A 57,242-nucleotide genomic window follows, 5' to 3' on the forward strand; every position below is an offset into this window, starting at 1 on the left:
TTATCCATACATCAAAGCCAAAGCAGCATGTATATCATCACTGTCTTCTGTTTTATAGCTCTCAGAGAAGAGAGATAAGATCCTAAAATTGACAAGAGGAACATTAAGTCAGTTATATGTCCTTACTTTCACAAACCTGTGCCGATGATTTCATTAAGTTATGCAAGAATATACCTTTGAAAAATACTCTGCCCAACATTATCCAAAATGACTTTGAGCTTTTCCAGTACAGTGTCCAAATGAGAAGCAGCGACCTACGCAATCAAGTAGCATCTTAACGTAGGCTGAAAATCAAGATCTGAGAGAAAAAAAGACAAGTACATTCAAATTACCAGCCCCATGGCCTTCGCTAAACCAAGTCTATTTGCAGGTATAGAAATGTCAGCCTGTTCGTACATCCAGTCAATCTTGTCACGAACATATGCTCTATCATTAACTTTCTGGAGAAGTATTCCCATACACCTAAAATCAAAGCACAAGGGGTTTACAACACAGTTCTGCGGTCAATTATCGATATAGATACCAGATGTATCTATGAACTGGAGAATATGTGCAGATGTCTAGAGACTTTAAAACATATTAGTTCTCTATCAGGATCTGATATATAAGCACTAACAACAAAAGAATAACAAGCTTGTTCAGCCAAATGGTGGTAAACAAAAAACGTATAGATTCAAAGACAAATAAAATAGTCATCGCTATGTCTCTTCCGTTTTAAACTTTGACGATACGGTAATGGGACACAAGATAAAAACCCCAGGAAGCAAATGTCTATAAAAAATAACATTTTTTTCATTTTTGACGATTAACTATGCGACACTGATGGCAGAAGAAATTAACAGCCCCAGCCAAAAATTTGTGCTCAACAACAAACATCAAAATGGTCAACAACGAGTAGAGATGCTTCAACTTCAACCAGAGATCAGAATATCATGAAAAACCAAGAATTTTTACCGGTGTAGAAGTGCTGCATGGTCATCATCCGGAGTATAAAGATTGTATTGTTTTGCAAAAGCATTTCCAAGAGATATAACCCAGTCAGCATCGTGAGTGACATCCAGTGATTCTGCTAAAAACTGATATATAATAGAACCACTATCAGAAGTAATGCATGCAACAAGCATAATTGGTCATAAATTAAATTTTCTTATAGTTAGGCTTTAAGGAAACTTCGTCCCAGAAGGATGCCAGTTAAACAAGCTTACATTGATTATCATGTCATCCCAGTTTTCCTGGTAAGATGGATCAAGCTTCAGATCCTCCGTGTCAAAGACATACGCCTTCATTTTTGGAATCTAAAGCTTACCAAATGTGAGAAATAAATAGGGTCATATCCACAGGAATTATGATGCAAGAAAACAAATACTATAAATCTACGGTGTAATCTGAGCATATATCCCTCGCTCGTAGCTCACTGACTGGAAACCCCATAATACAAGAAAACTAGAGTATCTTGAGTAAAGTAACAAACAACAGTATACCTCATCTTGCCAAAACATGCTTATGTTCTTTGGAAAAAGAGGGGACAAATAGTTAAGGACCTGAAGGAAGTAACAACAGAGTATTCAGATAAAGACAGAACTTCAAAGATGCAAAACTCTGGTTTGATAAGGCGAAGCATATATGAGCTATTTAAAACAGTAGGCGCTATAACGAAGAAGCATTAACACTTGATGAAAAAGAGAAAAAAGTTTAAGTATTTTGTGGGATCATTAGGACGTAGAACGTGAGTCTATAGCAGGATTTTTGAAGTTATACTTACCGTCAAAATTTGGGTTGCTAACTGCTCTTTTGCCAGAGGGTTGTGTAAAAGAACCACCAAACGGGTAAATAACTCCTGCATTTATATTATATGTGCATAAGCGTTTACAGTTTTGAGCTCTTACCATACACATCAAAACTTTAGATTATATGACATGGCATAATAACAAATTCACCTCGGGGCTTGGAATATCAGCACGAGCTTTACACTCAATCAACATGGGGGTGGTTGAAGATCTACGACGACACAATTCAGATATGCATCTACAGACCTATCAAATAATATCAATGAAATTCAGGTCTACTCGCTGATTAAGAAAAAAAAAAGATAAAGTAAAAATATGCAGCAAAAGAAAAATCTTACTGTTGCAACAGCGCCAGTGTAAACCTTAGGGACAATCATTTTCAGTAGGAAAGGCCAAAGAATGTACTGCAATTTCAAATCCCCTTTAGCATTAGAATCTGATTTTTTTTAGTAAATGGCATCATTCTTTTTTTTAAAAGGCAGCACCTCCATCTCTGGAATTGTAACGGTCAAGAGCAGAAGACCTTTTCCACAAACTGCTCTTAGCTGTGTTGGACTAATTGGCTCCCCTTTTGCCTAAGAGAAATATTTATAGCTCACGTAAATTTATAGGTAAAAAAAGTAGTAAGTAATAACAGAGAGAAACTTCAAACTTGTTCAAGTTATGTATTCAACACAACCCTAGCATATATACAGTGGTAAGATGATTATATAATACACAACATGGAGTAAGATAATAATCATGGGGTTACCTTCAGATTATCAATCTCTCCTATTGCAGAATGGCGTACAAGGTATTCAACAAATAATTCCCCAGATGGACCGACCAGATAGCAATGTGAAGCCATGACCACGATCAACTGTATCAAAGCAGAAGACAAGAGGTCATGCTAAAGCATGCATATGTTAGAATTAAAATACAACATTATATGCCAGCTCAGTACCTCTGAAAGAGCTTTTCGAACAGCTAAACTTTGCTCATCTAACAAAGACCTTGCAGCCTCAATCAAAAGAGGCCGTTTTGAGTGCCAAGCTTCAAGTAACCTCCGAACAAAATGCAACATCATTGAGATGGGAAATAAACTCTAAATGAATACGTATGTTATACTGACTAAGGATAAAGAAATACACCTCGGAAGCAGATGTTTCAAGACACAGAGGGCACCAAAAGTCAAATGGTCTTCTTTCAACTTGCATTTCTGGTGAATAGTATACAAGGAAGACATAGATTTCAAATTTCACTTCGATGTAAACAAGCAGTATAAAATATCAAATAGAAGCAATAGTTCTTGAGTCTAATACGAGTGCCAGTTATATAAAGAATATCTAGAGCCATATCCATCAAACAAAGTATCTCCGTACATTAAGAAGAAATGTAAACAAATCCTCGGGGTAAACCAAGCCAACAGTCAGAAAACACCGCTGCACTTCATTGTATGCCTGCAACACAGAGATAAATAATAGGCAAATGATTTATACACAACACTTCCAAAATAAAGGCTACAAAAATGAAAAGAGGCCTGAAACATTATGTGTTGCATTAACAACATAGAATGGAAACGATCAGTGACTTACCTTTCGTCCCACTGAACTACCTGAGTGCCTTTTGTTTTCACTATTTATACTGATCACAGGAAGAAGTGTCGACAGAACAATTGTAAGGTCCTGCAAGGAAGTAACACTTAGCTGAAACACGACTTTCAGATGATTGTAGACAATGAAGCACTTTAGCAAACTAAAAGAGAAGATTGAAACACCATTACCTCGAACTCAAGCAGCGGAGGACCAGATTCAGAAAGTAATGAGGCATTTAATAGGTTGTAAAGACTACATGTCGCCAAAAGAGCATCGTCATGATCTTTCTTATACCTAAAGGTTGAAATGAAAGGAATGAATAATCGCTACATTTAGAAGAAAATAAAGAGACAAGTCTACACAAAAAAAATCATCCTACGCCTTGGTATATACATCTTTCTAACTTAAGATTAGTGGGGTAATATATGAAGCCGACAGTGAATTTACTATGCTCTGGGCCTTTGAGAATTGAGGGTTGAGATAGAAAGAAAAATAGAATAAAAACCCAACTTACAATTCAAGTATTGCTGGAATAAGCCTTGGTAATGCTGACTTCAGTTGTGTCCGCGTGATAAGACCGACCATCTGACCCAGAGCCTCTACAGTAGATACTCGTACCTTATTAAACAGAAGATAAACAACAACGAAAAGCACATTTTACAGTCAAGATTCCGTAGAACATTTGAATAACCGACTAGCAAAATCATGTAGAGATTTTCTCTCGCTGTATTGATAATATACGGGGGGAGGGAGGACCAGAGATAAATAATTTTTATACTATATTCTTCAAACTTATATATAAAATCACGGTCAGTGAAACAATTATGAACCATATGCTTACCCTGGTAATCTCTTGAATAATACATTTTAAACAGAAGACGCAATAATATGAAAACCAAAGTGGAGACTAATATGCTAAAAGAGATCAAAGACTCACCTTATGATCTCGGGAAGTTGTCCAAACTCTCAACAACAGCTCAAAAACTGAATTTAGAAAAGACCTGCATCAGATAAAGTCCTTGATTTGAGTGCACCAAACAAAAAAAAGTTCAGCAGAAATAAAACAGAACAAATAATGTAGTCTCACATGACATCGCTGTCAAGAGGAGAATCTGAGGTAAGATCGGTGATGTATAGCCACACTGCCTGAGACCAGCACTTAAATGCTATACATAAATCAATGATTCACATATGAGACAAATCAGCAAAAAGATGGTAACAGAGACAAGCTGGATCATTTAAAATTGTTATTAGTGAACATGCAAATTGCATGATATATATTTGACATTTGTCAACTCTTCCACCATTTCGAGAGTTCGAAGATGTACAGATCAACAAGTTATATCCTCCTCTGTTGCTATGAATTGAATTGAATTTTGGTTCAATAAATGAACAAATTCTGACATGATGACCCTTCTATTATAGGATAAAGGAGGAAAATTGGAGATTTCTATAAAATAATTTCACAACCTAATTAAAAAGAGACATCAAAGGATTCACTGTACCATTTGCAAATATTGGTCGGTGTACATCTCGAACATTCCCAAGAATAGGCAACACCCTTGAAAGTACATCTTTAAGGCGTGGAGTGAACTGCAAAGCTTCAAATAAAAATATGAAAGTACTTCAAAATATCAGAGAACTGCAATTTCCATTAACCTTTCAATGTCAGAAACAAAAGAAAAGGAAAGCAGATGAGAGTTAGAATGTAACCATCAGAAGAGGCAAAATCAGCAAGAATTTGAACCATAGCAGGCGAAGCTGAAGCCGGACCAGACAGATGAAGAAATAATTCTTCCATCATCTGTCATGTCAATTAAGATCATGTCAAAATTACACTGAACAAATTGACTTGTATTCAACAAAAATAGACTTGCTGAAAAAAAGTTAAGGCCATCGTCTAGCGGAATAGGCTGTCATCTACATCATAAATGACAGTAGAGAGAAAATGGACCAGCTTTATTCATGACACTATCTAAAATGGCTTAATTCAGAAGTTAACATGACGACAGTTGAAAGTCTCTGCTACGCAATCTATCAAAGTTAGCCACCTACTTCAGTATACCGATCATTCTTTAAAGTTAGTTCACATGTATGCGGAATCCAAGAAGTAAATCCAGATAGTAATGCATCTTATCACCAATCATGTTGTACAGTAACCCTCTTACAGCAACGTTTTGTCTATACTACGTAGTAAAGGCATAAGTCACACATTAAACAAACAGTGGTTTTCTTAATGTCCAAAAATCCCCACCTGAATTAGCAAAGAGGAAGAAATAGAAGACTTACAAGATCAGGAAAATGTGTTCCAATTGAGACAAGGAGCCCTGACGCTTGCCTTTGCCAATCAGCATTTAGTTCCTATGTTATTATAAAGCCATAAACATACTAAAACTATCAGGAAACATATACTTATGTTTGATGAGATTAATCTAAACCTGAAATCTCTAAGGCAAATTTCTAGGTAACTTCTCCTATAAGAATGAGCGACATATGATTAATCTTCTGTCCAACGGACAAGAAAAATGCACAAACCTAAGCTTTAAATGACACATCGAAACAGAAAATTCCAAGAGCAAAAGCCAAGACATACCGCAAATCCAGCCTCGCTATGCAAATATGTCAAACAATACTAAGTATAAAGGAAATCTTTAGCAATGGTTCAGCTTTTCACAACACACACACATACACACACCTTGGAAGATATAATCTCAGCTGTAGCAATCTTAGCAAGCTTCCCCATGAAAGCTTCATCACTCTCCCCTATCTCCAACGCACCAACACTGAATGCCATCACTTGAAAAACCCCAGCCATGTTACCAAACCGCTGCAGCAACACACCAGATTCACGCAAACCAGTCAAATCAATACTAAAATACAGACGAAAAAAATAAAACAAGAAAACAAAAACGTTACCCTTCTTCCTCCACGTGACACAGCATAGCAACAATCTAGCACCAGAAGCGGATTCCTATAAACGCAATATGATTAATGCATGCGTTTCTTGCGTATGAAGTTTAATAGAAACAAAAAAAAAAGGGTACATACAGTGAGGCAATGTCTCTCAATGAAGCCATGGAAGCTTCTCTCACCACAGAGGAATCATCAGCTAGAGAAGACACCAGAAGCTGAACAGCCTCTGCCATATAAACACCAAAATCAAAACTTGATCAGGTCAATACGACAAATGTTGACCCAATTTCATAATTTATCAAACAATAATCGGATCAATTGAAGATTCTGGAAAATTGCTAACCTGGCGCGGGGATTGAGCTCCCGAGACTTGAAGAAGCCATTCGAAATCGAAGTTTGTGATCGAGATCAGGATCGCTCTCCGGCGGAGAAGCTCTCGGTGGTTGGTTTATAATCTGCGTCGCCTCTTTCCCGGAGGACTTGAATGTTAAAAAGAGAAATGTTTGGGGAAGAAAACAAATATATGAAAAACGATGGACCCATGCCCGACAACCCGGGACGGGTACTGTGTCGGGTGTTAAGCCCGTTGCTTTTGGATCATCCCTTTGTTGGATAGTTATTATTGAGCCCAATAATTTAGCGGTGGTTAGGGGATGGGAAGTAAACCGAACTAAATTTCTTCAATTTAAACCCAAACCAAGTCTTATTATATAAAATCATAATGCTTCAAATCATTATTAAATTTTTGACATATAAAAGATGTAACACAAGAAAAATAAGGATAACTGGTATTTTTTGTCTATTTAAAAAATCAAATATATTTAAAATTTTATAAATTAAGTTCTACTGAAATTTTAAAAATCAAAATTTCAAGTTCATATCTACTCTATTAAAATAGAGTCTTTTTTAGATTTACCGTGGCATTCTTTTTTTTTTTGGACTTATTGATTATGTTACATTTAAATAATACACGCTTCTTATGGGACATATATTTGTATCTTTTATACTTAAACCAAACTGATGTACCATATTAAACCTTTTTACATAAATTAAATCAACCTTCCAAAATATTTAAATTAATCATGAAAAGAGAGTGAGCATGAGGAGGGCCGCTAAGGCTACAAAATATGTAATCGTTTTTTTTTTTAAAGGGCTTCAAATTTTGAAGTACAAATTTTTTTTTTATCACACCTGATCTGTGCACTCTGATATCTATTCTATCTTTGCGTATATATATTTTTGTACAACATATTTATATATATGTCATAATTTTTGGTAAAGCTAAATTGTCAAATAATTAGAGAAACTAGACCAAATCAGTTAATTATGAATTTCATATATTGTAATCAATAATATTATAGTCTATCATGCATGTAATTAATAAATTTTTCATCATATGTTATTTCTAATCCAATATAATCAATATATTGTAACTAAAAATAATAATCTCAGCAAAATATGGATAATATTTATATTGTGTGGTTCTCTTTGTTTTTTTCCTATTAATGACTAATACAAATAAAACTAATCAAATAAAAATGCTAATAAATCAATCTAGCAGTAGCATATAAAGCTAGAAACCATTTCAAATTCAAGATTTCGAGTAAGAATGTTTAAATTTTGATTTTGACACAAATTTACTAAAACAAATTCATCCTAATACTTATCTAAGAAACAAAAAGATTTACCAATAAGAAGAAACAAATAAATAACCAAACTACAAGCAACGCATTCTAAATCGGGCTCAAATTTAATAAAGTGGTAAACACTTGTAACACTATTTTATAACATAATCCTGCGTTTTAACGCGGGTCATAATCTAGTATATAATTAAAAAAAATCCTCACTTATTGCATCAATTACACTTGCGCGGTAACTACATATATAATATGTGAATATATGCTTAACTGGTCCTTACAAAAGAAAATATATGCAACAAAAAGAAGAAAAGAAAAAAACTATCATAGCCAATAGTAAGTAGCTTTATATTTTTTACAAGTTAAATATATTTAATACATAAATAAGTGGTATCAACACGTATGTGTTTAACACCAATAGAAATAATTCAACTAAAATCTTATCAATATTTTTAGAGTGTTTTAAGAAAGAAAAAAATGTCTAGAGTGTAAGTTGATAAACATCGTTTCATATGTTGTTATCAACGTATTTTTTCAAAGCTGATGTAGAATAGACATATTGTAAGCTCATCTTGTGAATTGTCTATTTTGGAGATTTCATCTTTTAAACTTTGAACTATCTCATCATAAATCAAACAGCGGTTGATGATAGAGATGTTAAAAATGGGAGCAAGTTGTTATGTTACTATTCAGAAAAAATTGTTCATGTTCGAAGAGTAGGAGATATATGGTATGGTATCCAGTTCTTCTAAATCTTCTTGTTTTATTTCTTCTGTCTTTTTCTATTCTGATTCAATACTATGTCTTCTGCTTTATCTTCAATTTCTATCTATTTATCTGCTTCTTCTTGTTATATTTCCACTTCGTCTACTTCTACTTGTCTTACTTTCATTTCATCTTCAACAAGGTCTGTGGGATCACTAGGATCTTCTTTAAATACTTTAAGATTATGGATACTTTATTTAAAAAGTGAACACTGGACAGTATAAAATTAGGAATTTATGATACATGCAACAAGAATATAAGAGAAAATCAAGAATTAGATTTACCAATATTCAGCTAAGGATATAAAATAGAAACCAAGATTCAAATATTGATAGTATAATGTATTTTACAATGGACGAAAACTATACAAGGAGTGAACCACATATTTATTTCATTAACATCAGGATTGTTCAATGATATGATGAACATTGAAACTCATAATAAATACCTAAAGTTAACAAGAAGCAAAGTATTTTGTGAAACAAAAATATTAAAAATGTAAATAATCTAAATGTAACTGATCATTAGTCTAAGGTATAGTTGTTCCAATAATGTTGTATAAGTTTTGAATATATTGAAGACACGTTAACTTTTCAGCATGGTGTATTCTTGAGTGATTTCTTCGTGAAACTTGAAAATATTTGTTGATATTTGTTCAACAAATTAATTTTAAGAATGATTTGAATGTTCAGCTAAACAATTTTGTTTTGCAAAAGTTATAATTTATTTCATTTTCCATTGCGATTCATTTTTGGTTCTTTTTTTTGGTGATTTCGATCGCTTATATATGGCTTGAAATTGAATAAAACAGCATGAACCCGATTAAATCTAAAGCAAAAATCAAATTAAACATGTTTTTAACTTAAGACAAACTAAATAATCTAAATTGAAATAAAAGGTTTGGGCTTTGTCATGGCTTACAAAATTGGCTAAAATTTTCCGGTGGGCTTTATACAAAAGCAAATATAGAACAGTGGAAGACATGATATGTTTGTTTACTCTTGGTGGTCATTACATATATAACACCTGAATATATTTTATATAGTTTTATTATAAATATAAGGAAAATATAAGTATCATAAGCAGAATTTGGTAACTAAAAAACCAAAAAATTGTAATTGCGTAGTTAATAAATTATATTTTACGAAAGATTCCACTTTTTATGTTATAATACCTTGATTTTATAACGTCAATTAAATTTTGTCCTCTTTTAAACAATTTAATTAGCATGTCAAAATAATGTCACTGAAACTTATTATTTAGTCAACAATAGTAATGTCGAAGTACTTTTCTTACTATAGTGTTAAAGTGTTTTCTTTGGCCGGCTGGGTGGATAGGTTAGCCGGTGTGGACTGTAGTTCGCCGACGTAGCAATCATATCATTTTTATTTATTTGTTTTTTCCTAATAAACAGTTTTTCTTTATATTTTCTATCTACGAATTTGTGATTTGGTTGTATTTATATATAGGTTGTGTACCAAGTTTAACCTAGAGCAGAAAACACTACAACAAAAATACTATACATCCAATTTTTTCTTCTTTTGTTATTTAGAAGATGACAAGGGTCCCTGACGAAAGGGTTCATATGCGATAAATTGAAGCTTTTGTCTTGATATAAAAATTAGTAATCACCTTGTAACCAGTTAAGAAATGTTGGCTTTTCAATTGAGGAGTCGTTGAAAAGAAAAGGAAAATAAAAATGAATTTAGTGGTTCATATACAATGTATAAATAGTTATGCATATTTTTTTCAACAAATAATTATGCGTATATAATCTGAAATTTTGATGACCTTTCCCACGGAGAAACTGCTTTTCCTTAACGTTTAAAATATTTTTGACATCCTCTTTATGCTTTACTTCAGAGCACTGGAATACAATACTAGTAACTACACCGACCACAACCCTCACAATTCAAAACAGAGAGAGAGTATTATTCTCAAGCTCACCAAACCTAATCATTTTCATAATTAATTAAGTAGAAAATAGTTTAGGTAAAGATGATGAACATATATGATGCTTTTGTTAAGTTCTGATATATTTTTATGAATTTAACAGGACAAAATGGAAAATTACAGATTTATAGACCTATTAAGATAATAATATAAATAATTTTTAAAAATATTAAATTTTGATACATACAAATTGCAAAATCACTTAAATTTATACAAAAAGAAGTAAAATATTAATCAATTTTATTATTAATTTATTTTACGAGGGTCAGTGTTTTGGCTGGCTAGTTAGTAGTATGTCTTGGAAATTTTGTGTGACGTTGATAAAAAGAACTGGAACACTCGTGATAGAACGATCGAGTAAGAATACACAATGCAAGCTGTTTAGTATAATACGTGAGCCATCAATGTTCATTAATTCGATCATCCCAAAAACAATGGATCCACCTAAAAAAGTACCTAACAATCCACCGCGATCTAGGCTATTCTAAATATACAGTAGAACTTCTTTTTTTTTTTAGTTCTAGATGCAAAACTTTATTCAAAGAAATTTTTAAAAAAAAAAAATTATCAAAGAAAAAGTTTCACATGTTTTATCACATATACACTATAGTTATTCGTTTGAAAGCGACGATATAAATAAATGTTATATGATATGACACGTCCAACTTTTCTATAGCTAGTTTAATTATGGTATTAGAAGTTTCTCCAAACACACCCGACTCAGGTTCCATGTGTGTTAACAATAAGGCAATCGCTTTAAACCCTTTCAGTTTGTATAAACTGGGGCTCTTGTGTATATAAAATATTCGTTAATTGTTTCAACCATTCATAAAACTTAAGAAATGTTCAAAGCAATTTCTAAGCAAATACATATTACTAAATTTTGAAACACAACAGCATATAGTAATTAAAAATTGTAGTTTTGTAGGCAACATTCAAAACCACAAATTATTATATCTTGCATTTTAGATGTTCTTGTATTAATTTATTTTATTTATCACTTTACCTCAGTAGATTCTTACTTTATTTTCTATTTCTACTGCATTCGAAATTTCATGAATTTCCCTCGTTTTTAGCTTGTTTAGCTCAGCAAAATAGTAACAAAAGCCAAAACCAGTCAAAAGGGACAGATTGCAGTGTAGTGGTAGGACATTCATTCATAAATGACCTTTTCTACTTAGTGGAGGACCGTCATGCAATACATTTTGCCCAGAATATTATTAGTTCACAAACCAAACCGCTATTTAAAACTATATATATGGAGTTTATCTACCTGTATAGTGTAAGTGAAAATCGTGAAATGATCTGAAATGTTAGAAATAGTTCAATAATTATCTGTCTGACTTATCTTATTCAAATAATCAATGAAATTGGCTATTAGCATATACAAAATTCAATCATCTGCATGTCAACAGTTTTTTAAACAGTTTGAATTATGTCCTAACTTATAATACAAAGTTTTCCTTATCACTGTTTATTTTTTAGGACAATGATCGTAGACAAGATAACATCTTATAATTCTCGTGTAGTGGGGGCGAATAACTTTGATTAGAATAAAACGGATGATTTGGCACAGCCATTATTAATGTTATCTAATCATAATTAACAATAACATATAGTTTTTGTCCATAATAGAAGGTTAGCACGTAATATCACTATGGATATTAAATTCATGAAACCAGCCGTGACTTATCGACTCATAATGGCGTAAGGTTTCATTACAAAGAAGGAAATAAAAAAAAGTTCACTCAAAATGAACTTTTGGAAAATAAAATAAAAACTTTAAGAAACTTTGTATATTTATAAGTTTCTTCTTTTTCATGTAGAAGAAAACAACTATGAATTCAATTATGAAAATCTTGAAAAAGTAATTAGAAAGAAAATTTTTTGCTACCACGAACAAAAAGAAAATTTGTATACTCTTTTCGACCTCTCGATCATTCGAGATAGAGAATATAAAAAGACAAAAGCCTCCATATATGTAGAAACATGACAAGTCATTATCCTCCACGTAGATGGTCGGCTACGCTTCGCTGGATATACAGCGATATCACTTGTTTAGCCTGTTACTAAATTTATTTAAAACAAATTTTAAATCTCACCAGCTCCAATCAAATAACCTCCAACCAAATTTATTATATATGTTGTTTTTAAAATAATTTTATCAACCGGTAACCAGTCACAAAAATGGCGCCACCTCAGATATAAGTATGAGCAGAGAGTAGACCAGAAGAACCATCTCACTCTTCTAACATTCACAACATTTAATCTCAGCCGTTCGATCTTTCTCCGACCATGCCGATCAGAAACATCGCCGTTGGAAGTCCCAATGAGGCCACCCGTCCCGACGCCTTAAAGGCGGCGTTGGCTGAGTTTATTTCAACTATGATCTTTGTCTTCGCCGGCTCAGGCTCAGGAATGGCTTTCAACAAGCTCACTGAAAATGGAGCCACCACTCCCGCCGGTCTCGTAGCTGCCTCACTGGCACACGCTTTTGGACTCTTTGTTGCTGTCTCAGTTGGCGCCAACATCTCCGGCGGACACGTTAACCCTGCCGTCACTTTCGGCGCTTTCGTTGGTGGAAACATCACTCTCCTCCGTGGTATACTCTACTGGATTGCTCAGCTACTCGGCTCAGTCGTTGCTTGTCTCCTCCTCAAGTTCGCCACCGGCGGTTTGGTATGAATGATTACCCTTTTTCCCTTCGATTTTCTTTACGTCCCTAGAATGTTTCGCTTTAGAGATTAAAGACATTAACTAATGTTCCCATTGGTTTTGGTTCGAATTCTCTAGGTTTTGTAATTAAAATTGTACTTTCACCTCTTTTTGCCCTAACTTACCTGCCAAGTAACTAATGAACTTTCCTTTTTTGAAATTTCATTCGCCAAAATGTTTCGCACTAGAAATAAATCATACTATATTAACTAATGTTCCCATTGGTTTTGGTCTGAATTCTCTAGGTTTTGTAATAAAAATTGTATTTTCACCTCTTTTTGGCCTAACTTCTCGGCCAAGTAACTAATGAACTTTCCTTTTTTGAACTTTCTTTCTAGGTTGTGCCGGCTTTTGGCCTCTCCGCCGGAGTTGGAGTGTCGAACGCTTTGGTTTTCGAGATTGTGATGACCTTCGGGCTTGTTTACACAGTCTACGCCACCGCCGTTGATCCCAAGAACGGAAGTCTTGGAACCATCGCTCCCATAGCAATTGGTTTCATTGTCGGTGCCAACATCTTAGCTGGAGGAGCCTTTAGTGGAGCCTCCATGAACCCCGCCGTGGCTTTTGGACCAGCGGTGGTAAGCTGGTCGTGGAACAACCACTGGGTCTACTGGGCCGGACCTCTTGTTGGCGGTGGACTCGCTGGACTCATCTACGAGGTTTTCTTCATCAACACCACCCACGAACAGCTCCCCACCACCGACTACTGAATCAATCTCTCTGTTTCTCTCATGTGTAATTTGATTTGTCGTCTTTGAATTTTAATGCTTTTTTTTGTCTTTTGCGTTTGTGTAATTTGGCATCATCATGTGTTTATGACCGTTGGATCTTTCAAATGAATCCTTTTCTGTTGATTTCCAGAGTGATAATTGCAAATATTGTGAATTATGTATCTATCTCATCTTAAGCTTGTGTCAGCTCCTCTATTTTGAATGTCCTCGTCACTTTATTAGACATTAACTTAAATCCAAGACTTATGCAAATAAGGTAGTTGTATAGTATTCTAAAATAGATGTTTACTTGACATTTATGATTTGTTATGACGGAATTTTTAGAAAATAAGAAAACAAACTATGAATATACAATCCTATAAAACTATTGTGGTGCTAAGATATAAATTAAATGCCTTAGAAACTTTGATACAAGTTTTTTTTTTTTTTGAAAAAACTTTGATACAAGTTTCAGTATATTAATTAACCTCTAATACATACCGTAATTAACAGCTATAGTTGCTTGTTTCTCTCCTTTGAAAAACATTTTTAATGTTATAAAGGAAAAAGACTTCATTCATCTTCTTCCCTTAAATGGGCATCATTTTAAGCTATAACTACTAGAGACTTAAATGATAAAACTAGGTGAAAGATTAACGTTGAATGAATCTGAACCATGTATAAACTATGTTTTCACAATCAGTATATTTTCTGGTATAGCCGTATAGTTGATCTTCATCACTTCAAGCTCATTTTATCCCATATTTTCACACTTTATCAAGTCCTTCGTGGCTATCATATCTATACGGGGTTAGCTGAATTTGCCGTATTTTCTTAGAGACATGTGCATAATATAGAAAATTGTATCATGTATGTAGTAATTTGAAACATGTATAGTTCTTGGCATTTTGCAGTGAGGTAGCAAGAAAATCAAATTGTAGGGTCACTGATTCCCTTTACTGAGTGTAGTAGTCAATACTCAATAGTGACTAAGACTTTGGTGACGCTATATTACTAACCATAATGATATAATCTCAGGACACCTCATTTCAATAATAATCCATACGAGCTTTAATTTATATACTTATAAAAAAGTGTAACTAGTTACAAATACATATATAATATATTTATTAATTGTTAGAGAAATACAACCCAGCGTAATGATATATAGGTTTTACATGAAATTTCTTGTAAGCATGTTGCATGATCGTTTGGTAATATCAGTCGACAACGACCAATATTATGATAATACGTACATCTTGTAAACATTTTCGGTGAAGAGGTTATCGTCCGGATGTACACTGTTTTATCCCTCATTGGCTAATGTTTTCGTTATGTTCCGAAACTGTGGCATATTTGTTCTTTGTGTTTCACATGCTAAGTTCTAAAACCAGAATCTTTTTCGGTTTCGCATTATATATTCAAAATTTTTGGCTAGATGGACAAGGATGGGCAGAAGCACGTGAACACCCATGCACCGTTTCTAGCCTCTTCCTTAGTATTCGTTCGTTCATGTATTATTAATCATGAAATTTTGAAATTTAGTTCCATAAATGTTTCTGTGTTCGAAATTATAGATTGATGATTCGAAACATCGCAAGTCTTATTGTTTTCATATATATTGTGGACTGTGGTCTGCGGAGACTGTGTCCTTCCAGTGTGATCAATACTTTCTACAATTAGGTTAAAGGATATCCTGAAGATTATATTCGCCATGTAGATTCATTTTCTCATCTACTTTTGTAATAAGCATATAATCATTTTCTCAAAAGAAAGCATGCAATAATTGAAGTTACAATAGTGGTCGATGACTCTACTGTCTACTACACTATACACGTACATTTTCTTGTCAATTATAATGTAAAAAGTACTCGATTTCCATGTGCAGTCATATGGGATTCTTACCTAACACCATCTCCAACCCACCTCTATTTTTATCTCTATATTTTCCTTTAAAATAGAGAAATTCTATTATAGAGGTGGATTTACTCCAATGTATGACTCTATAATAGAGTTCCTCTATTTATAGGGGAAAATATAGAGATTTGCTATTTTCATCTCTAAATATAGAGGTAAAAAGTAGGATTCATCTATATTTTCCTCTAAAATAGAGGAACTCTGTTATAGAGTCATACATTGGAGCAAATTCACCTTTATAATAGAGATTTCTATTTTAGAGAAAAATATAGAGATATACATTGGAGATGCTCTAACATTATTTAGCTTTCTCTTTCCCTTTTCCCTAGAACTCTCATCATCATTTTTTCTGTCTGAATAGAGTACACTCACGAGTCATGGCATATTTTGTCAATCATACGGCTCTTACATGTCAGATTTTATTAGGTAGAAGAGGTCGGCCACATGAACTAAACACAAACTTTGCTTACACGCAAAATCAAAATATAGAATTCTATCTAAACTGAAAGTTCAACCGAATCGAACAAGCTTCTAATTTTTACCATCGTTCTAACAATAGACATTACTAGGTGATATATATAATTGAGTTAACCGGAAATAGATTGATTAAAAGAAGATGATCACACAAGTGATAGTTTTCTGTCTAGTAGTTCATTTTCTTGGAATTTTGAGTATTACGTGTCATAATGTTCAAGCAGTTACTGATACTTCAAATATTTTACAGATACAGAATAAATACGACCATCAAGGCATTGATTAACTAAGGACACACGATGTCACAATCGCTAAATTTTTCATAGCTAAACAATATGGTAAAAAGATTCGCACGAGGGACAATTCCAAAAAAACTATCAAAAGTGATGGAAAAATGGACCGTAGAAAAGGACAGCTCTGGCTATCTGCTAAAATGTAAATTGGCCGAGAAGTGACCTTGCATGAAATTGCTAGAACATGACTATTGGGAATTTTTAGGGTGAGGTTATTAGCGGAATATAAAAATTTGTCTCTTAACTTTTAACTAAAAAATTAAGAAGCAGTTCTTAAATATTTTATTTAACAGCCGGTTTTTAATTTTTTTAGTTAAAAATTAAGAGACAGATTCTCATATTCTGCTAAGAACCCCACCGTAAAAACTCCCAATAATCATGCTATTAGTGTTTGGTTCTACTTCTGTTTTTGTTTTTGTTATTTCTTCCAATTATACAGAATATGGATTTTTACATCTATAAATTAATTTTGTTGAACTATGATTATAAGTGAAACTTCGAATAGTTACATCTAATATATAAATTAAGTTGTAGCAAAAAAAACAAACATTTTTAATTATTCCAAACCTGTGGAAAATTTTAATTAATTTCTTATAGAGGTGCAATCCACAGATGAACTTTTTTAGATATTCAAAAGAAATTTAAAATGTGACCTCATATCCGTATGACAACACATGTTGAATATCGTAGGGTTACTTCGGATTCGGATCGATTAATTTCCTAAAATCCGCTGATTATTAAACCACTATCTTCTTTCCTTTTTATACAACGAAAAGAGAACACACTTTGAAAAAAGTGGATTGAACTGCGACTATCATTTACGCCGACTAGTAAACAAGCGTAATATTGCGTATAGACGTCATTGGGTTTGTGGAGAGAAATTGTTTACTAATCGAATTCATATGGGCCGGTGCCTAACATTCTCTCCCTCATTATCTCAAGTCTTCGGAGCCTTTCTCCCACGACGTCACTTCTCAAGAATATTTTTTTGTTACCATACCAATGTTTTTTACATATCATAAACCATGTTTATTAGGTAGATCATCTTTCTTTACATTATAGGCCATCTACATGGTTAAAAACATCAAAACATTCAAATGCTAGTGTCCGCACTCCGCAGTTATAGTGGTCGTTTAACATAATAATATGCACAAGTGGAATCGTACTCTAAATTCTTAGAAGCCTGTCATAACCATTGCCACTCTCACTATTGGGCTTAAACTCTTTCCCTCATCATGCGTTTTAACTACGGAAGAATTGCCACTCTCACTATTGGGCTTAGACACAGCCCATTTAACAGTAACAAAAAGTTTCCTTTTTTTTTTGTCACAAAACAAAAAGTTTCCTCAAAGACCATTTTCCTTTATATATATGACAAAGATCTCAGCACAATACAAGTGCAAAGACTTAGCTTAGCTTCATTCTACAGAACCACACTCTCATTTACAAAACTTACACAGATCTATCTCTCATTAACATAAAAGCACACTTCCAACCATATTTACACATTGCAAACGTTATAGAAAACCCGGTTTTATCAGATTAATTACCTCCTAGCAGCTTAATCTACATAGACTCACTCATTTCCATCATAAAGTCACAATCTTACAGTCATATACTCTTTTGCTATGTGTCTGAGGTCAGCTAATGGTCCTGAGTATCTTGAAAACCTCACTCCCAACCCATCAAAGTACTCCACACTTGTTCCTCGATCTTGCTTCTCGAGACCGGTAAGCTCTCTTCTTCGTTGATCAACACTTTGTACACCTCCCATTCTCGGTCTCCCGTCAGGTGTCTTCCAATCTCAGCCTAATTAAAACACATTTATTCATGGAAATTAGATGATTTATTAGGTCTGTTGTTGGTATGAGATAGTGATTATATACCGAGAAGATGCAGGTGTTGATCTTCTTGAGGGCAAGTGCAATGTCATAGAAGACTTGTGGCCGTCCTTTTCCTGATAACTCAACAGGGTTTGTCACCAAAAGTTCAGTATCAGGACCTCTATTCATCATCACCACTCTCAGAGGTTGCTGCAGCTCTGCTCTCAAACGAGAAACCAATGCATCTTGCTTGCTTGAGTCAAGAATCTTCCTCCCATCAGATTGCACGATGAACAAGTCTATCTCACAGTTCTTTCCTCGTTTAATTGTAAAACGCCCATATGAGATCTACTCACAAACCAAGATTCAAGAAAATGAGTCACATGGTTATATCATAGACCCTGAGGATTATTGACTCTGCAACAAACCTGAATGTTGAAGTCCTTGAAGGTCCTCATGATATCATAGAGAAGGCCTTTGTGATCTTGACAAGTGATTTGAATGAGCGTGTGAGCTCGGCTTAGCGAGTTGTCAACTGCAATTGACACACTGCTTGAAGTCTGTAGCCCACTTGGATGCTCTTCCAACGAGGAGAACAATGTTTCCGCAAAGGAGGAAGAAGCCGGGGAGCGAGCTGTAACTTCTGAGCTAACAAGTTCAATGTCATAGCTCATCATTGCATCTCCAATGGCATCTCTCAGGTACTCATAGACTTCGTCCCTCCTCTTCTCCGTACCTAAAAGCTCTCTGACAAAAACAAGAACAGAACACACCTGAACATAAGCAATCCATTTCAGAGTTACGTTTTAAATAATACTAAAAAGATACATGTTTAAAAAAAAAATTTATTTCAAAAAGATATTTTTTTTGTATTTTCAATGCATTATTTATGAATTAGTAGTGATTACTTGTAAACTTCAAAAAATTAATTGTATTTATTAAATTGTTATTGGTTTAAAAAATTATGGAAAATAGATAATCACAAAAAAAAAATTATTTACCGCTAAAATTCAATATGTCTTTTTTAATATGTACTAACCTAAAACATACATCATTTTGTGAGGGAGGGAGTATAGGCTCATACCTAGTGTCTGTGACAAAGAACAAGTCCATAACTTTGCCATCAGGAGTAGTTGATATCTTCACTTTCTCAATGTTAATCTCAAGCTTGTAAAGAACCTCTGTGACATCTACCAATACAAAACAACACACAGTCTCATATCAAATCTTGAATCCACAAGAATCAATCAATAACCTAAAACAGATAGAGAAGCGCTAACCATATAAAAGCCCTGTGCGATCAGAGCAAGCTAGCTTCAACAAGAAAAGATCAGGAGGCTGAGACTCAGAGTCAGAAAGGTAACATCTTGAGATACCAAAGGCCCAAGCAAAAGCAGGACTCGCCTCCACAAGCCTCGTCTTCAACAGATTCCATCTCGTGTTCGGTTTCCCGATCACCCAGAACACCAAGTAACACCATCTTCCGTCGGTGGATACATCTTTGCATTTCATCGAACACATTCAGTTCACAAAAAATAAAGAATAATAACCAATAGATTACATAAAGTTGGTTCCTTTTTTACCTCCTCTGACAATGTTGAGACCGAAGAAGAGGAGGATACGACAGAGATCGCAACCCAGACCAGTTTTGTCGGGACAGTTGATTGTAATAACACTCGGGTCGCCTTCTTTCTCCGACTGTCTGATTATCACAACGTCATCAGACAAGATACCCATCTCTCTCTCTGTCTGTCTTCTTCTTCTTCTTCAAAGAGTTCAATTTTTTTTTTTTCTTAAGGTTTGGGCTTTGGCTTTTATTGAGAGAGAGTCAAAGGAGCTTTAACTTCGTCGTTAGCCATGTTTTGTTGTGAATCTTCTCGTTTTAGAAATTAACCCCACTAAATCCTGATTATATTTATGATATTAATTAAAAATATTGACTATTCAAAGTGTTAGATTTCACGTTGTTATTTGGGCAATTGTCAATAATAGCACCTTTTGAAGTTTATGTCTCAAAAATAGCACTAGAAGGAGAAAGTCACAAAAATGACATTCATTAAAGGGTAAAATATCTATAATACCCTTGGTTTAAAATTAAATAAACAAAAAAAATAAAAATAAAAAAAATAAAAAAAAAAATTTTTTTTATAGTTTCAGATTATATGTTTTCAGATTCGAAAATTTTATAATTTTTTTTAAAAAAAAAAATTCAAATTTTTTTTTATTTTTTTTCAGATTTTATTTTTATAATTTAAAAATACTTTTTGAAACTGTTTTTAAAATTTTTATTCTTTATTTTATTATTTATTATTTATAAAATTTTAAACTCTAATTCCAAAACCCCACCCCTTAACTCTAAACCCTAAGGTTTGGATTAATTAATCCTAGGGGTATAAGTGTACATTACCTCTTTAATGAAACCTATTTTTGTGACTTTGAGCCTTGAGTGCTACTTTGGGAACAAAAACTTGGTTTAGTGTTATTTTAGTCTTTTTCTCTTGTTATTTTCTGCAATTTATTATTTTATGTGTATTTAGTTGGAATTGTCTACTCCTAGAAGTGAGGACTTTAAGGGCTTAATAATTAAATAAGCAAGTCCTACGGAATTGCATATACGTGGGCACACTGTTTAGTTACCAGAGCGATGTGAGCTGTGTGCTGTGAGGTGTTTCTTATTTTACAATTTCTTTTTCAGTTCTTTTTGGTAAAATTATTTTATTGTTTCAGTTATTTATTTTTTTTGTCACAGTTTCAGTTATTTTCTAAATCCATGAAATAGTTACAAGAGACTTGAGACATCAGGTCTAGCAGCAAAAGTTTTTGTTGTTGGCAGGCTAATAATATGTTGCATGCATCATGTATTATTAATAAAACCTTAGAGGAATGTTTTTTTCTTAAATCTGGTTACATTATTAGAGAATGATTAAAAGCAAAAGGGAAGGAAATTATGGGAGGATATAGTATTTAGAACTTGATGAGTGGGGGAGGCTGACAATTTTTTGAACCAGGTTTGTGAGGACGGACTTAGGCGCTGGAGATTAACCGGTTGCATGAAAATGACATGCTCAGCCAAAGAATAATATCCACAAAACTAAAATGGTGCTGAGGAATGAAATGAATTAGATGCTCATAATCTTAATCTCTCAGTTTATGCGTGGTAAGAGGAACTTCATAACACTTTACAGTCACAGTGATCCTTACGAAAGACCAAAACGTTGAACAAGACAACACGCTAAGTATTCATTCTAAGTCTAGAGACTTGATACAATTATTAACAAATTCTTTACAATTCAACAAGAATATTTACAAATTCTGTCTCTTTCCAGTAAAGAGACGAGAACATCATTAGCAACACTCAAACCCAGTGACAGACGACCCACTACATAAGATGGGGTGTCACATGACACCCTTGAAATTTTTATAAGAAAATTCGAATGTGTTTAGAATATATAGAAAGATACTGATGATTTTTGTAAAACTTGATTAATTAACCCTCCATACCAGCATTCAAGCCTTGCCATGACCCTTTTTATTTATTGTTCTTTTATAACTAGTATTTTTCTTAAAAACATTTTTTATTGTTCTTAGTTCGTAGCCTTTCTATTCATGCATAAGTAAAAATTCCATATGAATGTAACTTTGTAGTATTAATAGTTGCTAAATAAAGTTTGATATGACAAATCATGTATAAAGTTGGTGTTGTTTTTAGTGAACGGCTTAACACTACATTTGATTTCTTTCTTGATTTCTACAAGTTAATATGAAATAATAGGAAGATGTTTATAGAAATGAGCAAGTAGGACTAGGAGGAGTAAAAAGTCTTGCCTGCCTATCCAAATCGTCCAAAATGCAACTTGTAAAGGTAAAACTTGCAATATTAAACTCTAATAGTAGCATCATGCTGTTGCTACTAGCATGTTACTTTTAAAAATAACTCGTTCCTTAGACTTTCTTTTTCAATGTTCTCTTTTGAATTGTCTTTGTTCAACTATTTAATATCAGTGGGATATTTGAGCCAAAAGAGTAAAGAGTACCTATCACTTGATTACAATTATGTTGGTTCAAGTCAGTTTATTTGAAGAAACAAAGTGGCATGAAGATTCAGAAAAGAAGAAAGAAGTATAACGTAAATATGCAAAACAACAATCACTGAACCCGCACGAAACCTCTTATGATACTGAAACCGACATAACTAAAGTTTGGAACTTCTTATAAACTTTTAAAATAAAAATAAATCAATTATGATAAATCCACACCAAAAGCCTAAACCTAAAATTTGACGGAAACAGTTAAGAAAACTATGCACACTTTCAAATCATGTGTATGCATAATTTATAAGTCTAATGCCACTACCAATAGGCGAAAATTACTTTGTCCAATCCACACAGCACTGAATTCTACATGAAATTATAATTTTAATGAGACAATGATGTTTATCTGTCATTTTTGTGTACGTCTTAGAAGCGATTGGATCTTTCCCTGTGAAAATATCAGTGAAGACTGTTACCTAGAAAATTATAATATACCTGGTTTTGGTTAATGGTAGATTACATAATCCTTAGGCCAAGTAAAACAAATCCATTGGCACAAATGAAGAAAGTACATCACAAGCATTATACATCACTGGCAACTATATATATATATATATATAATTCCAGTTTGATAGTTAAAAAAACAGGAAATCTGAACTCTAGTTTGATAGTTTTAAGCAATATTTTTAAGCTTGGAAAAAGAGTAGCTAAAATTAAATATTCTAAGCTATATGCATTACCCATGGACTTGAAGATACCAAAAGCCCAAAAAAAAAAGGAAAGACTTGCCTCTACAAGTCTAGTCTTCAGATGGGTGATGCATATACAGCTTACTATATTATTTACTTTTAACTACTATGGGATAGGACTATTCTAGTTCTTATTCATGTTTGCGTGAAAAAAATCCATACTAAACAAAAATACTTGGATTTTATCTATTTATAATCTTTTTTCTAAGCTTAAAAATATTGTTTATAACTATCGAATTGGAGTTCAGAGTTCAGATGCACTTAAAAGCTACTCTTGGTTGAAACTTGAGAGCCTTAGATTTATCTGCAATATATACAGGCAGGGCTATACAATGAATTCCCGCGATTTATATGATTAACAAAGGCCCAAGTCTAGTAGGATTCCTTAGATTTATCTCAGGCAGGGATATACATTGAGTTCCCATGATTTATAAGGTTGATAAAGGCCCAAGATATTAACAAAAACTAAAAATAGAAACTAAAAACGTTTAGAAAGTCCTACCTGCCGGATTCGAACGACTTATCTGCAATACAATATATTCAAACATGAAGAGGAGGCAATTCAAAAGATTGACTGAAGAGAACTTAGGGCCTTAGATACCAGAAGAGAACATGATAAGTACTCGTCAAAAACACTAACGAAAGGACTTAAGATCAATATCTAGATCTGAAGATTGAAAACCAAAGCTAACCGAACAAATGACTATACATGCAAAATATAGAATAACTAGAAAGCAAAAAGCAAGAGACCGACCGATGTCGTGACTGAGAAAACCCACGGACGTAGGTGGTTGGAATCACAAAAAGAAGCTTGACGAGGAAATGAACAGAGGGGAGAAAAATATTTTTAATGGAAAGAATCTATTATCCAAAAAATTGAATTGATAAAGTATATTTTTTCATCTTGATCAGTTGCAATCATACTTGTCATTATGGTCCTGACATTTACTTCTTTGAAATGCATTTATAACTATGTCGTTTGTTTCCATTGTTATTGTGTTTATGAGACATAGTTGGCCAACCGTACGGTATTGTAAACATATACGCATATAAGACAAGATGATAAGCAAAAAAGAAAGGAAAATTTATTTTTCGTGAAAAAGAAAACCACATTATCATATATAATTTAAAACTCCCAAAAATTTCCCAAGATTGTTGTGGTGTTTTCTTGATGAAATTAAAATTTTCAAACGTTGGACTTTCAGAATTTTTTTCCTAACGCAAACATTCAGGCGTTAGAGAATGGTCACGCTTATAATCTTTGCAATAATTGTATATCATATTATGTGTTTGCACCCATCTCATTGCTTGGTATTGGTTTCGGGTTAAGCCGCCAGAACGGTATGGCGAAGCGGACACTGGATGGCATCGTGCTGGTGAGTAAGCGGTGCAACCGATGGCTTTGAAATTAGTGTATTTGGCAGTAAAAGGTTGGTATTTATAGTCAGCTTTGTATTTACCATCTTCAGTTGCCCAAGAAGAAGCATCCCATATGGAACCATAAAGCCACATTGGTCTCAAAGGAAATGTAGCTGCACTCTTTTTTGGGTATCTTCTTATGGGAATATCATCCACCAAAAATCTGAAATTGCAAATGAAGAAAATAACAGCTTTAGTTTGAATATTCAACATTAGTTGGAATCTTCCACTGATGTAAAAAATGTGAGATCTATTTATAAAATATGTAAAATGCTTAAAATGGTTGGTAGATTATGTATGTCCCATTGATGTGGTCGCACCTCATAGGCGAAACCGCGTAAAGGACTCATACTTGGTTAGAGAAACTAAAAAGTTTGTATGGCTGACACTTTGGTTATGCTTATGCCTAGAAATGAATAACATGTGAAATCATTAATTATTTATACACAACAAAAAGAAAATCAAGTTTAATTGTCCACCGTCGAAGTGTCGTTGTCTTTTCTTGTTTGTCTCTAATTATATCTCTCATTGCACGAATAATGCAACCCTACGGAAGATCTTTTTAAAATTCCCTTTTTTGTTTACTATATAGCTATAGATATCCACCTAGATCCGCCGGACAGAAAATAATTATAGACCACGAAGCCTATTCATAACGACGCTAGTTGTTAAGATTTAGATTGAACAAAACAATCTTAAATCTAATTGTGTATAAGACAATAAAGCAGAAGAAAGCTTACATGATTTCTCTAGGGTTCCAAAGAATAGCATAGTGGTGAAACCCCGAAGTTGGATCAAACCACAAGCGAAACTTCATCTCACGACCAATGATTTTGCCATCACCACTTCCTCTAATGTACACATTTGTCTGAAGTGTGTATGGTTTCCCAAATGTTGTCCCCAAAAATTCAATGTCCACTTCATCATGGAATCCTGGATGTGCCTCTTGATTTGACAGCTGCAATATGTAATTTAATTAAGCTCACTAAATGTTACTAAAAGTACTTAGCTAAGAGAGTTTCTAGCTCTCACATAGAGAGATGTGATGACTCCAGCAGTGTAGCCAGGTTGGAGCTTTATGGAAGCTCCAAAATAGCCTGATCTGAATGGCTTCACTGACTTAAATCCACTTCCTATAGTTACAACCCCCAAATCCAGTTTTAATAGATAAAAAACATATAAGGTGCAAATCAATTTTCAGATACGCACTTGAGAAAATGAGAAGCAGAGTGTTGAATAAGTACCTGAGGTTCTATCGAGCCAGATGGTGAGGCCATTTTGGTCCGTTCTCTGATGCTGAGGACCCCAAAGATTCTTAAAACCTTTGTAGAAGCTCAAGGAGCCAACCTTGGAGCTTGGCCAGTAACCAGGTGATGGTGGCCAATAGGCATTTACTGAGGATCCTAATAACACCAAAAATTGGAAGACTGGGAGAAGAGAGATCAGAGAGTTACCCATTTTTTCGGTTTCTCTTCTTTTGTGTGAAGTGGAGAGAAGAAGAGTGGAGTATATAAATGCAGAGTGAACGAGAGAAAGATGCTGTGGGGGGGGGGGGGGGGGGGGGGGGGGGGTAGATGGACATGATTTTTCAAATATTATAAGCGTTTATGAGGGGAAATGGAAATGGAATGGGTCCTCACTATTTGGACCCATTCACAAAAATACATAATGAAAATGGGTGGTCCACTCACCAAAAACTCTTAAACGGTCTAAAATATATAACATCACTAGCAGTCTAGCATCCATTATAACGTTGCTCTCGTGAGATACACTTACATGCTATAAATTTAGGGAAAATCGTAGGTTAAGATAACATTCACAAAAAAATGACCGATGCGAGGACAAGTGGTTTCAACACCGACTGAGATGGCTTACTACAAACATGCGTAGATACCTCTCCGTCTCATAATCTTCAAAATCGACCATTAACTTCATCTCTTTTTGTTTCTTTTTCTATTACTCTTTGGATATGATAGCAATATATATTACAAGATAAAGTGATGTTTTTATTTTGTTAAAGAGGATGAAGTGATGTTGCGGAAAGCTATTAGGACTTAGGGTTAATGCCTAAGGAGAAGAAAAGTTGATTGAATCCCCAATATTCGTAAATAGAAAGGATTTGTGGAACAAGTTGTGGGCATAGTGCGATAGTAATTAAAAAAAACAATTGTTATGATAGAGCCACGGAAAACGTAGATGCGTGCATGTGTATAATTAAGTGCATTCATTGGATATGCTCTATAAGCAAAGTTACATTATTGTACTTGCCAAAAATATAAATAAGGATCCTACTGGTAATAAAAAACGGTACAAATTTGTTAACGGCACAAAATCACTGTAAAAGATGGATATACAAGGAAAAGCAGTGGTAAAATTAGTGGTATGAAAGAGAAAAAAACTATACCAATCAAGGGAGTTAAATTTACCCTCTAGAGTGTCAGTATTCTTCATTTCTCTATTCTTTCCACTTACTTTGCCTCAATGGGTTTTTTACTCTATAAAGTTGAATCTATTGTCGACACAAAATGTACGGGGACTGTTGGTAAATAACTATTTTGTTTTTGAATGTCGTGAAACTTTTTAGAGTTTTTTGAATTTGTTATAAATATATTTTTTGTTCAAAGTTATAAATATATTTATATTTATTTATGTCTCTTTTCATTTGTTTACTAATCATAAATATTTGAAAACTAACTGCACAAGGGTGGTCTAGTGGTAGTGGTATAGTGATTAGAGGGTTTTGAAAAATTAAATTATCCGAGTTCAGAGCAAACTCAAAACAATAAATATACGTGTCTATGCGGATATAATATCATCACTTAAATATTCAAAAAATAATTCATGTCGACCGTAATTCTCTTTGGAAATTAGTATGAAAAACATGTAAAATGATTTAACCAAAAAAGGGAAATAAATTTTCACTATTTTGTCGGTAACGGTGATATGAGTCTTTATAATCGACCGTTGCAGGACCCATATAACCGACAAAATTTTCATTAATTAGTTAGCCATTTTAATTTTTGTGAACAAAAATAACTTCATTATAATGCGCATAATTTGATTATACTAATGTCGTTATGATGAAGGAATGAAGGACGGGAAGTAAATCTCAAAAGATCTTCATTTGGCTTTTAGATTAACGGTGACTCATGAAGATGATCAAGAAGGTGACTCATGAGTTGCAGTTTCTTGTTATCCTCAACATCAAGTTCTCAGCATCACTTGAAGTAACTGCATTTTGGGCTACAAAAGCAGTCCACTTGTCTAAATTCTCTGCTATGTCCTTTAAACACATAAATCTAAAGCACCTTAACTTCATTTATCAATGCATACACCCTTATTTCCTACATATTGCAAGCCTTGGAGCAAGAATATATCACAAATAAAGAGAGTTAGCATTGTAAGTTAATGCTCTGCTTATTAGATGATACACGCACTATCTGGAGCAAAGTAGATGACATGTATGAAGCTCGAGAAGAGACGTTCTGATACTTCTATTCTTTTTTTTTAATGATTAGGAAGGCCCCATACATCTTCATGTGGTGAAGTTCAAACCATGCATGTTAAATTAACTCTCTTTAGAAGAGTAGATCCCTCCCAACTGGAATCGAACATGTGATGCGACCTCTTAAACTTTTACTAGGTGGTCCAAGAGTTTTGATCAAAACAAAAAAAAAGTCACTAACTATACCAAACTCTTCATTGAACTTCTCTTCATTTCAGGTTCTCTGTTTTTTTTTTTAAGTTTAAAGATTGTTCAGTTTGAATATAACGATAATATTTAAGACCACAACGATGTGTTTCTTGACAATCAAAATTACAATACAAGAGGTTAAGAAGAAGAAAAAAAGCCAGAAAATAAAAACATGAAACTCCAGTGGCAGCAAAAACAAAATGTGAAAGTATGGGATTATTCAAATCTTTTGCAATAATAATAGTTTAATGATAAGTTCCCAGTAGTAGTAGTGGGAGAGAGAGAGTCTCCCACCACCTCAGTTCTTGCAACTGCCAACTCTTTTGTTTTGTCTTAGGCCTTTGGCTTGAGTGGCTTCACCACCTCCCAAGTGAAGTCAGGATCTTCACGCCCAAAATGACCATACGCCGCCGTTTTCTGGAACCTGAAGTTACCTCCTCTCTTCAAATCAAGGTTAATAGCCATCATCCCAGGCCTAAAGTCAAAGGCCTCCTTAATCAACACAAGGATATCCTTATCCGGGATAGTCCCAGTCTTGTACGTGTCAACAAACACCGAGAGCGGCTCCGGCACACCGATAGCATACGACACCTGGACAATGCAGCGGCGCGCTAGCCCCGCTGCAACCACGCTCTTGGCAGCCTGCCTAACGATGTAAGCACCGCTTCTATCAACCTTGGTGGGATCTTTCCCCGAGAAAGCACCACCACCGTGAGCACCCCAACCACCGTACGTGTCGATGATGATCTTCCTCCCGGTGAGTCCAGCGTCACCGTGAGGCCCACCGATGACAAATCGACCAGACGGGTTGAGATGGAAGATGGTCTTGTCGTCAAGGTACTTAGCGGGAATCACCGGCTTGATCACATGCTGCTTCAAGTCCTTAGCGATCTCGTCGTTGGTAACGGTCTCATCATGCTGAGTCGAGATGAGAACCGTGTGGACACGAATAGGAATCATGGCACCACCATCGTTTTTGTACTCGACAGTGACCTGCGTCTTACCATCAGGTCTCAACCAGGGACAAGTCTTGTTCTTCCTCACTTCGGTAAGCTTCGCGCCGAGCTTGGTGGCAAGCACATGAGTCAACGGCATAAGTTCAGGAGTTTCATCCGTAGCGTAACCGAACATGTGCCCCTGATCACCGGCCCCGATGTCCTCAGGCTTCTTGGTCAAATGACCGTGAACTCCCTGAGCGATGTCGGGGCTCTGCTGCTCGATGTTGACCAGGACGTTGCACTTGTCTGCGTCCAGGCCGACGTCGGCCGAGACGAAACCGATCTCTCTGCAGGTGGCTCTGACGATTTTTTCGTAGTCTACTTTAGCGGAGGTCGTGATCTCGCCGAAGACCATGACCATGTTGGTCTTGGTGCACGTCTCGCATGCTACTTTGCTTTCGGGGTCTTGTTCGAGGCATGCGTCGAGGATGGCGTCGGAGACTTGGTCGCAGAGCTTGTCGGGGTGTCCCTCGTTGACTGATTCGGAGGTGAATAGGAACGTTTCCATTTCTGTAGATTGGAAAACAGAAAATATATTTATTGGTTCCAAATGTAAACGAAGAGGACGCATAATTTTTTTTTTTAAAACAAATCGAGATTTTAAAGTTTCTGATGTTTTTGTAACTAATGTTCAACAATATTTATATATTTTATACTTATATTAGTTATTATAATTTTTTGTGTCCCATTATAAAACTATTTTGATGAATACAAAAATTAAATATACAAAAATAATAAATTAGATAAATTGATAAATTTGCACCAACATTATTGTTTGTTAAACAGATTTGGACTAATTTTATTCGATTTAAAACAATATTAAACCGATTTGAATTGATAAATCAGATTTTTTAAAAATCATTTTGGCTAAACCAATTTCTAGAACATTGTTGTTAACTGTTTTAAGTGAGGTTTAAGGACTAGATATTTTGGATATCAGATATTATCCTATCTAAATAGAAATTCAAACTGGAATCCAAAAATATCTGAATTAATTAAATAATTTATATATATTAGAGCCTTTTTAGAGATGCTAATAGTTTTTACACCAGATTTTTTTCTGGATAATTTGGTTAATTCTTTTATCAACTTTTTAAATAATTTGTATAGTTTAATTTTCGACATATAATTTTAGATTTTTGGATGATTTTAGATATTAGATATAACTAGATACGAACAAAACTAGAAAAAGAACTAAACTGAACTAGATCCGAAAACTAATGAAACTATGATCAGTGTATTAAAAATCCGAAGCATCCAATCCAAACTCGAACAGAACGCTCCTGCCTAATCAGATTTATCAATACAAAACCCAATGATTCCAAATCGTGAACGAGTGATTATCACATAACATACAAAGCTACCAACACAGTGAACCGATCTAATAGAACAAAAGAGCAACAATAGATTACAGAACTGAGTCGAAGAAAACAAACCTGTTAAACGAAGAAGTAGAGGGATTCGAGATATGGAGAAGAGCAAAGAGAAACGAGAGAGAGTAATGAGAGAAAGATATGAGATTTATTTATTGAGATAATAAAGAGTGAGTGAGAGGAGGAGATAAACTCGCCGCGTGAGGAGGAGTTCGACTCGCTCTGTATGTGTTTTGCCCGCTCTTATCGTGCTACCTTCACCTTCGGTTTATATTGTTGGCGAAGCTGCGATCACGTGTTTATTGGTGTACAGTAGTGAAATGATTTAGGGACGTTGATCTTGTGTTAAGTGAAATGGACGGTGAGATGAAGGTAACTATAATCTCTCACCAACCCCGTCGTCGTTGGTGGTATGGGTGTGGTTGGTAAGATGAGCTACTCGATATCGACATCGACATCGACATCGCAATTGGACCATACAGTATATGCAGAGTAACTGCAAACCCGGATCTGTGAAGCGGTGCCGTTTAAGGGTAATGGGCTAACCAATGGGCTTTGGGCAGAAGAGTTCTGGGTCTAAGGCCCGAGTCAGTGTTCAGCTCGAGGAGCTTTAAACGGGGCGTTTAAAGGTTGTTACAGAGTTTGTTTTGATCGTTATCATCCTCGAGAGAGAAACAGAGAGAGTGAAAAAAGATCAGAGTGGTACACGTTTGAGAGAGAGAGAGAGGGATTACGAAAGCTGGAAGGAGAAAGTGAGATCAAGACTAGAGAGATCAGGTGCGATCATAGCTCTTGAGGTCTCGGTGCTTTCTCTGGTTCAGGCTACGATCCGCCGTCGTTATCGGAGGAACTGGAGGTTGAAAGGCTGTCATCTCCGTCGTAGTCGCTGACGTAATCTACTCCGAGCAGTTCCTTGTGTAAGCGTTTGTAATAACTACAAGAAGAACACACAGTATCATAAGTCTGTGATATTGTACTCTGTAATCGCGTTGGTTATAGTGGATTGCTAGCTTGGCTAGCCCCGGTGAGGTATAGCGGCCTCTCAACGTTCTGAGAGGTGCGGTGAACACCGGGTGAACATCTTGTGTTGTTCATTGTGCTTGCTTCTTGCGTTCGTTACGTTTGTGTTTTCTACTTGACAAGAAACGAACAGATCGATTCAAGACTTCTACAAGTGAAGCTGAACAAGGTGAATCGAACCTAGTTGATTCCTATCAAGTGGTATCAGAGCCAGGTTCTCGGTAAAGAGAACTAGGTGATCGAGATTGGATCTGCGGTTCAGTGTCTCAGATCTGTGTGGCTTGACTTTGTGAGAAGTTGATATACTGAGTGTGTAACTTGTTTGATTCTGTTGAACGACAAGATGGAGAAAGTACACACCAAGTTCGAAATGGAGAAGTTTGATGGCTCTGGTGATTTCGGGATGTGGAAGTTCAAGATGTTAATGCAGCTGGAGTTGCAAGGCCTGGGACACATCTTGAGTCTTGAAACAAGCACACCGAAGAAGGAAACTGACAGTGAGTCACCTGTCACTGATCAGGAAGAGAAGAAAGATCCTTTGGCTAAGGAGAAGGATACTAGAGCTCGGAATCTTATTTGTTCTAGTTTAACAAATATAGTTCTGAGAAAGGTAATGAAAGAGACCACAGCTTTGGGAGTATGGAAAGCCTTGGAAGGGGACTATCAAACCAAGACTCTTCCTAATCGCATCTACCTAAAGCAGAGTTTTGCAAGTTACAAGATGGATGAGAACAAGAGTATCGAAGAAAATCTTGATAAGTTCCTGAAGCTTGTGGATGACCTTGCAAGCCTCAAGATAAATGTATCAGATGAAGATCAGGCGATACAGATTCTAACGAGCCTCCCTGCTCAGTACGACTCGTTGGTTCATACTCTGAAGTATGGAAACGGAAAGGAGACACTCACTGTTAAAGAAGTAACCACTTCGGCGTATGCAAAGGAGGCAGAGCTAAAAGAAAAAGGGTTGAATAAGCGTTCTAAGTCAAATGCTGAAGGACTTGTGGTTTCAAGAGGTAGATCAGATAAGCGTGTTGAGCACCAAGGAAAGAATAGATCAAAGAGTAAAGACTTCAGGTCGAAGTCAAGAGGCAAGTCTCAAGCAAAAGCAAGAGAGTGTTGGGTGTGTGGAAAAGAAGGTCACTTTAAACGAGACTGTCCTGAAAGGAAAGACCAGAGAGCTACAAGTTCCGCAAATGTTGCTCAAGAAAAGGAGTTTCCTATGATCTTAACTGCTAGCACGCAAGCTACTAAAGATGAATGGGTCCTTGACTCAGGATGCACGTTTCACATCACACCTAACAAAGATGTCTTATTTGATCTTGAGGAGTTTGAAGGAGGAAAAGTACTAATGGGAAACAATACGGTCAGTGAGGTGAAAGGCATTGGGAAACTGAAGATTGTAAACCCGGATCAGTCTACGGTAGTTTTGACTGAGGTAAGGTACATGCCTTCAATGGTGAGGAATCTGATTTCATATGGCCAAATGGAGAAACATGGATGCAAGTATACTGGGGAAGACTACAAAGTCACGTTCTTTAAAGACAACAAGAAGGTTATTTCTGGGGACTATAAAGACGGATTGTATTACTTGCAAGGGTCTGTAGCTAAAGCTGAAGCAAATGTGTCACGAGCAGAAGTGAATCTGACAAACCGTTGGCACTCAAGGCTTGGTCATATGAGCCTGAAGAATATGAATCATTTGGTGAAGAATGGTTATCTAAAAGAAACAGAGGTCCACACTTTGGATTTCTGTGAAGTGTGTGTTCTTGGCAAAGCGCACAAACTACCTTTTCCGAAAGCTAAACATGTAACAACAGAGGTTCTTGGATATGTTCATAGTGACCTATGGGGATCTGTGTCTAATGAGGAAAGCTTATCAGGTTGTAGGTATTTTCTCACTCTGATTGATGACTTCTCGAAGAAGGTCTGGATCAGGTTCCTTAGAACTAAAGATGAGGTATATGAAAACATATCAGAGTGGAAAGTGCTGGTGGAAACTCAAACCGGGAAGAAGATTAAGTGTCTAAGGACAGATAATGGGTTAGAGTTTTGTAACAACTTGATGGACAAGATGTGTAAGGAAGCAGGGATCAGACGGCACAGGACTTGTACCTACACTCCACAACAGAATGGAGTTGCAGAGAGAATGAATAGAACTATTGCTGATAAAGTTCGTTGTATGTTGGCTGAATCTGGGTTGGAAAAGAAGTTTTGGGCTGAAGCAGCATCCACGGCAGTGTACTTGATTAATAGAACTCCAAATGCTTCTATTGAATTTAAAATTCCAGAAGAAGTATGGTCAGGAGTCAAAGTTGAGCTCAGTCATCTGAGAAGGTTTGGTTGTGTTGCGTATGTTCATACAGTGCAAGACAAGATGAGTCCGAGAGCATTGAAAGGTATATTCATGGGGTATCCACAGGGAACTAAAGGATATCGAGTCTGGCTACCAGAAGAAGAAAAGTCGACGATAAGCAGAAATGTAGTATTTGATGAAGACAGTTTGTACATGAAGTACAAGGGAAAGGAAATTGAAGTGTCTCCTAAGTCTAAGAGAGTAACCTTCAAAGCTGGTTTGATTCAGGGACCTACTGGAACCGAGTCTACTGTTGAAGTTGGGTCATCTTCAGAATCAGGAATCACTGGTGAAGGTGGAGTAATTTCATCAAGTGATAGCGATTCAAACTCTGAGGAGGGAGAGACAGAAACAGAACAAGGAACAGAAGACTCAGTAGCAAATCTAGACAACTATCTTCTGGCCAGAGATCGAGTGAGAAGACAAGCAAAACCTCCGGCCATATTTGAAAGTGGAGATTTTGTTGCTTACGCCTTAACCAGTGCAGCAGACATTGAGGTAAATGAACCTCAGTCGTATGCAGAAGCTAGGAAAAGTAAAGATTGGAAAAAATGGAATGCCTCAATGGGAGAAGAGAAGGACTCGTTAGATAAGAATGATACTTGGGATGTTGTGGATCGTCCCGCAAGACAGAGAGTGATTGGATGCAAATGGATCTATAAGCATAAAGAAGGGATACCTGGAGTTGAAGATCCTAGGTATAAGTCACGACTTGTGGCTAAAGGTTATACGCAGATTGAAGGGGTGGACTTCAATGAGATATTTGCACCAGTTGTGAAACATGTCTCTATACGCATCATTCTATCGTACGTGGTGAATTTTGATGCTGAGTTAGAACAGATGGATGTAAAGACTGCGTTTTTACACGGGAATCTAGATGAAACTATCTACATGGAGCAACCTGAAGGTTACATCAAGAAAGGTGATGAAGGAAAAGTTTGTCTCCTAAAGAAGTCGTTGTATGGGTTGAAACAGTCACCCAGACAGTGGAACTTGAGGTTTGATTCTTTTATGAAGAGAACAGGCTTTGCAAGATGTGTGAAAGATCCGTGTGTTTATTCAAAGACAAACAGCTCAGGTGACAGTGTTTATCTTCTTCTATATGTTGATGATATGCTCATAGCAGCCAAGAGTAAGAAAGAGGTTTCACGACTTAAGGAGGATTTGAAATCCGAGTTTGAAATGAAAGATCTTGGCCCAGCGGCGAGGATACTTGGAATGGAAATTGTTCGAGATAGAAAGAAGGGTGAACTGAAACTGACTCAAGGAAAGTATATAAAGCAAGTTCTGAAGACATTCGACATGGAGCTGTGTAAGCCGGTGATTACGCCTACTAACTGTCAATTCAAGTTGAGAAGCTTAACGGAAAAAGAATGGGAGACAGAGTCAAAACTCATGGACAACGTCCCATATGCAAGCGCAGTCGGAAGCTTGATGTACGCGATGGTAGGATCAAGACCAGACTTGGCTTTTGCAGTTGGGTTGGTGAGCAGATTTATGTCTAAGCCGAGCCGTGAGCACTGGGGAGCAGTCAAGTGGGTGTTGAGGTATTTACAAGGAGCTACAAGTGTGTGTTTGAAGTTCTCGAAATCAGGACATTTTGAGATAGAAGGTTTTAGTGATTCAGACTACTCAGCTGATCTCGACAAGCGAAGGTCAGTAACTGGTTATGTTTTTCAAGTTGGGGGGAATACTGTGAGTTGGAGGTCATCGCTGCAACATGTTGTTGCGCTTTCAACAACAGAGGCTGAGTACATGGCCCTATCAGAAGCTACAAAAGAAGGTTTGTGGCTAAGGGAGTTTTGTTCTGAATTGGGTTTTGAATCAGAAAGTTTCAAGCTACATTGTGATTCACAGAGTGCTATCTGTCTAGCTAAGAATTCAGTTCATCATGATCGGACTAAACATATTGCGCGAAAGATTCATTTCATCAGAGATATAGTTGATTTAGGATTGGTTTCTATCCTAAAGATTCACACTACTCAAAATCCTGCTGATATGTTGACTAAGAGTTTACCTGGTAGTGCGTTCGAGAAGTGCCTCGTGACGCTGGGGGTCACCGCCTGAGTTGGCGTTGAAGTACTCCGAGATGATACTGTTGTTTTGTCGTCTCGACGAAAGGAGTACGTGGTTCATCAGAGAACAAAGTTGTTAGTGTTTTGTTCACTGGTCAAGCAACGGGTTAACTAGCAAGAGGAAAAATAAAAGGGAAGTTGTAAAGTGGGATTCTTACGCTGGGGTTACTGGAGTCTCTCCAAAGATGTTCAGATGCTCGTTAACTGGAACAAAAGGTGAGTCAGCTCAAAGTTTCAGCTAAAAAGGTTATGGAGGTGTGGAGAAATTTCTACTTACAGTATTCGAGGTTGGTTTGCCTTCGAGGTGGAGTTTCAGTTGGTTCAGATAGATTCAAAGTCTTCTGCTCCTCAGGTTCGTCTTGTGGTGCAAGTGGAGGTGTGTCTGGGAGTTTGAAACCTTCTGGGAGAGTGAGAGTTGGAGATCTCACGAGTTCTTGAGTAAAGACCAAAGGGTCAGGACTTCTGATGGGTTCTGCAGGAATCAGAAGTGAGGCGTCATTGGAGTCGCAGTGGCTATTTGATCCGGTCCTGCTGTTCTGTGGAGATTCCGACATAGCTTGGTGTTTCCGGGGAGGGACTGTACGCGGCGGTAACAGTCTTGCATGATTAACCTAATCGGCAAGGTGGAGATTTGTGAAGCGGTGCCGTTTAAGGGTAATGGGCTAACCAATGGGCTTTGGGCAGAAGAGTTCTGGGTCTAAGGCCCGAGTCAGTGTTCAGCTCGAGGAGCTTTAAACGGGGCGTTTAAAGGTTGTTACAGAGTTTGTTTTGATCGTTATCATCCTCGAGAGAGAAACAGAGAGAGTGAAAAAAGATCAGAGTGGTACACGTTTGAGAGAGAGAGAGAGGGATTACGAAAGCTGGAAGGAGAAAGTGAGATCAAGACTAGAGAGATCAGGTGCGATCATAGCTCTTGAGGTCTCGGTGCTTTCTCTGGTTCAGGCTACGATCCGCCGTCGTTATCGGAGGAACTGGAGGTTGAAAGGCTGTCATCTCCGTCGTAGTCGCTGACGTAATCTACTCCGAGCAGTTCCTTGTGTAAGCGTTTGTAATAACTACAAGAAGAACACACAGTATCATAAGTCTGTGATATTGTACTCTGTAATCGCGTTGGTTATAGTGGATTGCTAGCTTGGCTAGCCCCGGTGAGGTATAGCGGCCTCTCAACGTTCTGAGAGGTGCGGTGAACACCGGGTGAACATCTTGTGTTGTTCATTGTGCTTGCTTCTTGCGTTCGTTACGTTTGTGTTTTCTACTTGACAAGAAACGAACAGATCGATTCAAGACTTCTACAAGTGAAGCTGAACAAGGTGAATCGAACCTAGTTGATTCCTATCAGGATCCTTTAGATTTTTTTTTAAATAACATGTTTTTTTTTTGTCAACAAATAACATGTTGGTGATGTTTTTTTTTTGATCAAAGTTGGTGATGTTTTTTTTAAAACGTGTTAGTTGGTGATGGTGCTTATTCAAAAAAATAAATAAAAAGCTTACTACACATGTAGGCCTATACACATGCATGTTTCACGTTCTTTCCAAGCTTTGCCTCTCTATATATTAAAATATTTTGGGTTTTTAACTTTTTTTATGAAAAGAAGTAAAATGAAAACGAAAGAAAAATGATTGTGCTAGCAGCTGATGAATAGATATGAGAAGAGATCTATAAATTGAGACCAAGCTGAAGTCCAAGAAGATCATGAACGAGGAAAACGGGACATGTTTGAAACAATATGAGTTTCTTGTTCCTGAAACTATATACAAATATTTATTGTTTTAAGATCTGCATAAGTGCTTTTTACCTCGAACAAAATTGGTAAGATTGTTTGAATCGTCCAGAGGGCAAGAGACCGATTGGATCCTGTGACAGCGTGCGGTCTACATTGCACAGACAAAAAAAATTCATTAAACAGTGAGAGTTTAGAATGTACGGGAAATATACAATTCGAAACAAATGAAACTAAACGCTCTTTGAATAACAAAAAAAACAATGGTTATTATAGCCAGACGGACTAATAAGTTTAAAAAATGTCTAACAATGTCATCTGAATAACGTATCCGGAAGCCTTAGTATGTTCCATAGCAACCCATAGCAAAAAGAACCACTGCCTTGCCTGAGAGAAAACAAGTGGCAAGTCGACGACCATCACATACAATGTATAGATGAATGTTCATAAGCAAAACAAGAATATAAGACTATCCGCAGCACCAGGAGTACAGGACATATATATATGTCTAAAGGAACACATTGTTTGCACATGAGGCAACCAATTTTTAAAAAGCATGAACATTGGTATGGATGACGAAGGTACCATGTTCCCTAGATGGGCCCAATGAACAGGCTAATCAGGTAATTCAAGGACTTTACAATCTCCACAAAGGGTTCAATAACAGATCTTACAGTTGCAGCTGCCACAACAGAGATGAATATTAGCATAACCATGTTTCTTGTGGTCCAAGTGTTAACTAGGTAAATATCGGAGACTAACGATTTGGAATGTGACATATACATTTATCATAAAGCCACAATCGCAAAAACTTTCACTAATGGCTACTTAAGCTCATACGTTGGACCTGAGAAGTTGTAATTGTGTTACCTCTAGGGAGAGAAGCAATGTGGAGGAGAGGCAGAGACTGATAACATTCTAGTAATGTATATAAAGTTGCTTTTATAATATACCTTTGTATGGTTCTTTAGTCAATAAAAAGTAATAGGACTAGTATTTTAAGTACATTGTTTATCCTCTATGTATAATATACGGATTGAAAGCTTGTATTTACCAGATAGTTACATTACATGTAAATAATTCATAATTGTAAGGGTTAACACTTAACATCTTAAAGAGATTTTCCATTACAAGTCTGCATTCACAAGATTGGTAGGCACTTATTTGAGTGGAACATTATGATAGAGGCCTATTATATGTTACTAAAAGGCCTCTTTATCAATTATTGATCCATTTAATAAAATCTTAATATATATAGATTTCGACCTTTCGGTATAACCATGAAGTCACTGAGAAATGTCTTCGGGTAGAGACTCCATCGCAACAATTAGGTTAGTAATTTTAATGTGTATATTATATATAAAAGAACTCGTTGCAATGCTTTTAATTTAAATTAGTTAATTACAACTGGATCAGTCTACTGTTATAATATATTCATATAAGTTATAACCGTGTTATAGAGCTAAAAAACATACAATTCACAAGTTGAAAACTAATATCACACATCCATTTCGTGGCTAGCAATAATGAAGGCTAGCTAAGTAGACAGCAAACAACTGCTATTAGGTATATGAAGTGTGTTACTATTAAGTTAGTGGTTGTGATCAGTCCTAAGCGAGTTTACTGACTTGAGAAGTAAAGTGAGTGTGTAGCTATGTAAAATAAGAAATGAGTGTAGACTGATCCACTTGTAATTAACTAATCTAAAACCCTTAATATTGTTTTGAAAATTAAAGTGGCACACCAACTTAACAACTTAAACCGCTGGCCCATCAAAATTAAGAAAAAAATGTCGCCACTGAATCTGTGTAATTACAGAACACACAAGCATGCTACTAACAGAAATACACAAGTCTTTATGTGAAATTAATAAATGCTTAATGTATTATACATATATTCCTCCCATAAGAATAATAGTATGTCATTGTGGTGCCTCGCGATCAATCACTTTGACAAAGTCTTATGGGAAATGACTTAGTCAAACATTTCACTTGTCTTTTGGAAATTAAGTACAGGGTCACAGTCATGCTTTCTCTACTTTTTGGTTTAATGTCAACTTCTCTTTTATTTTATTTTGTTTTTTTCTTATCACTAGTCTTTGAACAATTATTTCCTTCTTATCGGGGTACAGTGTGCCAAGAAAATTAATACCATGCATGAAAATGGTTGACTATAAAATCTGCATACACGCACCATTTTCATATATAATAGTATATCTTACCAGACTTTCGGATACCATATATATATTTGATTACTGTTTGAATATATGTAATACTTTATATCAAACAAAGCCATCCTGTGTCTGTTAGTTATTTAGTTCATATATCCATTAATTATTACTAATCTTAAATTTGCAAAAGCAAAGCTGAAAATCATGTTGTTTCTGGTTGGTTTGGTTCGGTTTAATTCAATGCTGGCCAATTTTAAAAGGTTGATTGGTATCTTCCAAAGACAAACACGTACATTCAATCGAAATGGGGACGTCAAAGGAAACTTTAAACCATTGTCCAATTTGTTTTCTTCTACGAACCATTTTTCCAACTTCTTAAAATAAATACAGAATTATTAATTTCGTTTTCAATAATCGTTCTTTATTTCTCCACTTTCACAACTTAGACCAGCTGTTATTGTTTTGCTTTGGTGATCAAAATGCATGCATATAAGTACATTGTTTATTTCTCTGCCTATGTATATATTATAGTAATGAAGGTACTCCACATGGGAAGAGGAGGAAAAGGCATAATGGGAAGAAAATAGAAATTAGGTTTTTCATTGACTTGGGCGTTTCCAATACTTTTAGCAATAAATATATGTCTCACTCTTTGATAATTATAGAACCAGAAAACACTTTTCTTTCTCTTCTTCCCTCTTCAAAATACAAAACAAAGATCCCTCAAGAATAACACATAGATTAGCTAAGGACCAGTTGAGAGATCAGGGAGAGATGGGGAGGGCTCCATGTTGTGACAAAGCAAATGTGAAGAGAGGTCCATGGTCTCCTGATGAAGATGCAACGCTTAAAGATTACATAGAGAAACAAGGCACTGGTGGCAATTGGATTGCTCTCCCTCAGAAAGCAGGTATTTTCATATCTCATGATTCGAAAGGGTTAATTTCTTGTTTTTTCTATTCTTTTTTTGGTGTGTTTCTTTGGATATTTTATTTACGTTTTTGATGGGACTTGGTTCATTTTCTTAATTTATTGATGAATAAAGGTTTAAGGAGATGTGGGAAGAGTTGCAGACTGAGATGGTTGAACTATTTGAGACCCAACTTAAGACATGGAGATTTCACTGAGGAAGAAGACAAGATCATCTGCAGCCTCTTTGCCTCCATTGGAAGCAGGTTAAGAGTCTAGCTTCAATTCTAATACTAAAACTGATATTATTCCGATATCTATTTTTTTTCTTGGTGTATATACCTGATTTTAGAGATGTTAAAAGTTAACTCTTGTTTAAATCATGGAAAAAATGTAGAAAGTGGGTATAAAAAAATAAGAGACTTTGCATGTTTCAAGGACGTTTCGATCTCTCCTCTTTTTTTTAATAAAAAGTTATTGATTTTAGCTTTTGCATATCCACCTTTTGTGCAGTATAATTGCCTTCTTTTGAGGGTATATTCTTTAGCTCATAGTTTAGGAAAATAAATGGAGCAAATTTACTTTGACAACTACTGAAGAATTAAGCTTAAAAGTTTTATTTATTTATTTTACTATTGCGGTTAAATAGAGTAAATCATTTTGAAAATGCAGGTGGTCAGTGATAGCAGCTCACTTGCATGGTAGAACTGATAATGACATCAAGAACTATTGGAACACTAAGCTCAAGAAGAAGATCATTGCCACTATGGCTCTTCCACCACCTCATCACCTCCTAGCCATTGCTTCATCATCATCATCACCATCATCTTCGTCACAATACAACATGATCAATAGTTTTCCTTATTATAACCCTTCAGCATGTACAAACGAGCTGATCACACCTAATCAGGGGATGATGACAATGATGGACCAACAACAACACCTATTATATCAAGAAGACATGGGCAATTTGGGGAACTCTCCAAGTAGCAACAAACTCATAATGAGCCATCAAGAAGACAGCCCGAAGCAAAGTGCAAGCAAGGGAATAATGTTGTTGAGTGATGTAAGAAGTGGGTCATCAAGTACAACAAGTACAGTAGCAAGAGTAAAGAGTAAACATCATGATTATCATCATGAAGAGGAGGTCAGATCAATGGAAGATTATGGAATGGATGAGATCAAGCAATTGATAAGTAGTAATTGTACGAGTAGTAGTAGCAATAGCTTGTGGTTTGATGAAAACAAGACAGAGGATAAGTTCATGATGTACTATTGATATCTCTCACCAACTTTGTTTCAGTCTTCTTATCCTCTCTTTTTTCTCCACTACAAAATAGTTATTACCAACTTACTTTTTAAGAGGAGTTTAAACATTTTATTCATTATCTCAATGTAACATATTTTCTGTTGATCACATCAATTTCTAAATGTTTCATGTTAAATATTTTTCTCGTTGTACTACTTATTCTTCAAAAATATTTAAAGTATAGCAGCTTTAAATTTTCTTATAAAACTGAACTCCTAATGAGCCAAATTAAAAATTGATTTAAAACAGAAGTTTGACAGAAACAAGAATGAACAACAATTGGGAAAATAGGATTCTTTGTCAGTCGTACTTGGTTCATCACCACCAAAGTACTATTATCATCATCGTTAACTCAAGGGATGTCAGTGTCAGACTCAAGGTTGGTTCCAGAAAGATGAATTAACAGTAACTCTACATAAGTCAAATTGTTTGCTTACCAAATAGCTACCTTTACAGAATCAATAAAACAAATTTATTAAAATCACTTTTTCAAACATTGTAGCAAATAAGGCTGCTGCCCTTTACAAATAAATATCCACAACAAATCAAATATTAAGACCCTACAAATATAAACCTGTCTAATAATTTCCAATTTTCTTTAGCATACTAATTGACCAGAGAATGGTTGGAGCTACAATTAAATTACTAAGATCAGTTTTTGAACAAGTGCTAGCTATATATGACTATTGCCATGAACGTCTAATATGGCCAAATTTTGGGGAATTTGCTGACAAACAGCTAGCTTAACTCAACTAGTTGCATAAGACTATTTCTGCAAGTTAAAGTAAAAATCCTAGTAAATGCAAGAACTAGCTTTGTTACGGATATTTTTAACCTGTGATTTTTTGCAGTGATCATGTGTATTTTAGAATGTATAATAAGAGAGTTCAGGAAGAATGATCATTTTGACAATTTAAACAGAAATGCAATAACACTTTTTTTCTACAGCTTAATCTTGTTCAATATGTTCAAAGGTTTGGGCAAATTATCTGATATTCATTAGACCATCTCCAATGTATTTTGCTATTTTCACCTCTAAAATAGAGGAACTCTATAATAGAGGTGAGATATGGTCCAATGTATTCTCCTAAAATAGCAATCTCTAAAATATAGAGTAAAAAATAGAAGAATGCTATTTCTTCCTCTATAAATAGAGGAAAAAATAGAGATATCTATTATAGAAGAAGAAATAGAGGTGAGTTGGAGCAATTTCACCTCTAAATGCTATTATAGAGGTGAAAATAGCAATATAGAGGAAAAAATAGAGATCTCTATTATAGAAGAAGAAATAGAGGTGAGTTGGAGCAATTTCACCTCAAAATGCTATTATAGAGGTGAAAATAGCAATGAGTTGGAGATGTTTTAATGGATATATTTGGCGTTCAAAGTTCAAAATCATATTTGGAAAAACACTAAACCTGTTTTTAAAGCATTATCTAGTCTCTAGTTGGTGTCTATTTTATAATCATTTATAGTATAAGCTACCTTTTATTCAATTGATGAAAATAAAGATCTAAACCAGATTATCCCCATCAAATCTGTAGCTGAATACAATTAGGGAATTTATACCAAATGTAAAGGGTTCTGTACATTGAATGACTTATAAACACTTGAGAATTTTGAAGTTAGAGCACCATTATTCCAGAAATTTCATAATTCACAAGAAATCCCATTGCCAATAAACTTTGTCAACGATGCCTCCACCGGTTTTAACAGCAAGGTGAAGCCTCTCTGCAGTGGGAGGAACTCCCCAGAGATATGGAACCGCCACTGACATTTTTAACTTCTCTTGTAAACCCCCTTTGCTCTCTTTCTCTGCAGCAACAACCTTCAACACAAAAGTAAAAGAGTTACTTAAGACTCGAGTGAGAAAGAAAATGTTAAGAGAAAGAGAGAGGTTTCAACACACAAACCTCTCCACCATATTCTAAGACAGTGTCTTCAACAACATCACTAAGCATCTCAACGGAGCGACAGAATCCATAGATGCAGAGTCTTCTTCCCATATCAAGTCCCTGACATTTAAAAACAGTAGTGTCTATAGTGTTTAACTAAAGAAGAAAGGGAATGTATTTGCATACGTTTGTAGCTGCGATGTCGAAAAGAGCTCCAAGGCATAGTTCTTGAGCAGGATCCATGTAGGAACTTTCCTGAAACTTTGGATGTTTCTTGGACCTCCCATGTTTCTTCTGTCACAAAGCATATTTCTCAATTTCATCAATCAGTCATAGTCTCTACCTTTTGATTATCAAAGAAGCCAAAAGTTAACCAGAGAAATGAAAAATGCATACATTAGATGATTTGATGCGACGAGGAACCATGTTGCCACCGATCTGAATTAGCCCATCAGAGGTGAAAAGTGTGATCCTTTCTTCATGAACCCATTCAATGGCTGTAAAAATATAAAAAACGCAACCGTTTTGAATCTACAGTGGTTTTGATTACAACAAGATCAAGAATAATCAAACAACATGTGAAACAATGGATCAGCAGTACCGTTATTTCCATCGGACCATGGGAAGAAAGCATCGTCATCGGAGAAGCTACCGTAATGCGATGCCTTAGCGGTGAATCTAGCAGAACGAGACGGCGGAGCGCGGGAAAGAAGAGATAATCGAGAAGAAGAAGCGGTGGTGTCAAAGACGCGAGAGATGGTGAGGTGAGAGAAGAGAAGCGCAGATGTCTCCGCCATAACCAGATAGAAGAATCAATTCACAGAAACAGAGCAGATGCGTGAAACAGTAGAATAGAAAAGGAAGACCGAACATGTCTACGCCACATGTTTTTTTACGACAATGCTGTCACGTGTCCATGTCTGAATCTTCTTCGTAAAAGTTTCATATAAACCCTCCTACTTTTAATTATTTGTAAAATCTACCCTTGACTTACAAAATATTTCTAGAATTACCCATTCAACTCATGAGATTTTCTTCTTTTATAAGATTGCAATTTGCAAATAAATATATTTGTAGACATTTACGACAAACTCAAAGCTTGTTGAACTATATGAGATGCTGAAAATGTCTTGTAAGAGTCATTAATCAAGTCAGACACCTATCTTTCTACATACAATCTTTGTAACTAAGTCTTCGCGATTGTCCTTACAAGTGTTTGGCGCGTCCATTTTTTTCCATCCGCTGTATGTTTGGCTTTTTTCTCTATGGTCTTAGTGATAAGCCTAATCTATTTGTGTAGTCCACTGTTTCTTCGAAAACCAGCCGGAGGTTCTGTTCCGGTGCTCTTTTGAGTTGATTATTTATGAATAAATATATATATATAAAAAAAAAAAAAAAAAAAAAAACAATCGTTGCGATCATACCGACGTATTTAATCCATGTGTCAACGCGATTACGCCTCTCAATGAGCCTGAGTACAGAGTTGGATAGCCCCACGGTGTTCAAAACATCCAAAGCCTTACGCTGTGCCCTCTATGAATTCCAAAAAGACAATGTTAATGACATTGTTTCAGGTAAACCGCAGATCTTCTCCGCGCCGAAAGTAATCGAAAACATTACTCTCAAAATATGCTTTGTTAGGCCCATCTAATGTTTATTGGGCCTGTAACTAACTTTTTGTTGCTGAATTCTAAAGATAAGCCCACCAAAATGATGATGAAAGTTTGTGTGGTTTAATTTCAAAACCAAAGCATATTATAAAAGGAAGTGGATATGATATTTAAGTGATGATGATGTAAGTGCGTAACTAATGTGGAAGTGGAATCCACACCACAATTTTCTATTTTTCACTTGAACTTTTCATTTTATAGTCAAGATAGATGTTTTACTTAGTGGAAGGTGTAGAATTACAAACCTATAAAAATGTGTACCGACGAGGGAACAAAGTGGAAGAACTATTCTATAAGTTCCTCACGAATCACTTTTGGACTGACTTAATAATTTTACCGAAAATCATCGTAAAAATTATCTCAACTCAAATTATTAGATATTTCAATGATTCATGTACACTTGTTTACATGAAAGAGAAATGATAAAACTTTTTGAAGTTTTAATGATTCTGTTTGTGTGATCAAGGAAGCTCAATATTTACAAGTTAGGTACAAAGTTGTTTCACAAGAATAGTGAGATGGAAATTTAGAGGTCCGATTATGTTTCATGTTATTGAGTGGACTTCTCCGTTACTTTGTTCTTATCTGAAAATGAAGTAATGAAATTATCGCCAAAGAAAATATAATGTTTTTTCAAAGGAGTTTCCACACTATTTCATATTTACATTTCAAAAAATCAAATGCAATAAACCGCTCTTCCAAATGTTTACAAAACGTTTATTAATAAATAAAATATACTTTAATAAGCATAATTAAGTATATAAATTTTAAAAAAGATTTAACCAAATATATAAAGATTATAAAATGTAAGTATATAGTTGAATAATTTTCAAGAACTAAAATTAACAAATAAATTTAAAAATATTTTACATTTTAAAATATCATATATTATGAAACGAAAAAAAATAGTGTAATATGTAACTTTGGTAAAAGGTTGCGATTAGATCATTTTAGGCCATAAACATTTCGAGGTCTGATTAATTGTGTTTTCACCAATCAATCATTTCGATGTCCAACTAATTGTTTTTTTTCAACAAAGTTACAACAGCTTCAAAATGAATAAAAGTGAAATAATTTCTTTTATAGGCTGTATACTTAAATTGAAACCTAGGCTGTCTTTGATTTTTTGTTCATTGTTACCTTTCCTATGACTTATATCACAAAACTCCCAGCCCTACCACATTTCACAATCACAAAAGTCATGTTCACATGCATGTGCGGGTCGATATCCCACATACAGATAACGTCAATCACAATTGTTACCTTACCTTTCCTCGGATGCACGGTCTCATACATCCATACTAATTTGTTAAACCCTCGACTTTGGAATAAATTATAGACATAGTAATACTTAAGTGGTGATTCCGTATATCAATCGTGTGAGTTATAAATGCATAGCTATTAAATCAGATAGCTTTTCACCTGTTTTAGTTTTATGTTGGTTTATTAGCACTAACTCAAAACTCTTCATTGCGGGGATTATTAACTTGTCACTAATGTGGGAGGATGAATAATGAATCCAACAAATCCGAACTACCTGTAACATTAATAAAATTGTGAATGAGTCATCATGACTCATGAGGATAATTAATGACATTAAGTAAATCTCATATCAAGTGTATATTAAAGTGTTGGGTGTAATAGATACTTTTCCGTAAATTAGTTGAGTGGTCTAATAAATTGATAAAACCCATCAGCAAGCAAACAAAAAAATGCCATCTAATGACCGTACAATCATACATACAATTAGGGATTTATCATGCACATAGAAACTTTCACGAAAGAGGAAAAAGATATAATCATTGACCGGAAATACAATTCACTCAAATAAAGTATCATTATACATATAGAAGAAATGAAAACATTCATCAAGCAAGCTAACCGTAGAAAAAAAAAGATTAACAAAAAGAATTAACTACAAAATAAATTATATGTGTAATGTTGATTAGAGGATCTTTTCAATTGAAGAACCACATGATTGTATCATACTATATCATTGCTTGATAATTTTCATATTTACATATGGATGATAACTTCTTTACATTTACAATATATATACTCCCATACATTTTTCATAAGAAAAAGATTCCAGATTTTTTACCAAAAAACGTATTCCAGGTTTGTTTACAGATACATTATCATGATTAGGTAATTAACGGCTCATTTAATTGAAGAGGTAGTTGATTGTAATAAAATATCATAACAGATTAACAGATGACATATGCAACTGTTACATTTTTAGCATTTTTTTTATCTGTGGTTTAAAATATAATGCCATATTTTCAAAGTATATCACATACTAAACTAATTTGAACCTAGGATAGAAAGTGGAGAAATAGAAACAAATTATTTTGCAAAAGAAAAAATAGAAACAAATGAAAAGAAAAGGTATTGACCATAAAAGCAAGTGGGTGACACATATATGATCAAACAAAACACAAATAAATTAGAAGTAACATGCTCACACATGCATCCCCACCCGAGTATGTAAGTTCTATATATTTAATGAAAAATGTATTCTACTATTAGTTTCAATGGAAATGAATTATATTATTTTACTTGAAATCATTTGCACAAGTTTAACGCCTAAGTATATACACTGTGTTTTTAATTTAGTAGCTTTTTATTGGATGAAAATGTGCCAAATAATCCACTCTGGTCAGAAATTTAATATTAGCCGACCGTGAAGCAATTTAAGAGAATGGCTAAAAGCGTTGCTCAAATAAAAAAAAAGAGAATGGCTAAAAGCCTAAAACGTTATTTCCGTGTAGTATTTTAAAAACTGATATTAAGTTTTTCTTGTCACCAAGTTTTTATTTTATTATTATAATATTTTTTTATATTGAAACTTTACTTACAAAGAAGGTCGTAATACAGCTAGTAAAAGAACTTCATAATTTTTTTAAAACATGTACAAACCTGACAATGAAGTTGGAGATTCGCAAAACCAAGATTCCTTAACCTTTACAATAATCGAAACAATCGTGCAGGCACTTACGAAAGTTCCAGCCCACTTAGCAGATAACGAATTAAGGGTAAAAGCAAATTAAACTATAAAAATAGTGAGCCAAATATTAAGGGCAAATGCATATCAATACCATTAAAACAGGATCATTCCCAAATTATACCCTTAATGAAAATTGCATTTTTCTCAAAAATACCCTTATTTTTACAAAGGATTATTAAAATTCATTAATGGCATTTAAGTCTTTTGGTTTTGGGCCTACATATACACCATAAATTATGGGCCTATATATATATTTAAAAGATATACTAACTTTAAATTTAATATAAGTATAAATATATTATGTACTATAAATAAATTAACAACATGAAAATATTATTTTCTTAAATATACGTATCAATATTCAAAATAGATCATTTGAATATTATACAGATTTTCAATACAAACCAAAATCATATATCCTACACCATATATCATATACATATTTGAATATCATTTTTCCATATATAATATTATTTATACATAATATTGATATGACAATTACGAGTGTTCAACAATATTTTTAAAACTATCTTAAAATCAAATTTTAAATCTAAAATAAAAACAAAAACATATAATAGGTTATTAATAACGAAAATAAACTAATATTGTCATATCAATAGATTTTTTATATTATCATTTTTTATTTGGATAATATAATAACATTTCCTCAAATTCTAGAGAATCACTAATTTATGTAATATTAAAAAATATATGATTAATTTAATCATTTTAAAAAAATACTATCATATATTTTGTGTTTTATCGGATCAATGGTATCAGATCGCAGGTTAATAGTGAGTTTTTGAGTTTTTTACCGGGTTATATCCGATTTTTAATTAACTAATTTTTCATTAAATCTGAACCGGATTACATACAATGTATCAGGTCTATAGGTTCAACCATGAATCTAAGTCGGATATGAAAACAAATCTTAAAACTCAAACATTATTATAGAACAACTACCATATTTCGAACAAATACCATATTTTAAAGGGAAAAAAATAAATGATAAAAACCTAAAAACTCAATTGTTATGGATCGAAACAAAAATAATAGTAGTTTGTAAATCAGTTTTCGATCAATAAATGAAATATAAACAAACCCGCGCTTTTTAAGCGCGGGTCAAAATCTAGTTATTGAATTAAAGTAAAAACGTATTATTGAAGTTTAAAAAAGCACGTGCGAAGTTGTGATGTGATTTGCGCTTTAGATTTTGGTGGAAAGCACAAATTAAACAAAAAACGCCTTCTTCTTTTCTGAAACTGAAAAACGTCTGAAAGGTTTGTAAATAAACCATTGTAACAAAAAAAAAAGAATTGATAAAAAAAACCTTTGTAACAAAAAAAATTTGATATACCTATAATTTATGAAAATTTCCATAGTTAGTTCCATATATATTAATTTATTTTTACTTAAAGATAGATTATACATTATATGGACTTTCCAGTTTTGCTTTCATGAAATTCTGTCGAATTATGGTTTCGTTTGTCGTCATATTGCTTTATATTCCCATCATAACTAATTTAATGTTATCATATGGGATTAATCCACTATCGAAATCTCACTAGAAGGATTCGCCACTTGTGAATATCTCTTACACCATGTAGTCTTATGGGTTGATGCCATGGTGAAGCTGTCTCAACTCTCGAAAGCAAATAATGCAATGTCTCAACTCTACCATCTAGAAAGTCAACAATGCAATCTAGGGAATTTTTTTTTTTTGCATGGAAGAATCATATAAATCTACGGAAGAATTTCATAGTTAAGTTACTAACTACTTAGCTACATTTAAAATTTATACGAATTTTATTGTTTAGAAAATACCATAATTTTATATGATTCAGTTAAATACATTGATAATTTTACCGCGGTACAATCGATCACCTCCTGGCATTAGTCGGAAGATATCCAAAACTTAGGTCAGACAGTGTAGTAGCTAGTCCACTCTGTAGCATTAATTGCTTTTCTTTCGAGGCCGACCGGATCAGCTGATAAGGTTTATCAAAAAAAAAAGAAATAAACGATCATTTAACTACATGCAGAAAGTAGTTTTCCGTTTGCTAGGAAAATACAGTTAAAAAAGTAGTGACATTTAGGTTTTTATAAAAGATTATCTTACTACATAATTAAAGACACGTTAAAAAAAAAATTTTATCTTATATCTTTTCACATGATACCTGTCAAAGTTGAAGTACCCGCATTTGATAATGAACCAACATATCTGGAAACATAGATGAACCTTGCCTAATTAGTAAAAGATCAGTATGATCTTCCTAACACAGATGAAACTGACCTAATTACTAAAAGTGAAAGATGTCTTAGCGAATCATTACTTTTCTGCAGCTGTCTTCGTTATTGGTTCGACAATGCAATGTGAGATCTCTCATCTCATTATTTAGATCTAGCTAATTGTCAAAATAAATTTTTTACTTTTTCTAAGGTCTTACTTGCTCGATTTAGCTATTTATATTCAAAGTAGCTAATTTCTGCGATATTAAATATGTTTTCAAATACACTACTTCCAGTTTATCAAACTTTTAGGTTAAGTACTTTTAGCGCTTTCTCCACATTTTCACAAATGGGATCTGAGTGTTTGTTAAATTTGAATTTTGAGAATTTCTTACACACTCTCACTACAAGAAAACAGCGACATACTGAGGGAAAAAATCGTCGGTATGTCGTCGGAATAACGCTATTCCGACGACATACCGACGAAAAAAGTCCTCGGAAATAACTCCTCGGAAATTCATTTTTCCTCGGAAATCCCTCGGAAATTTCCGACGGAATTCCGAGGAAATGAATTTCCGAGGAAATTCCGAGGACCACAAGTTCGTCGGAATTTCCTCGGAATATTCCGAGGAAGATGTCGTCGGAATATCCCGAGGGATACACTTCCTCGGAATATTTTCAAAATTAAAAAAAAAAATATAAATTTATTTTTTAAAATTGAAATTCGAAAATATAAAATTAAAATTGAAATAGAAAACATATTTAAAATACAAAAAATAATAAAATAGTTTTTATAAATAAAAAAAAATGTTTTATAAATACAAAATTAGTTATAATAAATATAAATATTTTTATAAATATGAAATCATCTTTTTATAAATACAAAATAGTTTTTATAAATACAAAAAATAATAAAATAGTGTTTATAAATCAAAAAAATGTTTTATAAATACAAATTTAGTTTTAATAAATATAAATATTTTTATAAATATGAAATCATCTTTTTATAAATACAAAATAGTTTTTATAAATACAAAAAATAATAAAATAGTGTTTATAAATAAAAAAAATGTTATAAATACAAAATTAGTTTTAATAAATATAAATATTTTTATAGATATGAAATCATCTTTTTATAAAAATAAAATAGTTTTTATAAATACAAAAAAATAATAAAATAGTGTTTATAAATCAAAAAATGTTTTATAAATACAAAATTAGTTTTATAAATATAAATATTTTTATAGATATGAAATCATCTTTTTATAAAAATAAAATAGTTTTTATAAATACAAAAAAATAATAAAATAGTGTTTATAAATCAAAAAATGTTTTATAAATACAAAATTAGTTTTATAAATATAAATATTTTTATAGATATGAAATCATCTTTTTATAAATACAAAATATCTTTTATAAATACAAAAAATAATAAAATGGTGTTTATAAATCAAAAAAATGTTTTATAAATACAAAATTAGTTTTAAAATATGAAATCATCTTTTATAAATCCAAAAATCGAATTTATATACAAAAAACGTTTTTTATATTTAAAAATAGTTTTTATCAATACAAAAATAAAAAAATAGTGTTTATAAATAAAAAAAAATGTTTTATAAATACAAAATTAGTTTTAATAAATATAAATATTTTTATAAATATGAAATCATCTTTTATAAATCCGAAAATAGAATTTATATACAAAAAACGTTTTGTAAAATTGAATTTATATAGAAAAACGTTTTGTAAATACAAAAATAATAAAAAATTTATAAGAAAATTCTAAATCAATTCAACACAACCAAATCACAATTCTAAACCTATTACACAACAAATCACAATCCTACCCAATCACCCTAACAAAAATCTATCAAAAAACTTCTAAAATCATCAAATCTACTTAAGAACCTAACAAATAGGACATAAGAGAGTGGGATAAGGTCCTTACATGATTTGTAAGGGAATGGAGAGGATTCGCCGGAGATATCGTCGCGAGAGAAGGTGGAGAACGCCGGAAGGAGAGAGAGATCGCCGGAGAGGAAGAAGAGAGAAATGGGGAAGAAGATGTGTTTCGAGTTTATAAAACCTAGGGTCCGACGGATATTTTCCGTCGGAATTTCCTCAGTATTTTCAATTTCAATTTTCGCGAAATATTTGGCGGCTTGTTTGCCCGGTTAAATGAAAATATTCCGAAGAAATTCCGACGGCCACTTGAATATCCGTCGGAATTTCCTCGGAATATTTTCATTAATTCGAGGAAAAAGAATATCATGTGCATGTATTTCTATTAATTTATATTGTTCCTCGGAATTTCCTCGGAATATTCCGAGGAAATTCCGAGGAACACATGTTTGGGGTTTCAAAACATCAAATTTTTTTGCCCTATATCATTTCTTATACAAATGCAATGCATACCATTGAGGAATCTTTGTATAGATGATCATAAACCATGAAATAACAAAATTTCAAAACGAATTGTAAGTATTCCCTTTACCGTTCATTAAAGTGTATAAGTGTTTCTCTTATGTTGTGGGGATTTCGTTCATACAATCGGAAAAGTGTTATATAAGTGTTTCACTTAAACAAATTTTGACTTCATAATCAGTCTAAGACACTTAATAGGGGTTATATAAGTGTTATTCAAACCGCAAAACGTTGTTTTCGGTTTAAAAACCCTACTTCCTCGGAAAAGCCTCGGAATATTCCGAGGAAATTCCGAGGAAAAACAAGTGTTCCTCGGAATTTCCTCGGAATATTCCGAGGCTTTTCCGAAGAAACAGAAACCCTAAAAGCAAAGCCCTGAATCGTCGGAAAAGCCTTGGAATATTCCGAGGAAATTCCGAGGAACACTTGTTTTTCCTCGGAATTTCCTCGGAATATTCCGAGGCTTTTCCGAGGAAGTAGGGTTTTTAAACCGAAAACAACGTTTTGCGGTTTGAATATCACTTATATAACCCTTATTAAGTGTCTTAGACTGATTATCAAGTCAAAAATTTGTTTAAGTGAACCACTTATATAACACTTTTCCGATTGTATGAACGAAATCCCCACAACATAAGAGAAACACTTATAAACTTTAATGAACGGTAAAGGGAATACTTACAATTCGTTTTGAAATTTTGTTATTTCATGGTTTATGATCATCTATACAAAGATTCCTCAATGGTATGCATTGCATTTGTATAAGAAATGATATAGGGCAAAAAAATTTGATGTTTTGAAACCCCAAACATGTGTTCCTCGGAATTTCCTCGGAATATTCCGAGGAAATTCCGAGGAACAATATAAATTAATAGAAATTCCGAAAAAATATGATTTCCTCGGTATTTCATCGGTATATTCCGAGGAAATATGATTTCCTCGGTATTTCCTCGGAATATTCCGAGGAAATATGATTTCCTCGGTATTTCATCGATATATTCCGAGGAAATTCCGAGGAACCCCAAATTTTGGGGTTCCTCGGAATTTCCTCGGAAATTCGTCGGAATATTCCGAGGATCTCATTTTCCGTCAGAATGTCCGTCAGAATTACGCTGTTTTCTTGTAGTGTCTTGAATATATTACCAAACGCATTCATTACCTCTCTAAATTATTATATTCATTTTGCCTAAACATTATTGACTTTTAAATATTGATGAATAATACTACTTGGAATCATTTGACGAATGAAGAATATGTTGACTTCATGAATTTAAGGTTTTTCTCTCGAATACTGGTGTTTTAATCATCCTAACAAATTATGGAAGATAAACAATTGCGTGATCAAACATTTAATTAGTTTGGTCAAAAAAAAAACATTTAATTAGTGTCACCATGTCCACCACTTTTAGTGAATGTACTCGAGCATCCGAGTATTTTTGTTTGTCTCTTATTCAATTCCACTATATAATACCATATGCAATGAATGCGTTTTATATTCAAGAGTGTGTGATGATGTGCCGCCACTATTTTCTTTTAGTCACGCTGTGCGTTTTCTTTAAAAAACACAACAAAGATACGAAACTAGAAATTTATAATCCCTTTGTTTGGGGAGCGTACTGGACCACATAACATTATGTTATCATATAGATTTTTACTTTAACTATTGTTTACGAACTAAGCAAGAGCACATGATCTTCAGTTACTTATGCAGAATTAAAAGAAAAATGGCGAATGACCTTTTAGTCTTTCACTAGTAGAAGTGATATGATATATTCTCAAAATAAAATCTCTCCGTCTCAAAATATAAAATATTTTAAGTAATGCATGATGTTTCATTTTAAATGTATTTTAATTTTATTGAAAGTTGTGCAATCAATTAAAACTTACAAATTATTTATAACTAATTGATTTACTTTAAATTTGTATTTGTAATGATTTTTTTAGATAAAATAACTTCATCGATCTTTGTGTTTTTGACTAAAACATTTTATATTTCGAAAGAGCGAGATAGTTATGGCTAAATTCTGTGTGTTGAAAAAATGGATCTTCAATCTAGTAGTAAAAATAAGAAGACTATTTTCTTGCTTACAATAGAACGTAGGTGTCAAATTTTCATAGGATTTCATATTCTATGTTCTTTGACATTTTCATAAACGGTCATCGCCTCGTTTGCTCCGTATTCATATTCATTATTTTAATTTTCATAGGATTTCATATCCTTGTGATCAAAAAAAAAAAAGAAAAAGGATTTCATATCCTATGTAGAGTAAATCAACATTTTAAGTAAACATTTACTTTAAAAATACTCATAGGGATTAACATTTTAGGATGTTAGAGTAAATATGTTAGAGTAAATATTAATTTTAGGATGTCACAGGGAGTAAATATGTTAGAGTAAATTAAAATGTTAAGAGTAAATTAACATGTTAGAGTAGATTAACATTTTAGGGATTAACATTTTAGGGATTAATATTTTAGGATGTCATAGGGAGTAAATATGTTAGAGTAAATTAAAATGTTAGAGTAAATTAACATGTTAGAGTAAATTAACATTTTAAGTAAATATTAAAATGTTAGGATTTCATATCCTCGTTTTCATAGGATTTATAGTGGAATGTAGAGTAAATTAACATTTTAAGTAAATATTTACTTTAAAAATACTATTTAGTCACATTTTTATACATTTCAATTTTGTTCTTTTATAGCCCAGCCAAAATTTTAATTATTTTATCGATATATAAATTTTTGCTTTTTCAATCAGTAAAACTCATACTCCATCCATTATATGAAGATAACAAAATTTAAATTTTCACACTCTTTAAAAATAAATTTACAACATCAAAAATAATATTTGTAATACTCTATTTTTTTATAAAAAAAGTTCAATAATAATTATTATGGGTGAAAACAATAAAAATGTCAAAACTTTTATGATCGTAAAACATAAAGAGTATGCATTAAAGTTCTAGTATATATAATTAGTTATATTAATTAATTATTATGTATCAACTGGTCCATTTGAGATATATTAGAGCCTATGGAAAAAGTTCAGCATATAACCTTTTCATTTGCATGAGCATCCACATAAAAACTGCCGTGTCTCCATATAGGTCTTTTGAAAATTTAGGGTTAAATGAGTTGTTGTTGCATTAAATAATGATCAAGTACATGTGGTGAAATCAATCTGAACAGGTAAGATAAGTCAATGCTTGCATGCCAGTGTGTCTATAATAGTCACAAGAACACGATCTCGATTTTTTTGAGAAATAAATATATTCGTTCAATGTTTCTGATGTTAAATACTAAGAAATTACTTTCTATAGTAATTTTTTTAAGAAACTGTTTGGTTTTACAATTTATTACCACTTTCTATTTACGTGATTGTCCTATGTACCAATTTGAGTCTCCATGAGGTTAATTTTGGTGTATAAGCTGAGACAAAGCCATGCATCAGAAGGCATGTTTTGATCTCGTGGATAAAACCACTGAAGTAGAACTCTTTCTTTCAAATCAGAGTATCATTTAATACTATAGTACACAAATATTTTCTACTCCATTTTCAAAGTCAAATGTGTTTTTCTTGTAAAGCGGACAAAGTTAGCCAAATGTCAGGATTACAGTAACTTCATGCAGTCT

At 34.0% G+C, this 57,242-nt stretch overlaps 7 protein-coding genes across 12 annotated transcripts; 2 read left to right on the forward strand and 5 right to left on the reverse strand.

The window, feature by feature from the left end:
* Positions 1-6,778, reverse strand: LOC125608316 (protein SHOOT GRAVITROPISM 6-like). Of its 2 annotated transcripts, XM_048778530.1 has the most exons (26): positions 6,618-6,778; positions 6,410-6,500; positions 6,278-6,332; positions 6,057-6,188; positions 5,651-5,722; positions 5,075-5,165; positions 4,867-4,962; positions 4,449-4,527; positions 4,299-4,362; positions 3,876-3,979; positions 3,550-3,655; positions 3,362-3,451; positions 3,149-3,226; positions 2,918-2,985; positions 2,731-2,830; positions 2,539-2,646; positions 2,273-2,362; positions 2,126-2,191; positions 1,938-2,033; positions 1,763-1,837; positions 1,482-1,541; positions 1,206-1,295; positions 955-1,076; positions 333-462; positions 175-254; positions 1-82 (listed from the first exon to the last, which is right to left on the reverse strand). In XM_048778530.1, the coding sequence occupies exons 1-26, from the start codon at positions 6,655-6,657 to the stop codon at positions 1-3; spliced, it is 2,265 nt and encodes a 754-aa protein (XP_048634487.1). In that variant the 5' UTR covers positions 6,658-6,778. The 2 variants fall into 2 exon arrangements, 1 of the variants encoding a protein (XP_048634487.1); XR_007339261.1 differs by lacking the exons at positions 1-82; positions 175-254; positions 333-462 and having other exon boundaries at positions 1,010-1,076; positions 1,206-1,301.
* A 6,026-nt stretch (positions 6,779-12,804) lies between these two features.
* Positions 12,805-14,198, forward strand: LOC125608317 (aquaporin TIP1-1). The gene is made up of 2 exons (XM_048778531.1): positions 12,805-13,308; positions 13,683-14,198. Exons 1-2 carry the CDS (start codon positions 12,925-12,927, stop codon positions 14,052-14,054), a joined length of 756 nt encoding a protein of 251 aa, XP_048634488.1. The 5' UTR covers positions 12,805-12,924; the 3' UTR covers positions 14,055-14,198.
* Positions 14,199-18,079: 3,881 nt separating this feature from the next.
* On the reverse strand, positions 18,080-20,434 carry LOC125608318 (ACT domain-containing protein ACR10). The gene is made up of 6 exons (XM_048778532.1): positions 20,145-20,434; positions 19,842-20,060; positions 19,646-19,751; positions 18,990-19,308; positions 18,625-18,909; positions 18,080-18,547 (listed from the first exon to the last, which is right to left on the reverse strand). Exons 1-6 carry the CDS (start codon positions 20,296-20,298, stop codon positions 18,410-18,412), a joined length of 1,221 nt encoding a protein of 406 aa, XP_048634489.1. The 5' UTR covers positions 20,299-20,434; the 3' UTR covers positions 18,080-18,409.
* A 3,970-nt stretch (positions 20,435-24,404) lies between these two features.
* Positions 24,405-26,284, reverse strand: LOC125608319 (probable xyloglucan endotransglucosylase/hydrolase protein 32). Its single transcript, XM_048778535.1, has 4 exons — positions 26,005-26,284; positions 25,793-25,893; positions 25,501-25,718; positions 24,405-24,923 (listed from the first exon to the last, which is right to left on the reverse strand). The coding sequence occupies exons 1-4, from the start codon at positions 26,216-26,218 to the stop codon at positions 24,557-24,559; spliced, it is 900 nt and encodes a 299-aa protein (XP_048634492.1). The 5' UTR covers positions 26,219-26,284; the 3' UTR covers positions 24,405-24,556.
* A 2,325-nt stretch (positions 26,285-28,609) lies between these two features.
* LOC125575112 (S-adenosylmethionine synthase 3-like) lies at positions 28,610-31,136 on the reverse strand. 2 transcript variants are annotated; one of them, XM_048778534.1, is made up of 2 exons: positions 31,023-31,136; positions 28,610-29,962 (listed from the first exon to the last, which is right to left on the reverse strand). In XM_048778534.1, the coding sequence occupies exon 2, from the start codon at positions 29,958-29,960 to the stop codon at positions 28,788-28,790; it is 1,173 nt and encodes a 390-aa protein (XP_048634491.1). In that variant the 5' UTR covers positions 29,961-29,962; positions 31,023-31,136; the 3' UTR covers positions 28,610-28,787. The 2 variants fall into 2 exon arrangements, with proteins under 2 accessions (XP_048634491.1, XP_048634490.1); XM_048778533.1 differs by having other exon boundaries at positions 30,889-31,104.
* Positions 31,137-40,353: 9,217 nt separating this feature from the next.
* On the forward strand, positions 40,354-42,520 carry LOC106394840 (transcription factor RAX2). Its single transcript, XM_013835399.3, has 3 exons — positions 40,354-41,076; positions 41,212-41,341; positions 41,748-42,520. The coding sequence occupies exons 1-3, from the start codon at positions 40,941-40,943 to the stop codon at positions 42,352-42,354; spliced, it is 873 nt and encodes a 290-aa protein (XP_013690853.1). The 5' UTR covers positions 40,354-40,940; the 3' UTR covers positions 42,355-42,520.
* Positions 42,521-43,884: 1,364 nt separating this feature from the next.
* On the reverse strand, positions 43,885-45,156 carry LOC125608320. Of its 4 annotated transcripts, none has more exons than XM_048778536.1 (5): positions 44,881-45,156; positions 44,676-44,776; positions 44,466-44,573; positions 44,298-44,399; positions 43,885-44,212 (listed from the first exon to the last, which is right to left on the reverse strand). In XM_048778536.1, exons 1-5 carry the CDS (start codon positions 45,074-45,076, stop codon positions 44,042-44,044), a joined length of 678 nt encoding a protein of 225 aa, XP_048634493.1. In that variant the 5' UTR covers positions 45,077-45,156; the 3' UTR covers positions 43,885-44,041. The 4 variants fall into 4 exon arrangements, with proteins under 4 accessions (XP_048634493.1, XP_048634494.1, XP_048634496.1 ...); XM_048778537.1 differs by having other exon boundaries at positions 44,466-44,570; positions 44,881-45,141; XM_048778539.1 differs by having other exon boundaries at positions 44,466-44,570; positions 44,890-45,139.
* Positions 45,157-57,242: the final 12,086 nt, after the last annotated feature.

This window comes from Brassica napus, chromosome A4 (assembly GCF_020379485.1).
Source record: "Brassica napus cultivar Da-Ae chromosome A4, Da-Ae, whole genome shotgun sequence".
In the NCBI taxonomy this organism is placed as follows: domain Eukaryota; kingdom Viridiplantae; phylum Streptophyta; class Magnoliopsida; order Brassicales; family Brassicaceae; genus Brassica; species Brassica napus.

What these genes read in the sequence shown, in the direction of transcription:
- LOC125608316 (XM_048778530.1), bottom strand. Translation starts at nt 6,657, where the DNA reads ATGGCTTCTTCAAGTCTCGGGAGCTCAATCCCCGCGCCAG. An exon ending in GAACACATTTTCCTGATCTT is followed by an intron (nt 5,166 to 5,650) that starts GTAAGTCTTCTA and finishes TTGACATGACAG; the next exon opens with ATGATGGAAGAATTATTTCT. An exon ending in CCTCTTGACAGCGATGTCAT is followed by an intron (nt 4,363 to 4,448) that starts GTGAGACTACAT and finishes TATCTGATGCAG; the next exon opens with GTCTTTTCTAAATTCAGTTT.
- LOC125608317 (XM_048778531.1), top strand. Translation starts at nt 12,925, where the DNA reads ATGCCGATCAGAAACATCGCCGTTGGAAGTCCCAATGAGGCCACCCGT. An exon ending in AGTTCGCCACCGGCGGTTTG is followed by an intron (nt 13,309 to 13,682) that starts GTATGAATGATT and finishes CTTTCTTTCTAG; the next exon opens with GTTGTGCCGGCTTTTGGCCT.
- LOC125608318 (XM_048778532.1), bottom strand. Translation starts at nt 20,298, where the DNA reads ATGGGTATCTTGTCTGATGACGTTGTGATAATCAGACAGTCGGAGAAA. An exon ending in TCTCAACATTGTCAGAGGAG is followed by an intron (nt 20,061 to 20,144) that starts GTAAAAAAGGAA and finishes TGAAATGCAAAG; the next exon opens with ATGTATCCACCGACGGAAGA. An exon ending in TCGCACAGGGCTTTTATATG is followed by an intron (nt 19,752 to 19,841) that starts GTTAGCGCTTCT and finishes TTGTATTGGTAG; the next exon opens with ATGTCACAGAGGTTCTTTAC.
- LOC125608319 (XM_048778535.1), bottom strand. Translation starts at nt 26,218, where the DNA reads ATGGGTAACTCTCTGATCTCTCTTCTCCCAGTCTTCCAATTTTTGGTG. An exon ending in GAGTCATCACATCTCTCTAT is followed by an intron (nt 25,719 to 25,792) that starts GTGAGAGCTAGA and finishes TACATATTGCAG; the next exon opens with CTGTCAAATCAAGAGGCACA. An exon ending in TGGAACCCTAGAGAAATCAT is followed by an intron (nt 24,924 to 25,500) that starts GTAAGCTTTCTT and finishes TTGCAATTTCAG; the next exon opens with ATTTTTGGTGGATGATATTC.
- LOC125575112 (XM_048778534.1), bottom strand. Translation starts at nt 29,960, where the DNA reads ATGGAAACGTTCCTATTCACCTCCGAATCAGTCAACGAGGGACACCCC.
- LOC106394840 (XM_013835399.3), top strand. Translation starts at nt 40,941, where the DNA reads ATGGGGAGGGCTCCATGTTGTGACAAAGCAAATGTGAAGAGAGGTCCA. An exon ending in TGCTCTCCCTCAGAAAGCAG is followed by an intron (nt 41,077 to 41,211) that starts GTATTTTCATAT and finishes TGATGAATAAAG; the next exon opens with GTTTAAGGAGATGTGGGAAG. An exon ending in TTTGCCTCCATTGGAAGCAG is followed by an intron (nt 41,342 to 41,747) that starts GTTAAGAGTCTA and finishes TTGAAAATGCAG; the next exon opens with GTGGTCAGTGATAGCAGCTC.
- LOC125608320 (XM_048778536.1), bottom strand. Translation starts at nt 45,076, where the DNA reads ATGGCGGAGACATCTGCGCTTCTCTTCTCTCACCTCACCATCTCTCGC. An exon ending in TCGACATCGCAGCTACAAAC is followed by an intron (nt 44,400 to 44,465) that starts GTATGCAAATAC and finishes TTTAAATGTCAG; the next exon opens with GGACTTGATATGGGAAGAAG. An exon ending in TCTTAGAATATGGTGGAGAG is followed by an intron (nt 44,213 to 44,297) that starts GTTTGTGTGTTG and finishes TTTGTGTTGAAG; the next exon opens with GTTGTTGCTGCAGAGAAAGA.